Genomic DNA, 71,384 nt, shown 5'->3' on the forward strand with positions numbered 1-71,384 from the left:
CAGGGCCCGAGTAGTTTACCCTCCCCGCTACCCGGACGGGGCAGCTTGGGGGGGACGATTCATGGCAGCAAAGACAGGCCGCACCAGTATCCCTGGTGCGGCTTGTTGTGGTGAAGCTTGGGGAGCTGAGGGCAACAAGGCCCACTTGCTCGATGGTGTCTTGGTTGGATCTACCCCGCTCAACCCCCAAGTGCTCTCCATTGGCCCCTCCCCCACCTTCTCCAGGACCAGTTGCCGCTGGATTTCTGGCTTCCTCCCCATCCACACCTGCCATCCATCCGGTCTACTACTCCTGCATGTCATGCAGTGCACTGGAGAAGAGAGTGGAAGGGTTGGAGTTATTAGTAAGTCATCTGCAGGCCACGGTGTCCCTACAGCTTGATGGCAGCACTGGAACAGCACAGGCCACCTCTTCAGCCACCCCCAGCCCTGGAAACACACACAGCCATGACACGGAGACCCCGCCCACACCAAGGTCACTTGTGTGCGCAGTGACACTGAGCACACAGCCCGAACCCGCCGTACCCTTTTCAATGCAATTGTTCTTGCAAGAGGACCTCCACAGTTTGTTCTATGACCAACACATGTCACCCACATCCACTGACGCATTTAATGCATACTTAACTGATCCAATTGGCTAACTTGTGTTCCATTGTTGATATGTTCCATTGTTGTTATGTTCATATATTCTATTGTTGATATGTTTAAATGTTCCAATGTTACAGTATTAATAAATAAATGCTTTATTGTTGACCGTCTCATCGTCTTGTTTAGTGATGAAGTGACATTTTTAATTAGGAATAATTATGGCCAAATCAATCTCAACACATATTATATATAGAATATACATAAAACCCTGTAGATGTTGGTGTGTTTGTGACAATGTTTTGATTTTGACAAATTATAAATACTTGTAGTTTATTTATAATTCGTTTATAGTTTAGTTTATTTGTTTACTAAAGAATTAGTCTCAGTATTGAACATGTGTTGATTTGGAAGTTGGATTTTTTGTCAGTGTCACCATTGAACATTAACACCAGTTAATTTCGGATTACAAATGCATTGTTACTGAGATTTGTACAGAGAAAAATATTACCTTTTGTAATGCCTTACATTGCCGCAAAAAGTAATACATTACAGTAATCACATTACTTTTGTAAGGCGTTACTCCGAACACTGCTCATGAGTAGATCTTGATGGAACTTTACTTGACTGCTTTAAAGGTTGATGAATGTCCCTGCTGTCAGCGTCATGAGGTGATGAAGACTGTGGCACCTGTCCTTCATTCAATTGATGTTAGCAAGGCATCGAGTGTCCTTGGGGTTGACCTAATTGGTCCGCTTCCCAATACCGCAAAGGGCAAAAGGTAGCTCTTATGCATGGCTGATGTATGTATAACCACATTTAAAGATAGTCATTGCAAAAGATTTGGTCTAAAGGAAAACTAGGGATGGAATGTCTATTAACGATTATTACTACATTTATAGCATGCATTTTATGTTGCAGATTTATTCTGACAGCAACAGACCTTTTTACTAAGTGGGTTATGGCAAAACCCGTGCACCAAAACAGCCGTTGAGGTGTCCAGAAATATTGGAAACATTCTCCTCGACTTCGGTCTTGTTGACAGAATTATAACAGACCAAGGAAGGGAATTTGTGAACGTATATAATTGTAATTTATGTAATTTACTTATGTGTTCATAGCACTCTAGATAGTAGGTATTGTGGCAACCCAGGCCTTGCCAATCAACTTGATGCAGAGCACCTGAGGGCCAGTGAGAGAGCAGACCTTAGGCCCCGTTTACACAAAGGGAAAACGCAGATATTTCCACGCGGTTTGGCCTCTCATTTACACGAAAACGCCATTTTTATCACAGAAGACGATCATTTCTAAAAACTCCGGCCAAAGTGGGGATTTCTGAAAACGCTGGTTATGTGTTGTCGTGTCAACAGGGAGAAACAGGGTTTTAGGTTCTGAAGCGTCACATTATGCGCCAGGAAATGCTTAACGTCATATGAGCACCCTATGTTTAGTTTGTTTGTTACAGGAAGACGCTCGCATTATTCATTGTTGTTGATTCTGAGGATTCATATTGGCTTGCATGTCTTTATCCTTCTCCCTACACTGCCTCTGTCACGTTAAAATTGTACCGGGGGTGAAAATTGTACCGGCCTAAATCATAAATTGTCCGTTGCCAGGCAACGGACAACAGATTACGTAAGGGGTTGTCCGTTGCCAGGCAGGTTTCATTCGCGCTCATGTTGCCGAAGACGAAATAATATAATACAGATAACGGATCGCTAGATAACACTTGTTTTTACTTTATATTTGTATTGCATTTAATTGTTTAATCGAATTTAGCTAGTAAACTGAGTGTTTAATGTGCATCATAGTCTAGCTAGCTTGTGTTAATTTAATTTCCTTAATTAAATTTAGAGAATAGATCATAGGTGATAGATAGATAGATAGATAGATAGATAGATAGATAGATAGATAGATAGATAGATAGATAGATAGATAGATAGATAGATAGATAGATAGATAGATAGATAGATAAGCAGGCATTTACTAACTGGTAAATGTTTTTTATTATTATTATTCACGTTATCCCCATAACATTTAGCTATTACTGTGTAGGGAAATAGATAAATACAATGCAATACAATAGAAATATAAAGTTAGGAACGCTAATAAATGTAATTCGTAAAATAAGTGTTATCTGTCTTGTCGCGCTCAATGAACGAGTTCGCGAATGTTCAAGAACCTTCAACGTCATTCGACACGATCGTCTGTTGCCAGGCAGGTTTGGAATGGATTAGTATGGATGACGTAGGCCGGTACAATTTTCACCCCCGGTACAATTTTAACGTGACACCGCCCATAGGTTTGGCATAGTTATAATGGCGCTCGACGGCGTATTTATGCGTTTTGATGTAAACGACAACTTTTTTGAAAACAATGTGTTATTTTGGAAAACAAAGGGGGGGGGGGGAATATTCGTTTCTATAAATACCCTGCTACGTATAAACGTGGCCTGAAACAGCATGCTCGAAGGCGCATTCAGGGCCCTCTTGGCTTGGGTGTGAGGAGAGACCAGCCGTTGGAACCAGGCAGTGGATCCCGCCAATTATCTTTTTGTTATTTTAAGTAAAAGATCCTTGTTTTGTATTATTAAAAGGGTCTTGTGGCTTAAGAACTAAAGAGAATCGTGTGCTGTTCGAGGAAGCGGTCCAGTCCCCGAGCCGGGTTGCCACAGTATGTGTGAATGAATGAATCAGGGGGGTATACCACGAACCTCGCTGAACATACCCAGGCTTTCTTGGGAAAACCTGGCTCGACAGAGCCGCAACTCGCAATCAGAGTTAAATGGTACCACAACGCTCACTTTAGATTCAATTAGTTGAACCAGGTTTTCCGCTTTAGGTTCAATGCGCGTTCACCTAAAAGGGGCATTTCTCGCATCATTTGACTCACCCTTATGCAAAATAAATCGCGCGAGAGCGGTGTATTTCATCCAAGGCGAGCAGTGTATTATTATGAACTCCTACAAGGAATTCAAAGTTCAAATCACAGCCAAGGGGAACACGGTTGCCCATAATATGGCTATGTGAAATAAGTGGCTGCCTCTGCCGTGAATCGTCCCACCCAAGTTGCGTATGGCAAAAACCTGTTACTTTATGCAACTAATTGCTGACTCAAAAGGGGAAAGCAATGAGCCCCGGGCTTAAGCCCGGTTCACTCCGCGGTTACCTATTGATCTCTGGCCTCTCCAACTGAATCACGCGCTATTGCCCGTCAAGTGGGCGTGGCCTATGTGAAGTGGGCGTGGCCTATGTGACGTATTAGCCTCGGCTTCCTCACCTGTCTGAGGTGCTGCCTTCTGTGGATGGCTATTGCATCCTTCAGTAAGGTCCTGCTCCCCTTGTGGCTATGTACAGTATTTACGGCTTATATGTTCGGTCCTGCTTCCTAATGGCTATGTGGGGGCAGCTTATGTGCTTAAAATACAAACATATTAAAGATTTATATCAAAGCGAGATTGGTAAAGATATAATGGAGTTACGGCTAAGGCCAAGGATTATTTTGGATAGGATTCTTAAATTATTAAACACAGTTCTGTTGTTCAAGTGCCAGTGACTCATGTTGTCAACTGCTCCATCAGAAGTAATGAATTTCCTGTGCCCCGGAAAAAGGCAATTATAACTTCCATTCACAAGTCTGGTTCAGCGGACCTGGGGCCTGTACTACGAAGCTCGATTAGAGGGTTAGCGAGATATGTTGAGCTGAAAGCCTGGGTTAGCTGTACCACTTAAATATCTTTAAGCGTCGCTGTATCACCATGGTGACTTATGCTCGCAACCAAACCTGGTCGGGAGCAGCTTTTCAGCTTAGTCTACCTGGAGATCGGCTACTTAAATCGGGGTGTTCGCAGCTTCCTAGCCCCTCCTCCGACAATGGCGTCGCCATTTTTGGTTGTTCCCGTGGACCTCTGCGCACTATTCGTACAGGCGTCTCTCTGGAGAGACAGAACCGATCCCCTGGCATTGTCTGACGATATTCTTTAGAGATTCAGGTTCTCATCAGAGGGTATTCGTTATTTGATCGTCCTTGTTGGCCCGTATGTAGGTAATGCTACACAAAGAAGCCGTGCACTTACTGTTGCGCAGTGTGTCTGTGTTTCAAGTTCCATTATCCCTTACATAACCGCTATGTCAGTGACACAATTAGGCCTAGGCATTTTTTATTCTCCAAATTCATATTATAGCTGGGAGAATTGTTAAGAAAAATCTCCTCCATAGTCGACCTGGAGTCACAGGCCGACAGAGTCTCCTGCAAGAATCTAGGGAAACCTAGACATTCTTTCCAAAGATTAAACATTTAGAAGATACGTGACACTTTGCTTTGATACTTATATACCTCTGATTGGAGATTGATTGTCGGCGGCTCCTCCAAAATAATGTTTGTACCTTCAACTAAAAATGACACCATTAATTTACACTTAATCATTTCACATTTGATTAGCAAGACAATTATTTATGTCCATTGCCAATACATGAATACATTCTCATTTCAAATGCCTTGGATGTCGAGGCAGTGGGTTCAGAGGACATCCCCCCTTCCACTCCTACCATCATCGGCCGACCTTCGTTATTAATTGGCGAGAGCCAGCTCCTCCGAAGTGGTGAAGGGCGGTGGAGAAGTCCCCCTCCCAGTCGTATTAATTTGGGTTTTCTTTTTATTTGCTACAAGTAATCAACATGAGATTAAAGGTTGGAGCCTAGGCCATTGCAAATCATAGGCTAGATTCACCTGAAATTATTCAAATGGATGCTTACAACTTACCACATTGAATAATATTTTTATATTTATTTTTGACTTGGCCCCATGTTCGTAGGAGCGTGCTGGCACGACATCTATGGGGGTAAATGGCATGATGATAGCTACATGATATTCTTTAGACAATATGCAGAATCTTTTCACTTACGAATTAACACGGTCGGCTATTTTTTGCCAGCACCCTAGCCATATTATGGGCAACGGTGTTCCCCTTGGCTGTGATTTGAACTTTGAATTCCTCGTAGGAGTTCATAATAACACACTGCTCGCCTTGGGTGAAATACACCGCTCTCGCTCGATACATTTTTCAAAAGGGTGAGTCAAATGACGCGATAAACGCCCCTTTTGTGTGAACGCGCATTGAACCTAAAGTGGAAAACCTGGTTCAACTAATTTAATCTAAAGTTAGCATTGTGGTACCATTTAACTCTGATTGCGAGTTGCGTCTGTCGAGCCAGGCTTTCCCAAGGAAGCCTGGGTATGTTCAGCGAGGTTTGGGCTATACCCCCCAGGTCTCTAATTTTCTGCCAATTTCTATGTTACCTGCACCCTCAAAAGATTTTGAGAAAAATGTTGCTAAACAACTTGTTGATTACTTATAAAAATAAACATCTAGATGAGGGGAATGTAGTGGTGGCCATCCCTGTTTGGACACCCCTGCCTTAGCCCATGAGGCGAAACCTAGACGTCATAACCTACAATGCATGAAATAGAACGATTGTAGGCGTAGCTGTCTAGTTTCCCACCTGCTGTACCCTCCAAATGTTGAAAGAATAGCGTGGAGGATGGGCTGCGATATGCGCCGCCTTATATACACGGTGCCGTGGGAAATGTGGGCAGTGCCCACGTTGATTGGTACAGTTCAAATGTTCAGTGCGCGCAAGCACGCACACAGGACAAGCCCATATGGCGAAGCCTAGACGGGTACGCCTACAATCGTAGAACTAGAGTTATAATATCATAACTATCGTTCGATAGTTATGATATTATAACTCTAGTTCTACGATGTGGGGGTAATGCAGCTGGTGTGTTCGATCCTGCTTCCTAGTGGCTATGTGTGGACAGCTTTTGTGCTTAAAATACGTAACAGGCTAAACATAGCCTTTTTAAGCGTATTGTCCGGCACAATCATAGCTTTTTAAACATTCTTCTATCAATGGCTATGAAGCATCAGCTGATAGCATACAACCAACATGATCCCAGTGTTGTGAGACCTGTGTTGCAGGCCACACACCGCAGCTTAAGATGCTCCACCACCAGGATGCGGAACAGCTTCCTACCTCAAACTGTCAGGATGCTCAATGCACCAGCGTCCCAGATCTTCTCACTGGACTTTATTTATTATTTATTTATTTATTAATCATTGGGACGTTTGTTTGTTTGTTTGAAATGTATGTTTGATCTTGATCCGTGAGAAACGCCTTCTCGTTTTGTTGTTCAATCAACAAAATGACAATAAATTTGATTTGATTTGATTTTGATTTGATTTGATCTATAGTAGATGTTGCTGTGCTAAGAGAAGAGATCCAGAAAGCACTACAAGATAAATTCCCCACTGATATGCATATCCAAATAGCCAACAATGAGGTGTACATTGGCATAAAGTATGCAGTTGGAATGGTTCTGACTAATGGATCAACAGGTGGTCTCACCGATTTTGGAGTTAATCCAAATAGTTGTTGTGAAGGGCACACTTCTATTCATTGTGAAAAGCTTGATTGCTTGGTCGGTTGAACATCTCAGGAGCTTCATCCTTGAGAAAACAAGCACTGTGAAAGTGCTAGAGCCTTCAGAGCTGTCTGACATGTTCCCATTAACACCTTATGTGCTTGGTGGAAAAGGCATTGTATCCCTGAAACGATACATATGTGTTCCATAGATAGTATATCCTTTTAACTCACTCTATCTGTCAATGTATTTCGGTATGTAACTATGAAGCAAAATGGAGGGAATTGTATCTAACACGCGTGGAGAAAAATACCATCGAGCTACTTCAAGGGTCTGACTGATTCTGAGCTCAAATCAGACTCCCGCTCTGGTTAGTATCAAGTAGGCGTGGCCTATGCGAAGTGGGCGTGGCCTGCGGGCGTATTGGCTCCGCCCTCCTCACTTGTCTAAAGGTGCCGCAATCTGTGGCTGGAGTAGTTATTGCAGCTTGCGTGTTCGATTCGATCCTCCTTCCTGGTGGCTATGTCAATAGTATCCAGCTGCAGCCCCGGAGAACCTATTGTTAAAGGGGACCTATTATGCTTTTTCGACTTTTATGACCTATAAACGTTGTTATAATGATTGATAGTCATGTTTAACCATACTAAAGTGTCAAATGATGACGTACATGCATTTCGACGTATTCCCTGCTGACAGTCTGGGGTGGCTGTGCAGAGCGCTAAACACTCGGATCAACTTTTGCGATTCACTTGTTCACATTTCCGGGAAACATCTACGTAGACGTACTCCTGCCGCGCCCCCATATGCCTGGTCAAATGTGCCCGCGCGCGCTCCAAGTCCACACTTTTCACTTCACAGTGTAGCTTTGCACGTTTGTGGAACAATGCCTTCTCCTCCCATAAAATATTTTTTTGGTTGTGAGGGAAACTTATTTAATTTATTTCGTTTTCCGAAAGACCCAAGTACCAGGCAAAAGTGGGTAGATCTGCTGATTCCCGGCCAACAACTGAATAACCTGCTGGTTTGTCAACAGCACTTCCTACCGGACTCTTTCACAAACCTAGGCCAATGCACGGTTGGATTAGCAACTCAGCTGGTGCTCACTGATGGCTCTGTTCCAACAATCCTCAGCCGTGTTGAAGAGTCAGAAGCTCAAGTTGTAAGTAACATTTTATCAACTGTCCGACTTGTGTTTATTATGCGTCATTCGGATAAAAGTGTCCGTGGATAGAGTACATATAGACTACAAGTAGCTACATTTGTCTGCTGTGCACCGTGATTATGCACTCCTCAATGCAGTGATTTTTTTAACCGTGTTTGTACCAAATAAATAAGATAGACAGGAGTGTTGTGGTCCATCTCAGTATGTGACTTACCCCCAAATGTGTCACCAGCATGCATGCATGCATGCTAATTACAAGCTATTCAGTGTATGTAGTATGCTAATTGAACACAATGGAGCTGATAGAGGAGAGTAATTCCAGCCTCCAAAGACTTAACCTGCATGCATGTGTGCATGCAAAATACTAATTGTCATCAAACTTGCTTATTGAGCATAATTATTGACTAACCTGGTTAAATAAAGGCTAAATAAAAATAAAAAAATGTTGCAGAGTGTGTAAGGACCAAAGGGTTTTTAAAAGCAAACACACCATGTTTGAGAACTAAAGTACAATTTGTCTTTTTAATAGAGTACATCACAGCAGAGCCTGACCGGTGTAACACGCAGGGACACGGGATGTCAAACAGACCCTCCATATACACTGTCCAGTGCAACACAGACAGTGTGCAATGTGAGATCTGTTGGCACAGAAATGCTGTTTCCGTCCTCAAAATCTGTGACCACACAGTTGTCCCTTGTTACACTGAAGCAACACGTGCCGTGTTCTTTTGGAAAAAGTCTGCAGAGTCAGGATCGCTTTAACTCACTTTATTTAGCAAAGGTTTGGACTAGCATACTATGAAGTGTTACGTATTTTAAGTACATATCGTTGCTGTCCGATGAAAACCGCGGATGTCCATTTTTGCCGATTTTGAGATTTTACGATGATAGAATGTCCAGGTTCATTTCCGTATACAGTATGCGTCATGAACCTAATTGACCAATGAAAAGTTGTGAAACACGTCATCTGATTTTCAAGTATATCCATTTGGTGTCAAAGCTGTCAATCACGCCGCGTATCTCCCGCCCTGTGGAGTCATCTCATTAGCGTCTCTGGAAGCGCATCATCGGGTAGCCGAATAACACTTTGAAGTTAAGGTATTTCGTATTTTTGTCAACTGTTCTCAAGTTTATTCTAGTTGCAATATAATATGAAGTAATTTTCACAGAATATTTTTTATTGTGAACCTGACTGACGAACGTAAATTAAGTAGGCTAAATACGGCAGTAACGCGTATCGAAACCGAAATCACTACACTCAAAGCCACGAACCTGTCTCGTGGTGTGAGAAGGCAGAAGCGCGATATGCACTTTCTAACTCTCTGGTAAAATTGTCAGATTGAAATTTGCTAATTTGTCTAAATAATAATCTGCTGACACCGCCCCCTCTTATTGATGCCGTAAATTTGCGACGAGATGCCCTCTCTGTGATGACAGTTCTCCGTGGATACGGAGGATTTCATTTCTCCACAGCCGACAAAGTCCTCATATGCGACATGAACGACATTTATCCAGAGTGGGCCAAGCGCGAAAAAGATTGCCTGTGTGATCCCTGTCTCTATTGTTTTGTGTGATATGACCGGCAGTTGGTCTGCTTATAGGTCAGAATGAAGTCACTAGACACGCTAGTGAAGAAGCGAACGATTCAGGTAGAATAAAGTACCCATCCTTTCAACAATCAGTGGCCGCTTCATTCTGGCCTTCATAACGAGGCATAATGTTTCGAGTAGCGTATGTGTGTGCGCGAGAATGGCAGTGTGCGTATGTGTGTGTGTGATTGACGTCAGCGAGTGAGTGGACGAGCGAGGAGAGCGAGCGGTAGCGCGTGTGTCTGTGTTTTTTTAGTGAAATGGCAGCTTCATTTTTGCTTTTCTTTTCTGCAATACAGTGCCAAATAAATATTATTTTGATGATAGCCTGGTGAGACAGTAGCTTTCCTTTACAGTAGGCCTAACTTTATCGCTAGAAAAAGTTTTCCCCTTGTCGCCTGAGACGTAGGTCAAGGAGTGGACGTTACAACCTCGGTATAGCTTGTTAGTGTACTGATTCATTATTGCTTCATAGTTAGCAGGAGACATAATTATGAAGGGACAATGAATCAGTACACTGATATTCATACTGACAAGATTAATAATCTATGCTCAGTTTATTAAATAGGCTTAGGTTGGACGTAGGCTATTTAATAAACTTAGCGTAGCCTATTCATCTGTCAGTATGAAACGCGACTTGCCCATTCATGATCGGAAGAACGCGTATCGACCACCGTTACTGAAATATGAACGTATGTCCATTTAAACTTGATTTTGGTAAAATGTGAACTATACCATCACACTGTCAATATTACGACTACATTTAAAGATGACGTACCAAGTATGACAACGCTACCTTCAACTGCTTTGAAATTAGGGTGTTTTTTTCATTTCCTGAAAAGTAACCGTTTTGGACATACGCAGTTTTCATCGGACAGCGACGATAAGCTGCTCCCACATAGCCATTAGGAATCAGGATCGAACACACAAGCTGCATTACCCTCACATAGCCACTAGGAAGCAGGATCGAACACTAAAGGTACGGCCACACCAAAAGCGTTACCCGCGTATCACGCGTATAAAATCGGCAATTTTTCCATAGGGAACCATTGGTTTACGCGCGTATGAGACGCGTGCACGCGTTACACGCGTATAAGCAACATTTTACTCGCGTTAGGCGCGTATGAGGCGCGTACGCGCGTACGAGGAGTTCAAAAAATTGAACTTCTTACGCTCATACGCGCCGCAATAGCCAATCAGCGTTGAGCTTGACCCGACGTCACTGGCAGAGAGTAGTGAGCTTGGACAGAAGCATACGGCCGACATCTTTCTTTATTCTGTGTGGAAATAGTAACATAGTTACGCCATTAAATGCTTTTATGGAAACATTTTTAGCGAGAAATGTGCATTTTACTTTCATAATGTTCGCTCGGTGAATGTGAAGGATGTTTGGTTTGATAGTTATGATGAAGAGGGAACGCTCCGTTCACTTGCATGGACAGAGTCTCTGGTTACTAAGCAACCTCAACGTCTTGGCGGACTATATATCTGCTGATCAACACTACGAATGCTGGAAACACACCAGACACACCATGTGAAGTTATTTGAGCCGATTATTGTTATTTATATCCGAGATTATTTAATCTAACCCGATCTAAGCTCTATCACCCAAACACGGCGGCGTTTGGGTTTCCTACCTCGGACTCCAGCGCAGCCATGTCCATGGCAGCCACGGCCGGCAACTTTCTTTATTCTGGGTGGAAATAGTAACATAGTTACGCCATTAAATGCGTTTATGGAAACATTTCTAGCGAGAAATGTGCATTTTACTTTCATAAGGTTCGCTCGGTGAATGTGAAGGATGTTTGGTTTGATAGTTATGACGAAGAGTGAACGCTCCGTTCACTTGCATGGACAGAGTCTCTGATTGCTAAGCAACCTCAACGTCTTGGCGGACTATTTCTCTGCTGATCAACACTACGAATGCTGGAAACACACCAGACACACCATGTGAAGTTATTGAACCCGATTATTGTTATTTATATCCGAGATTATTTAATCTAACCCGATCCAAGCTCTATCATCCACCCAAACACGGCGGCGTTTGGGTTTCCTTCCTCGGACTCCTAAATCCAGCGCAGCCACAGGGTGGGGGGGGGGGGAGTTTTGGGCGGTCTCATCTACGCGCGTTACGCGCGTATCTGACCATTTTTGACACAAAATGGTCAAGCAACATTTTAGCTGCGTTACGCGCGTACACGGTACGCGAGGTACGCGCTTGGTGTGTTCGCGGCTTTAAGCTGCAATAACTACTTTAGCCACAGATGGCAGCACCTTTAGACAGGGGCGGAGCCATAACGTCATCCCGGCCACGCCCACTTGACGGTCTCTAGCGGGTGATTCGAAGTGAAGAGGACAGAGATCAATAGGTAGACGGCGAAGAGCCACCGGGGGCTTGAAGTAGATCACGGTATTTTCCTCTCCACGCGTTAGATACAATTCCCTCCCTTAAGCTTCATAGTTACCATACCGAAACATGCCTACTTTAACAAATAAAGTCAGTTAAAAGCAACCCGGGATTGGACTATTTTCTTTGAAGAATGCTGCAAAGACGTTTGGAAGAAAGTCCCGAGAATCCCGGCAGGCGCGACGCTTAAACAACTTCCACAGGCCACACACGTCTGAGGTAAATAGAACCCATTGTCTTAAAGATTAGATCTGCAATAGGATTACTTATAAGAACATTTAGGTGTAAGTTTGTTTTAGCCACCGTCCGGTCGTGCTGCTCCAGAGGCCTAGACCTCGACTTAAAAAGCATAACAAAACGTGTAGATGAACGGTTGCAGAACTCCCTCCCTCCCTCCCCCCTTCTTTCATGCCCCACACTTGAGTTGTTTTGAGTACTCGTCGTTAACGATCGTTCTTGGTACTGGTTGAGAGGTGAAGTCCTCCACTATCGGTCTCTGTATAGATCGGGCCAAAATAGTATATTAACAAGAGTTATCTTTCACTTTCCTGAGGCCGGCACGGTCTGTGTACATAAGCAGTAGCTCCATAGCGGACGATCGGAGTGGATACTATCTTATCTGCTGATCTGCTAATACCACCCTAGACTGTATGCTTACATTTTTCATTCAAGTCTGTTGGTATTTTCTTATTCTTCTTTTCGTTTCACTGAAGCGTTTATATGATAGTTTCCCATTTCATTACACAGTCCTTTGCATTGTTGTTGAAAACGGCAAGGTCTTTTGGGCTGCAGGGGTTGGGTAGTAGAGTGCAGACAAGGCAGTGCTCCATTGTGTGGTCTGCTTCTCCACATTCATAGGTGGTTGGGCCAGTCTTGTAGCCCCATCTGACCAGAGCATCTTTGGATCGTCCTGTTCTTGTTCTGAGGCGGTTTAGCGTTTTCCATTGGGTCCATGATGCATCTGCACCAGGGGGTAGTTTTTCAGTGGGGGGTATTCCCATGCCAGTTGGAGGTGGGTCATTCTCAAGTTTTTCCATCCAGAGTTGGATTCTGGTTTCTTCCCGAGACTTTGTTAGGGGCTGGACATGGCTGAGAAAGCTTCTTCTTGACTTTAGCCGTTGGGCCGGAGGATGGCATCCATGGAGGAGATGGCGTTCATCGATTGCAGATTTTGTTTTCTCGACTCGGCTGGTAACTTTCCGTCTAATATCAGAAGGGGCAATGCCAGCAAGGAGGTGGAGGTTGCTTGTGTTGGTGGGTTTCAAACAGCTAGTGGTCAGACGGCAGGTGTTGTTCAAATTTTGTTATTAAAGACGATGAATTATTAAGGCACGAGTACCCCTTGACCCCCTACGCTCGTAAAGTCCCAACCACCCCCCCTCCAGGCCCCCTACACCCGAGAACCCCCCCCCCACCCCACCTCTCCCCCCTCGTAATCTACCCCTCTAATGCCTCCCTCCCCTTGAACCCCTTTCATCTCCCTCTTCAGATCCCGTCCATCACCCCCCTCCCCTCCCTCCGCACCCCCTTCGTGAATCTACTTTCAAACACTCTCTTCCCCTCACTTCCTTATTCATATTGCTGAAAGAAGAAGGCCACTCGCCTTTCTATTGTTAGTTAAATTGAAGTTCTTTTCTTATTGTTCATTCTTCCCCTTGCTCCCTCCCACCCCAAACACCTGGTCACGTGTTGGGACCAGAATGTAAATTTAGTATATTTGAGGGTCTGTGTGTGTCTAGGTGCTGAAATACGGGAAGCCAGTCCCTTGTTAATATCGGGAGAACACGCAAGTATTTGTGTAGGTTGTAATCACTGTTTTTTGATTCACCAACATTAATAGTTTAAACGATCTGTAAATGTTTACATTTGTACTAAATTTCTTCTTTCTCTTCAGGCCTTGGCAACCCGAGCAGTGACGGACGCCCGACATTCATCATTTTAATTGTTTACATTACTACAAATATTCTCCTTTCTCTTCAGGAAGTGGAAACACAAGCACTGCAGGTTGCCCAACACTCATCATTTTACTTCTGTGCATTGATCTTAATATTCTCTCTCTCTCTCTTCAGGAAATGGCAGTATGTGCAGTAACGAATGCCTAACACTCACAGACATAATGTTTTTCAAGGTTGCTGGGCCCTTCTGTCTGTTTTCATGAGTTTTGTGTATCAAAACAGGAGTGCAATAGACATTGGTTGTGTCATGCACATTGATATTAGAGAACCAGGATGGTTCAAATAGACACGGGGTTCAACTGCTAAAATAATATGTTGAATTAATAAATGATGCACATGGTTTTAACCGGTGCACAAGGGGGGAGTTAGCTCAACTGCTGTAGTTCAATTACAATAACATTAGTTTCAACCGATAACTTCTGAATTTTTCTTTTAGGTTCAGTTTTTGTTTTGTTTATAGAATATCACCATATATTTAATACCCAGATGTGCATAATTGCAGTAAGTTTGGATGACTCTTTATTCTACCTAGTTTAGACGGTTTTGATTGACCTAGCTCAAAATGGGAATGGGAATGGGAATCCCCGAGCCACACGTCAACTGCACCAGGTGTCAGACATAGGATTGTGGCACTCCTTGGGAGCCTCCGAGCCGCGCGTCAACCGACTAATCGTTCCTGCGGGTTCTGGAGTGGTGACGGTGGAGCTCATAGGGAGGCTCCGGGAGAGTTGGCAATCACGGGCTCACACAGGGAGTGGTGACGGTGGAGCTCATGGGGAGGCTCCGGGAGAGTTGGCAATCACGGGCTCACACGGGGAGAAATCAAGTAAGTCAGGAATACAAGGTTGAATTAATGTATCGATTTGATGTTGACCAACAAAAACTAGATAATTATAATAATAAATACTGTTCAAGTAATGGTATAGTTAGGTCTGGGACCTGCATAGCTAAAAAAACTTTTGGAAATAGTAATGGACGTGTCCGGGACGTATAGCTATAAAATAAGTAAAGATAAAACTGGGTTTTACTTTACTTCACTTTGCTAAGACATATGCACGTTTGATGTGGTATGCAAAAGGTAGCGCAATAGGATGTTGTGCAGAGAATAAGGCTTATGCACGTTTGATGTGGTATGCGATGTACATAGGAGTGAATCAAAGTGTGGACAACATCAAATGCGAGCAATAGGTAGAATAAATGAAGATTAGGTCATCCAATATACATAGTTAGTGTAGGACAATCGGGTAGCATGATGAAGGTAACTGTTATCATGAGATACGGTTAACACAGAAGTGATATTGAACATGCAAATTTTAACATTGTTATTTCCCTTTTACATCTTTTTGGTTATAGATAAGAAATTGATTAGCGATACATCTGCTGGGAAGGGAACCTAAATGCTAGGGTTCTCAATTTAGATTCAGAAGTAGTGGGCTCACCTTTCAAATGCCACTGCTGCTGCTGTAACGCTTTGATACAACGTCAGTGTATCATAGTATGATATTTTTTTGTGACACATAGGTATACTGACTCATGTATCGTTTACGGTTTAGTGCATTTGAGAACAGTGTGGTCAAGACGGCTGCATAGACCCACCAATATCGACCTTTGGTTTTGTATACTGGTTTTCATTTCTCTTCACAATAGATTGGTTTATATACAGATGATTAAGGAAAGGAACTTCAACTTGGTTGCACTACGGCGTTGTTAGGTTTGGTTGTCATTCAATGCGCATGGCTGAAGCATGCGCAAGGAGGGATGTAGTGTGAAATTAAATCAAAGTAGATACTGTAAAACAATTAGAATGAAAGGAAATATGCTTTTGAACAACTAACTGCTGTACATGAGTTTGTATTTCTACAATAGAAACAAAAAGTTCCAGAACCAGATGCAGACACACCCGGAGCCTACAAACTACGTCTGCCGAGCAAGGAGTAACAGTCACATGAGGAAATCAAATAACGGCAGGATTTGAATCGGTTCTGTTTTGGTTGTCCACCATTAGAAAAAATATTGTTTGGATAAATTACATATGTCATGATCAGCAACAGTTCGTACAGTTTTCCACGAATAAGGTTAAAGGAATATATGTTGTATTGTATTGTAGCACTTAATAGTATTGTACTGTATTAAATCGTAGCACTTAACTGTGTAGCAACTGCAGCAGCTGCTATCATGTCTGTAATACGGGGAATTGATTAGCCTAGCGATTGTGGTACTTGCACTTGGTTCTATGAAAAGCGTCTGCTAAATGCCCTAAATGTAAATGTAAATATATAGATATGGATATGTTATTGACAGAGCAAGGAGGGGTGTATGCGATGATAGGCACAACATGTTGTACTTTTATCCCCAATAACACAGCTCCGGATGGGTTGGTGGCCAGGGCGCTGGCATGATTACAATCCCTCAGGTTTGAATTGGCAGAGAACTCCGGCATTAATGACCCTTTCACAGGATGGATGGAGAATATGTTTGGGAGGTGGAAAGGCATGATCCATTGTTTACAGGTTTCCTGTTGCTGACACGACGACGATTGAACACCTGAAGGAGGCTCCCATGATGTGAAAGTAACCTCTCTGTGAGCTGAGCCCTTGACAAGTAGGGACGAGCCTTGGGTTCATGAATTACAGGTCCCGATGGCGACAGAAGAAACAATGGCTGCGATTACAACAATGTCCAATACCACCCACATGCAACAGCACACCAATACACAAAGATCACCTGAACCACCCAAATCCATGCTAGCCTATCAATAATCTTGAATTTTTTTAATTCCTAATATGACTACTAATTTTGTACTTTACTTTTGCACATGCCGAAAATGTTATGACCTTGTTACATATAACCAAAAGTATTAGCTTGGATTTCTATGGATACTTTTGTTTATGTGCCCTTTAACCATATGATTGTATGATAACCAGGATATGTGTTCATTGTTGTATTATTAACAATGACTTGTATTACCTATGAGACCCACCAATGCAAATGCCGTTTCAGTATTATGGGGACGCGTTGTGGTTTATCTCCAATATGGAGTTTTTTCCACTTCGGTCGGTGGTGTTGATGATTTATTATACTTTGACTATGTTTTCGGTGTGGTAAATGGTGTTTATGACTTAAAATCTTGTATGGTCATCTGAGATGACCAAGGAGGGATTGTTACGTATTTTAAGTACATAAGTTGCTCCCACATAGCCATTAGGAAGCAGGATCGAACACACAAGCTGCATTACCCTCACATAGCCACTAGCAAGCAGAATCGAACACTTAAGCTGCAATAACTACTTTAGCCACAGATGGCAGCACCTTTAGACAGGGGCGGAGCAATTACGTCACCCCGGCCACGCCCACTACATAGGCCACGCCCACTTGACGGTCTCTAGCGGGTGATTTGAAGTGAATAGGACAGAGATCAATAGGTAGACGGCGGAGAGCCACCGGGGGCTTGAAGTAGATCACGGTATTTTCCTCTACACGCGTTAGATACAATTCCCTCCCTTAAGCTTCATAGTTACCATACCGAAACATGCCTACTTTAACAAATATAGTCAGTTAAAAGCAACCCGGGATTGGACTATTTTCTTCGAAGAATGCTGCAATAGAAGCAAAAGGAGGGGAATTGTACATGCACATGTGGAGATACACTTAGTAGGGCATTCCAAAGGATGCTTTACCTGGAGCGTTCTAGCCCTCTGAGTTATGGGTTGTAACTTTAATACTGGGCAGGCGTGGACTTAGTTATGTTTTGGCTAATTGGCGCTGAACTCCCGCCTCTCTGGATGTTGTATGTGTCTCTATGCTGCTCCCTTGTGGCTATGTGTTGGCATTGCAACTTGCTTTGTGGTAAGGTGCTGACCCCTTGTGGCTATGTGTTGGCATTGCAACTTGTTTCGTGGCCCTGAACTTCTGAGTTCGTCGAACACCTGGGCCGCTCGTATCTGTAGAATTGATACATGAATGAATGGCTTCTTGTACGGGCCGGACGCCTCCCTAGGAGCCGGATCCCTCCCTAGGATGGGAACGAGACCTCTCTAGTCGCCAAGGACATATGTGGCCTGTTGGTATGAATGTGTGAATTATGTTACACACGTGAGAAGCAAAGGTGTGTATGTGATATGGTCAACAAACTGGTATTAATTAATCCAGGAATCCGAAATAACCCATAGCCCTTAGAAACATAAATGTATTCACTAACATTGCAGTATCATTATTGACTAAAGATTTTACTAAAGTTATTTTACTGAAACCTATCTTTCATAGTAAATTATGTGTGTTTTTATTGTAATTACCAGGCCAGTGATTCCTGTTCATTAGGGGTTTAGTTCTACAATACTCTACGAGACACCTCAATACAACTAAACATAAAATCGGGTAGATTACCACATATAGGGTGTGGTCCGTTTAATGTGAACTTGGGAGCGTCCCAGTTAACTTTTGGGTTAATTAGAAGATCATGTCCTTAGCCATGGCATGGGGGCGCTATAGTTATATTTCATGGTTTTGAAGTATATTAATGCTAAAATACTTGTCTCAAATGTTAGGTATATGTATTAATGTCAATTTGTGAGAGAAATTCTGTTTCCAGAATGAATGTAAATACATTTACAAGAAAAACCAGCTGCTTAAGATTTTCGTTTTTATGTAATTCCCATTTTTATACATTTATGGCTCTGGACAAGAGAGAGACAGTTCCAGCTGCGTCTCACTGGAACAGAGTCGGCGCTAAGCCAAAGCAACATACCAAAGTGAATCAACAAGTTCACTCAACACCAAATGCTAAGCTAAAGTTACATGTATCAGCCGGATTAGCCCGTCACTCAAATCAACCCTGCCACTGAAGAACCGGTTCCTGCCACTTCAAGAGTCCACGAACGCGCCTGCCACCGATGCACCCCTGAGCCCCGAGATGCGTCCGGACGGAGAGTGCGGACAGAGACGGAACAACCAGTCGCCACGGAGGCGGGCTGCGCATGTGTCTGCCACCGTCCAACAAGGGCCCATCTCAGAGAAAGCAGATGAACCAGACACTCTGATTACAGGAGGCTCAACTATCAAGGATATAACCGGTAAGAAGATCAAAACATGCATCTTCCCATATGGAATGGTTAGTGATATCAATGAGGGGAAAAACGGTCTGTCTAGTTACTGGACCAGATGAAATGAGACGGAGAGGTAATAAAGTCTGTCGGCACGAGGACCTTGGATTTATTAAGTAAAGTGGCAACGGTTATACAGAGTCATAAAGCGTGAGAGATCGAATATGTCTAAGCCCCTAATCAGCGCTGATGGTTCGTCCAGAGCTTCGCCTCCGTGGAAGGTCTGCTTCAGAAGAAGATCCTGAGTCCCTGTGTGATACAGTCTTATGCTGTATCCTCCTCTCGATGAGGTGTGTGCTTTTGAGGTGTGCGTGGTTCTGTGTGTTTTTGCTTGACCTTGGCTCTCAGGCCCTAGTATATGCATGTGTATCTTCTTGTGTTCCTCCTAACGGGGGAGAGCTTCGAAGTGTCTCCTGTGTGATAAATTAAAACGGGGGAGCGCCCCCCCGAAGTGTCTCCTGTGTGATCATTTAATGTGGTTCTCAGGCCCTGGTATGGGCAGGTGTATCTCTTGGTTCCTCCTAACGGGGGAGAGCTCTCAAAATGTCTCCTGTGTGATAAATTAATTTGGCTCTCCCGTTCTTGAGGATGACTGGTGCATTGTCTGAGTGTCTACCATTTGCCTGGAGGAGAAATGGGGCCTTCGGCTCCGGCCTTGAACTGACTATATTATCATGTTTGTGTTATGTGTTCGTTGGGTTAGAGCAAGAGTTGACTATATTGTAATGTGTCTGCCATGTGATGTGCTCATCAGGCTAGGGTAGGAGTTAGCTATATTTGTAATGTACATGTGATGTACTCAGCAGGTTATTTTTCCCAACATCAACCATAAACTAGCCAAAATCATATTGGAAAACCCCAAAATCTCACAGATTATTGTGCATGCAGGATTTAATGATATTCAAAGAGAACAGTCAGAACTTCGAGAGGGATTACACTGATCTATTGGATACACTGGACAAAATACACATCAAGTCTTCCATCAGTGGACCCATACCAACAGTTGACAGGGGAATAAACAGATTCAGTCGTCTACTTGCACTGAATACATGGCTTTCCAGAGTCTGCAATGAAAGAGGAAGGGACTTTATTGACAATTTCAACTTATTCTGGGGGCGCAAATATCTTTTCAGAGCAGATGGCCTACACCCAAACAGGTTAGGCTCAAAACTGTTGAGGGACAATCTTCTCTTCTCGCTTTACGCACGGCCACAATCTTGCCTTGGTCTGACGCACAGGCCACAATCAGAGCACAGGTTGAGAAGAAGCGAGACTACAGCCTCCCCCACACAACTACTCTGCCACTATCTGACACACAGATAGCAGACAGCCCACAGACCTTGAAGAGAGACAACAGCTCGCCCGACGCCATCAACACTGTTCCCTCCCCCATCGCTGATGCTGGCTTGGCGAGGAACGGCCACCCCCCTCCTCTGCACTCCCCCATCGACGATGACCTCCAGCCTCATCTCTCCCATAGCCACAACAACAACTCCAGCTCCGATGTCTCCCTTTGCGATTTTCCAGCCGAATTTAAGAAACTGGAATATGCTGGCATCAAACTTGCATCTGTGTCAATGATAGCATCGCCACGTCATGGCCGCAGGCTGCTAACACCCAGGAGGATGGCGCCCCACCCCCGCCCCCGTACTGATAGTAGTCCTGAGTATTACTGAGACAAAAAAGGGTTCAGCCGTAGACACAGTATAGGCAAGGCAAGGCAACTTTATTTATATAGCACTTTTCATACACAAGGCAGACTCAAAGTGCTTCACATATAAACATTGTTATACAATAAAATAAAATAATCTATAAGTAAAAGAAAACATATGCAAAGAAATGAGTAAAATAGAAAGTTAAAAAGGCTTTTTAGTAAGTAAAATTGAAAGTGCAATGTATTTAAGAAAGTGTGAAAATTAAATTGAAAGTTATTTAAGATCAGATCAACAGACTCTCTGGAACCCAAGTCGGGACCACAACCCGACCTTAAGGACAATCTATTACAATATTCTAGGACTCTAGCCCAGAACCAAAGGCAAACAACAAACAAATATTCAGTGATTATTCTAGGACTCTAGCCCAGAACCAAAGGCAAACAACAAACAAATTCAAAAGAGTTTCATATGGCGTATATTCAGTGATTAAGCACTTAATCACTAATACAGGTTTTCACTTCGTCAAGCTCTTAATGACACAACTTCATTACTCAGCAAATGTCATGTATTTTTCTGGTAAAAATAGAAAATAAAGCGAAAGTTAAAAAGGCATTTTAGTAAAATAAAGGTAAAGTATTTAAGATTTAGCAGAGAGCTAAAGCAAACATAAAAGTCTTCAATCTTGTTTTGAAGGTGCTCAGAGTTGGGGCAAGTCTTAAATCCTCAGGGAGTTTATTCCAGCTATTTGTTGCATAGTAACTAAATCCTGCTTTCCCATGTTTCGTGTTTACTCTGGGGATAATTAACAGATTGGTCTCAGAAGATCTTAGTGTTCTAGAAGGCTTATGTAGTGGAAGCATATCAGTTAAATATTTTGGGCCTAAACCATGTAGGGATTTATAGGTTAGCAACATGATTTTAAAATCAATTCTCTGACCTACAGGAAGCCAATGTAACGATTTAAGAATTGGTGTAATATGTTCAAATTTTTTGGTCTTTGTTAAAACTCTAGCAGCAGCATTCTGAACAAGCTGAAGCTTCCTTAGAGTTTGTTTTGGGAGACCTGTAAGGAGACCATTGCAGTAATCAAGCTTACTAGTGATAAAGGCATGTACAAGTTTTTGTAAGTCTTCGGTGGACATGAGCCCTCCAAGTCTTGCTACATTTTTAAGGTGATAATATGCAGATTTTGTAACTGATTTGATGTGACTTTCGAAATGTAAATCAGAATCCATGATAACCCCTAGGTTTCTGGCTTTGATTGAGGTTTTCAGGGACAGAGAGTGAAGGTGTTGGGTTACTTTAAGCCTTTCCGTTTTAGCACCAAATACAATTATCTCTGTTTTATCCTCATTTAGCCGAAGGAAATTTCGGCACATCCAGTCTTTCACTTGCTCAATGCACTGGCACAGCAGATCTATGGGCCGATAGTCATTTGGTGATAGCGATACATAGATTTGCGTGTCATCAGCATAGCAATGATGGTCAATATTTTTATTATGCATGATTTGCCCTAGTGGGAGCATGTAGATGTTGAATAAAGAGGGTCCTAAGATCGAACCTTGTGGTACTCCACACATCACGTTGGTTGATTCTGATACAAATTCGCCGATGGAAACAAAGTAGTTCCTACTTTGTAGGTAGGATCTGAACCAATTTAAGACTGTGCCTGAAAGCCCCACCCAGTTTTCTAACCTGTCCAAAAGTATTGTATGGTCTACAGTGTTGAATGCAGCACTGAGGTCTAGTAGCATTAGTATTGAGGTTTTGCCAGAGTCTGTGTTAAGACGGATGTCGTTTACAACTTTAATGAGGGCGGTCTCAGTGCTGTGCAGGGGTCGAAATCCTGATTGGAAGGTGTCATAACAACCAGTTGATGCCAGGAAGTGATTAAGTTGCTGGAGGACAACTTTCTCAATGATTTTACTTATGAAGGGCAGATTTTATATTGGTCTGTAGTTGTTAATAATAGAGGTATCTAGGCTCCACTTTTTTAAAAGGGGTTTAATAACTGCAATTTTCAGGGCTTTTGGGAAGTTGCATGACTGGAGAGAGTTGTTAACTATCTGCAGTATGTCTATTGCTAGGCAGTCAAAAACATTCTTAAAGAGGTTGGTAGGTAAAGAATCAAGGCAACAGGTGGATGGCTTTAGTTGTGTAACAGTTTCCACAAGAGTTTTAGAGTCAATAACATTAAAGCATGCCATCCCTGCCACGTTACTTTTGCCTGAACAGGGTGGTAGTCCAACATTTTTATTTGAAGTGGAGATATTGATGGCGCGTCTGATGCCTTCAATTTTATCAGTATAAAAAGCTGCAAACTCATTGCATTTCTGCGTGGAATGGAGATCAGGTGGAATTTGTGTTGGGGGGTTGGTCAGTCTGTCAACAGTTGCAAATAGGGTTTTTGCATTATTATTATTGGATTTAATGATATTGGAGAAAAATGTTTCTCTAGCACTTTTTAAGTCTGAATTGTAGGCACGGAGGCTCTCTTTGTAGATATCATGGTGAATATGAAGTTTTGTTTTACGCCAGATGCGTTCAACCTTCCTGCATTATTTTTTCTGTGCTGTTACAGAAGCAGCTTTTCTCCAGGGTGCCTTTTGCTTTCCAGAAATCGTTTTAACCTTGTAAGGTGCAATGACATCCATGACTTTCAAAATTTTCAAATTAAAGTTTTTTAAGGTGGTATGGCCGTAAGTAATTATAGACTTGAACATATTAGCTTTTATACAGGAGGAGGACGTAAGGAGTGAGAGCGCTGCCGTGGCCAGAGACGGGACTTGTACAGAAACAATGATTAGATCCATAATGATTGAATGAATACGTTATTCCAGACTCAGAGTTACATATTTGAACGCAATGCATTACACTGCTTGGGCGTCATCGTTTGCGTGATCTTTTGAAGAAACGTAGCGTTGCAAAACCTGGGATGGACTAAAGTGGACCGCCGTCATTGCAGCTCTCTGCTGCTCCCTGCTAGCAGCGTCACTACACTGTACACATGTTTCACAAATAGAGTTTGAGGAGACTTCGTCAGAGTCTGTATGTTGCTTAAATTCTCCAAAACAGTGGGCGCTAAAGATCAGCGCACGGTAGGCCATTGCATCCAATGAGCTCGATTTGAAAAAGTATAATGCTTACAGCACCTGGTATTCCCAGGCGGTCACCCATCCAAGTACTAACCATGCCCTACCCTGCTTAGCTTCCGAGATCAGACGAGTTCGGGCGTCCCTAAGGTGGTATGGCCGTAAGCAATTATAGACTTGACCATATTAGCCTTTATACAGGAGGAGGACGTAAGGAGTGAGAGCGCTGCCGTGGCCAGAGACGGGACTTGTACAGAAACAATGATTAGATCCATAATGAATGAATGAATACGTTATTCCAGACTCAGAGTTACATATTTGAACGCAATGCATTACACTGCTTGGGCGTCATCGTCTGCGTGATCTTTTGAAGAAACGTAGCGTTGCAAAACCAGGGATGGACTAAGGTGGACCGCCGTCATTGCAGCTCTCTGTTACGTCACTACACTGTCCACATGTTTCACAAATAGAGTTTGAGGAGACGTCGTCAGAGTCTGTATGTTGCTTAAATTCTCCAAAGCAGTGAGCGCTAAAGATCAGCGCACGGTAGGCCATTGCATCCAATGAGCTCGAGTTGAAAAAGCATAATGCTTACAGCACCTGGTATTCCCAGGCGGTCACCCATCCAAGGACTAACCAGGCCCGACCCTGCTTAGCTTCCGAGATCAGACGAGATCGGGTGTGCCTTTTTTTTTTTTTTATCTTTTTATTGTTTTCAATTTTTTTACAATTTCCCGTCACTACTTACAGCAACCTGGCCTTCCGAGGAGGTCTCCCATCCAAGTACTAACCAGGCCCGACCCTGCTTAGCTTCCGAAATCTGACGAGATCGGGCGTGCCTAAGGTGGTATGGCCGTAAGCATTTATAGACTTGACCATATTAGCTTTTATACAGGAGGAAGACGTAAGGAGTGAGAGCACTGCCGTGGCCAGAGACGGGACTTGTACAGAAACAATGATTAGATCCATAATGAATGAATTAATACGTTATTCCAGACTCAGAGTTACATATTTGAACGCAATGCATTACACTGCTTGGGCGTCATCGTTTGCGTGATCTTTTGAAGAAACGTAGCGTTGCAAAACCTGGGATGGACTAAGGTGGACCGCCGTCATTGCAGCTCTCTGCTGCTCCCTGCTAGCAGCGTCACTACACTGTCCACATGTTTCACAAATAGAGTTTGAGGAGACGTCGTCAGAGTCTGTATGTTGCTTAAATTCTCCAAAACAGTGGGCGCTAAAGATCAGCGCACGGTAGGCCATTGCATCCAATGAGCTCGAGTTGAAATAGTATAATGCTTACAGCACCTGGTATTCCCAAGCAATTTCCCCTCCAAGTCCCTATCTATCCCGTCAGCCGACCAATGGTTGAGCGATGCTGAGCAGCCTTCAGCCAATGGTTGAGCAATGCTGAGCAGAGCTGAGCGCCCAACAGACCAATCATTGAGCGTGGATTGGAATACTAATTTCTTCTGTTCACGATCAAGGTTGCCATGCCACTAGTTCGGTGAAGCTGTCAACGGAGGATTCACTCAGGTAAATTGTATCCCCTGCATCGTTTGCTAGTTAATAATTAGACATTTTTTTACGGTTTGTATTAAGCTGTTTCGATTTTGTAGAAAGAGAAAAGATTTCGACCGTGTCATAACGCGGTCGTTGTGTATAAAGGGAAGACGTAGAGGGTACGTTTTTAGCTGCTGGGTAGACTTCAGTCAACCTATCGCCGTTTTGTCTGTGAGCAACCATATTACTCGTGGGTGGTCTCCTTTTAATCGTGGTAATCTAAGCTTTCCAACGGTGTATGGCATGACTATATGTACCCAGGGGTCGTTGAAATAATAAGCTGATTAATGTGTGTTTAGTAACGATAGCTAGGCGCGGCTAACGACACTGTTTACAATAGTAAGGGCATACGTCGCATACCTGCAAACTTTTCACATTGGTAAATGTGACGGTTTAGACAACAGCTGATGCGAGAGTAATTGTAACATAAAGCAATTTGGCGACCGTGTTAATCTCTTGTTGCATGGGATGCGCTGCATACCTGGTAAACAGTAGCTAATTTCTACCAACATAGATAACAATCTGGCGAGCGTGTTGTCCTAGGCTAATACACCAACAGCACATTTCTGTGTAATAAAGGGCTACATATTGTCAATCTAAATGATCTGCTTTTAGTTTTACTCATTTATTCATGTTTTACTGTACCAGATGGAACATGGAGAAGCCTACACATCAGTGCGACAAGACATTCAGTTTAAAGTCAGACCTGGCGAGGCGTCTGAAGATCCATGCCATCGCCAGGGAGACCTTTACCTGTGATGTCTGCGGGAAGAGCTTGGCCACTAAACCATCGCTGGTCAGCCATCAACAGCTACACCAGTACCCCAACATCATTTTGTACCGGCAAGGAGAGGCCAGGCTGTACTGTACAGAGGCAGCAAGGTCTGTGGCAGAGGCCCGCAATGGCTGGATCTCAAGACAGCAGAGACCTTTGGAAAGGTCAGCTGGTCATCACGTTCGGGTAGTACGCCGGTCAGACCTTCAGGTGGCTTGTGGAGAATGATGTCGGCTGGCTGGTGTGGCTGCTGTTCCAGTACTGCCAGCAGGGAGAGCAGAACGAGCTGCAGAAGGAGCGACTGCTCCTTCTGCCACAAGGTGACTCCTCACCTGAAAGTGCGGTCGGACGCACCGTTCCCGGAGGCTCCTGCGCTGCCAACATCCCTCCCTCCGCCAGACCGGCCTCAGGTCCAGTACCGGCACATCCATCACGAGGCTGGAAAGAGACGTGGTGAGAAGCGGAGGTAAGTTGTCATAAGCACTTTGTTTCACCTGTTGGCTGTGGAAAGCAAATAGCACACACGTCATATCAATGCTGATCACATGTGTATTTTATATTTCCAGATTATTTGTTGATGAGCCAGAGCATGCGACTCCCGCGAACCGGCCCGTTCAGCCCACTGGGTTTGTCGTCCTCCACCCGGCTGAAGCCTGCTGCGCTCACCCCCATTCTGCCGAGGCCTCCTGCGCCCACCCACCTCCAGCCGAGGCCACCCGCTGCGTTGACCTACGGCCCACCCCCTGTGTCGGCAGCACCCATACTGCTGGTCCTCCCCGCACAGCCACCATCCTGTTTCGTGGGACATCCTGCAGCCAGAGCTTTGTCCCTCCTGCACCAACAGTGAAGACATTCATGCCTAACAAGTCCTCAAGGCCATGTGGGGCTTGCCACGTGCCAAACTGTGGTGGACAGTGGAAGAGGTACACCCCTTCCAAGGACAAAGTGGCTGGAAGCATGCAGAAAAAGTTTTCCTACTGTCCATCCACTAGGATGTCCACTACCCCTGGCTTTTACAATGTGGTGTATGAAAACTTTGAACTCTTTAAGAATGTCGTGGATGCAGAGTTGGAAAGGAGGACTGTGTAAATACCTGGAAGTGTGTGTGTGTGTGTGTGTGTGTGTGTGAATAACTTACCTCTGTGATGCCACTGTTCCGGTGCCATCTGTAAGAGAGAGAAAGAGGCTTGTTTGTGTGTGTTTGTCTTTGTCTTTGTGTGTGTTTTTTAAAGTGCTTCAGCAAGCACTATCTATTTATTTATTTATTTATATCGTTAAAAAAAAATGCACTTTGCAGTTTTACTTGAAGTTCTTTTGTTTGTTTTTTATTTATTATTATTTATATTGCTGTTAAAATTAACTTTGTAGTATCCATTCTGGTCTATGTTCAATATATCGAGGCCAATCTTTTAAACCATAATCAGTTCCAATCTAACACAATCAGTTTACATACCCTTTAGTGGTTGTTCATGTTCAGATAATCTGTGTTTTTGTCATGCATGTTGTTTATCTTTGTCAGCTTCATGTCTTTGATGTTTGTATGTATTTGTCTGCTTCAGTTTTAACAAAAGTTTGCTAAAGAAAACACAAAAGGGAGGAACAGCTTGAGCCTTTATTTGTTGATTGGTCACCTGAGTCTTTGGATAACCATGTTCATTATTGCACTTTAGCCTGTACAAGCCAATTGTTGATTTGTATCTTAAGTACAAGTGTGTGTGTGTGTGTTCTTTAATTGTTGAGTGTTTTTGATTATTATTAATGTTATTTATATGTGCCTGTCCTTGTGATGCGTGTATGTCTGTCAGCTCCATGTTTAACTAAATGTTTGCAAATGGTAGTAAATGTTTGTCTCTCGTCTCATGCTCTCGTGTTCTCGCCTGTAGATCTGTACCTTGTTGTGGTGGGCGAGCTTTTAACTAAACAGATCTTGTTTACTTGTGTTTATATGGATTGCCTTTTCAATGAAACACATTCTGGTTGAAAAATAAAAGTTGTAAAAGTATTTTGGAGTCTCTGTGTGCTTGGGTTCCACAAGGGGTGGGGTATTGGAAAGAAAAAACACACCAAAGCAATTAGAAGTCCTTGTGTCTTCCCTCCCGCAACCAGAGATGTGAATACACTCCCACTGTGATGGCTGCACTCCCTGTGTGGTCAAAACACTGAGTTCTGTGAATGGCTCGGATGTCTTCCAGAAAAAGTGAGAGTGCACTGAATACATTCTTATTATTTTTCTTAATTCAGCCCAAAAATGTAAAAATGTAACACTTTTCCACTTGATTGTATGAATCTCATCAGCTACATCAACTCAAAGTATGAAAATAATAAACAAAACATCCAGCAGACTAGTGGATTTTGATAATCTAGGCCTTGCACATGACATTTCTGAAAATAAAACCACCCACCAGTGGCCACCAGATGGAGCCATCCATTTTGATCCTCAATCCTTTTGGATCGATCCCAGGGTTGAGGGATAAGGACTTTGGTGGGTCAAGAGCCATTCCCAGGCGGTCACCCATCCAAGTACTAACCAGGCCCGACCCTGCTTAGCTACCGAGATCAGACGAGTTCAGGCGTGCCTAAGGTTGTATGGCCGTAAGCAATTGTTGGGTGGACCATATTAGCTTTTATACAAGAGGAGGACGTAAGGAGTGAGAGCGCTGCCGTGGCCAGAGACGGGACTTGTACGGAAACAATGATTAGATCCATAATGAATGTATGAATACGTTATTCCAGACTCAGAGTTACATATTTGAACGCAATGCATTACACTGCTTGGGCGTCATCGTTTGCGTGATCTTTTAAAGAAACGTAGCGTTGTAGCATTGCAGCTCTCTGCTGCTCCCTGCTGGCAGCGTCACTGCACTGTCCACATTTTTCACAAATAGTTTGGAGAGACGTTGTCAATGACTTTATGTTGCTTACATTCTCCAAAACAGTGGCCGCTAAAGATCAGCGCACGGCAGGCCATTGCAGCCAATGAGCTCGAGTTGAAAAGGTATAATGCTTACAGCACCTGGTATTCCCAGGCGGTTTTTTATTAAAAGAAACTACATATCATTTCACACACCGTCCCATGTACACATAATTAACACAAATATATACATACAACATCAAAAAGAGACAACAAGAAAAGGGGTACTGTGGCTTAGCTGGTGAAGGCGCCTGTCTTGTAAACAGGAGACCCTGGGTTCAACTCCCTGCAGTACCTACACATTTTGCAACAGCATCACCTGGTGTAGATGTGATAAAAGTGTTTCTTGCAGTTAAAAAAAACGGAATTGTCCTAACTGGCAATCTTGCTTGTGGTTGTAAGCTTGCAATCCATCAATGCAATAGACTTTCCATCAATGAAAGCAAAATTCTCTAAAAAATGTATGATACCCTAGTGCTAACTAATGACCTATTTGTCCCTTCTATCGTTAAGCAAAGCTTCAGGAATCGGTTTTACAGATGTACAATTGAAGTAACACAGGGGACTTCTCTCAACGGCAAAGCGTATGCTTCTCATGTAGAAGGCCTGAGGTTCAATGCCTGCCGTCTCCAAGATGTGATCAAAGCTAGCTTCAGTCAATTTGAAGATTATTTCAAAATTAGATCAAGCAAGGCTTAACCTACCCTGTGTTCCAGACTCTTCCTGTTCCAAAATGCCAGAGACTTGGAACTCTAAAAGTGTGTTGTCGTGGCCGAGTGGTTAAGGCGATGGACTAGAAATCCATTGGGGTCTCCCCGCGCAGGTTCAAATCCTGCCGACAACGGTTCTATCTGATTACGAATTTTCATTCCCTTGGTCAGCCAACATATACACATATTACGGTGAGACTGCATGAAATCAGTGCAAATATGTTAATCTAAGCATGTAGAAGGTGCCATATTTAAAACCTGGCATTATCTGGACAGGCTCTTAGCATTCGATGTTTTTTGACAACATGTTCTCCAAACATAAAATGTAAATATTTCAAGGTCTGATAGATCTGAAGACTAGTGTTGTCAGGTCCAAGTGCTGAATGCCATGTACGAGAAAACCCTTGGTGTGTTCCGAAGCCGGTTTAAAATATACATTCTCTAGCAGTAAGGGGATGTAGCTCAGTGGTAGAGCGCATGCTTTGCATGTATGAGGCCCCGGGTTCAATCCCCGGCATCTCCATTTGATTGGCCTAGAAAAGTCAGGTGAGTGCTATTTTGATCAAATGAGGTCACGCAATGCTTAACCTACCAAAGATGTTGCCGAATGCTAATTGTAACCCCTCTTTGCCTTATGAGGTTACAGGTATTTTTGGGTTTCGGTTTCAATTCGAAGTTGGACCAGTTACCAGGATTCTAGGTTAACGCTCTTGGAGCCCAGGATGGAACATCAATACTGACCACACTCACACAAAACATAGTTTCAGAACTGTATTGTTAACAACAATTTTCAACATGGAAAATAATAAAATGCGCGCAAAATAAAATAGAAATATAAAGAAATGTCTTTATGGTCTTCTCTTCCTTGATATGAGCTCAGTTTATATCGTTGGGGCCCTTTGATCTTCGTGTTTCCTACCACACCGCAGGTTTGGGAGGTAGTTCAGTTGACTCTGTTCCTTAGTTCCGGCTCGCCATCTGGTTATCTCCAGCGGATGTCTGGAAGCTGCCTGGTGGCTATCCAGTGCTGGTCTCCTATCTATCGTTGACTACCGGTGTCGCTGATGTCCCCTCGACATCGAGCGTCACCAATTCAAATCCTTCACAAAAACCTGACCTGTAGAACAGGCCACATTCATACATCTCAGTAAATTACAACAGGCCATTGTTTCAGTTAAAGGCCCACTATACAACTTCGGGCATATCTTCGCTGTTTTCTTGGTTTAGGCACGCACATTTCTCTACACAGCGCCCCCTACAGCTTCGTAGTAGATATTTCACAACACTGTCGTAACAACTCGTTGACGTCCCTTCCCCATGCACTTCTACGCGGGCCATGTGCATTTGTTTTCAAAGAAGCCGGCGAATGCGTGGAGCCATGTCCGAAGTAGATGTTCATAAAGTGTAGGCAAGGTTATACATTTTTAAAAGGGTTTATTTGCATTGCAATAAACATAAATCCATCCTTTTTTAAAGTTCACGGGGAGAATTTATACCCTAGGTTATAATTGTTTTATCTTAGGTTGAACAGAACAATCAGTGTAAGAGGTTTGGCCAACATAATAATCGAAATAAACAAGAACCTGGATTCGGGGATTCAGTCTGTATCTGGGGGACAGACGAACAGCAAAACACCCATGGAAACAAAGGTGTTTATATGGTTGCAAGCAAGCTAGAAACATACAGGGCTCACAACAAAACGGTCGAGAAAACAATTTTTACAGGGCTCACAACTAAATGGTTGAGCAAACACATTTGTACAGAGACTATCAACATCAAGAATACGACGAAGACAAAGTTCACCCAAAGGTACTTTCAATTTCAAAAGCAACACGGCCGAGTCGGCGTCTCCGAGAAGACGGTGATTTGCAGTCTTCTTTTTCTTTCAGTTCACGCTATTCCTGAAAAGCTTGCCCAACGTTTACTCGTGTCTGGCCTCTCTGTCGGTCAGTCTCCCTTTTCTCTTCTTCTGTTCCTCCGACATTGGGTTTCTCTGTCTCTTTTTAGTCGACTGATCTATGATGAATATAACAATCCCTTAGTTACTTGTGTTTATATCGAGCCGGTTCCGTGTTTGGGGGTCTGTGCCGTAAAGCAATTCGTTACTGTAGTGACCCTTGCACAGAAGCATACGGCCGACATCTTTCTTTATTCTGGGTGGAAATAGTAACATAGTTACGCCATTAAATGCGTTTATGGAAACATTTTTAGCGAGAAATGTGCATTTTACTTTCATAATGTTCGCTCGGTGAATGTGAAGGATGTTTGGTTTGATAGTTATGACGAAGAGTGAACGCTCCGTTCACTTGCATGGACAGAGTCTCTGGTTGCTAAGCAACCTCAACGTCTTGGCGGACTATTTCTCTGCTGATCAACACTACGAATGCTGGAAACACACCACACACCATGTGAAGTTATTTAACCCGATTATCGTTATTTATGAGTCCTTAGCCCAAGTGAAGGAGTTCAAGTACCTCGGGGTCTTGTTCGCGAGTGAGGGTACTATGGAGCGTAAGATTGGCCGGAGAATCAGAGCAGCGGGGGCGGTATTGCGTTCGCTTTACCGCACCGTTGTTACGAGCTGAGCCGCAAGGCAAAGCTCTCGATCTACCGGTCGATCTTCGTTCCTATCCTCACCTATGGTCATGAGGGTTGGGTGATGACCGAAAGGACGAGATTGCGGGTAAAAGCGGCCGAGATGAGTTTTCTCAGAAGGGTGGCTGGCGTCTCGGGATAGGGTGAGAAGCTCAGTCATCCGTGAGGAACTCGGATTAGAGCCGCTGCTCCTTTACTTGGAAAGGAGTCAGCTGAGGTGGTTCGGGCATCTGGCAAGGATGCCCACTGGGCGCCTCCCTTTGGAGGTGTTTCAGGCACGTCCATTGGGGAGGAGACCTCGGGGAAGACCCAGGACTAGGTGGAGAGATTATATCTCAACACTGGCCTGGGAACGCCTCGGGATCCCCCCGTCAGAGCTGGTCAATGTGGCCCGGGAAAGGGAAGTCTGGAGCCCCCTGCTTGAGCTGCTCCCCCCGCGACCCGACCACGGATAAACGGATGACGATGAGATGAGATGAGATCGTTATTTATATCCGAGATTATTTAATCTAACCCGATCTAAACTCTATCATGCACCCAAACACGGCGGCGTTTGGGTTTCCTACCTCGGACTCTAGCGCAGCCACAGGCGCGTTGAACCATTTTTGTGACACACAATGATCAAGCGCCAGGTTAGGCGCGTTACTCGCGTTATCCAACGTGAGTAACGCGGTTGGTGTGGCCGTACCATTAGTCGATTGATCCATGATGAATGCAACAATTGCCTCGCAACTGGCTGTTTATATCTAGCCGGTGCCATGTTTGGGTGTGTGTCTGTGCCGTAAAGCATTTTCGAAACTACAATCTGACTACATTTTCGAGGATACTTCCGCTGCGTCACATCCGGATTGTGTCGGTCCGAACAGATCAAGTTGCATATGCGCTTTTACACTGGAGAGGCGACATGGGTAAATGACACACCCACCAATCGACCCAGAAATGGATGCAGAACCATCAGCATAACTCTCAACCTGCATACTTAATGTAATTTTGGCTAAAAAAGTTGCATAGTGGGCCTTTAAAATAAATAATAACATAAATATGACCTATATATTAATTTAAATCATTTAACAAAAATATATTATCCACATAGGTCTCACTTTACCAGTGAATGAAATAAAAACTCAAATAACTCAAAATAGCCTTTTAGCATCAATTGTCCGAATTAAATAATAATTGTCCGAATTAAATAATGAATCCCCCTTTTTCTCTCCTTCCATACAATGCACACAATAGCTTAACATTTAGAATTACCCCACGGTGTTAGCAGTTAACTCGTGCGTTAGCTCGAGTTCAATGCTAATTCGCCTTGGTCGCTACACTAGCGGCTAACGCACAAGGTTTCAATTTAGCAGTTAGCGACAAGTTCGCACTGACGCACACACACCTCCACTCGACGCTCCCCACATTCAAAAGACACATTAAACTCACCGCCGAGCGGGCAACATCAGCTGTGGACTGTTGAGTCAGCTCGCGGTGTTTTCCAACTACTTCTAGATACTTTTAACTACTTCTAGATATTTTTCAATCGTGCAACCGAACGGTGCGTTCTCTCCTCTCCCACTAATTATCACGCAGTTATGCGCACCTACAACGCCGCTTCACCGTGACGTCATGACGCACGTCTCCCTGCTCTGTCCGACGCAGTTAACCCCATAAATGCCAGCTATCGCTCTCTCACACATTCATACAAAGTAATAGCGGACTTTTACTCTTTCTTCTTTTAACTTTTTCACAGCTTATGAAGCCTGGGCTACATAATGTTCGAAACAAGTGAGAGAATTGAAACTATGTTGTCGTCAACGATACAGGTTAATCAGTGCGTGTGATTTCAAAAGCGCACGCTTTTGTGCGCTCAAAAGCTAGTGTGCGCTCAAAAGCTAGTGCCGGTCAACACATTGATATGAGTACGGTACGTTTATGCACTAAGTGTTGACAGCCACAGAAGAGAAAAACATTGTTGCGTCACGACGAAGATTCAGGCCTGCCGACAAGCGTTGGCCAGTTCTGCTATCTGTACGCAGACTACTTCTCTAAGAAATGTATGATACCGTACTGCCAGTCAATAACCGATTTCCCCTCTTGTATCTTTAAGCAAACTTTCATGTATCGGTTGCCACATGTACAATTGAAGTAATCTGTTTTCGGCTCATCTGTAAAGCTTCTCATGTAGGAGTGCTGAGGTCCGATCACTAAGATGTGATCAAAGCAAGCTGTGGTCAAGGGTGTAGGACTATTTCACAATTTGATCACACAGCCTCAAGCGTTGCAGTCTGTTACTGTTCGAACAACTGATAGACTTGAGGTCGACAAGCACTATTGTCCTGGCCAAGCGGTTAAGCTGATGCACTAGAAATCCATTGGATCCCCCGCTCCATGATTGAAATCTGCCACACCAGTTTACCACCTCTGCTTTTAGCAGGCAGGCCAAATATCTTCATCTCTTAGGATGGTCTAGTGCAAGTCAACCTATTGATTGGCTGTATCATTAAGCAAAGCTTCAGGTATTGATAGTAGAGATGTACTATTTAATATTTTAAGGGGATGTAGCTCAGTGGTAGAGCGCATGTATGAGGTCCCGGGTTCAATCCCCGGCATCTGAATCCCATTCATAAGGTTGAAGTCAAAAATGATCCGATCACGAAACATTGCTGAATGTAACTGTGTAATGAATGTTTAAACAAAATGAGGTCACGCATTGCTTTACATACCAAAAATGTTGCAGAATGCTAATGTTTGAACAAGATAGAGAATTGAAACGTCGAAACTGTGTGGTTAAGGTGATGGACTAGAAATCCATTGGTGTCTCCCCGCGCAGGTTCGAATCCTGCCGTCAACGGTACAGGTTAATCAGTGTATGTTTAAGGGGCTGTTTAAAGGATCAACAGAAATATGTCATGGCACTGCAGACCTCTTTCTTTGTCTTCCCAATCATTTGCTGAAGCATTACTCCTGAACTGAGAGGGGTGCTGTGGCTTGGACTGTCATAGTGACTGTCTAGTTCACAGAAGAGGCAGTGTTCTAATCACATCAGTAAGTTGTATAATGTAAGTAACCTACTCAATTGGAATTCCTTTAGCCGCCAGCTCTGATAGCTTAACACATGATCGGGTCACGCTACATGAGACCTTTTTCATTGGTGTCTCAAGTAAACATTACCGTAGGGGTACTGTGGCTTAGCTGGTGAAAGCGCCTGTCTTGTAAACAGGAGACCCTGGGTTCAACTCCCAGCAGTACCTACACTTTTTGCAACAGCATCATCTGGTGTAGATGTGATAAAAGTGTTTCTTGCAGTTAAAAAAAACGGAATTGTCCTAACTGGCAATCTTGCTTGTGGTTGTAAGCTTGCAATCCATCAATGCAATAGACTTTCCATCAATGAAAGCAAAATTCTCTAAAAAATGTATGATACCCTAGTGCCAACTAATGACCTATTTGTCCCTTCTATCGTTAAGCAAAGCTTCAGGAATCGGTTTTACAGATGTACAATTGAAGTAACACAGGGGACTTCTCTCAACGGCAAAGCGTATGCTTCTCATGTAGAAGGCCTGAGGTTCAATGCCTGCCGTCTCCAAGATGTGATCAAAGCTAGCTTCAGTCAATTTGAAGATTATTTCAAAATTAGATCAAGCAAGGCTTAACCTACCCTAAGTGTTCCAGACTCTTCCTGTTACAAAAAGCCAGAGACTTGGAAGCCTAAAAGTGTGATGTAGTGGCCGAGTGGTTAAGGCGATGGACTAGAAATCCATTGGGGTCTCTCCGCGTAGGTTCGAATCCTGCCTACAACGGTTCTATCTGATTACGAATTTTCATTCCCTTGGTCAGCCAACACATACACATATTACGGTGAGACTGCATGAAATCAGAAGGCGCCATATTTAAAACCTGGCATTATCTGGACAGGCTCTTAGCATTCGATGTTTTTTGACAACATGTTCTCCAAACATAAAATGTAAATATTTCAAGGTCTGATAGATCTGAAGACTAGTGTTGTCAGGTCCAAGTGCTGAATGCCATGTACGAGAAAACCCTTGGTGTGTTCCGAAGCCGGTTTAAAATGTACATGCTCTAGCAGTATGGGGTTGTAGCTCAGTGGTAGAGCGCATGCTTTGCATGTATGAGGCCCCGGGTTCAATCCCCGGCATCTCCATTTGATTGGCCTAGAAAAGTCAGGTGAGTGCTATTTTGATCAAATGAGGTCACGCAATGCTTAACCTACCAAAGATGTTGCCGAATGCTAATGTTCGAAACAAGTGAGAGAATTCAAACTGTGTTGTCGTCAACGATACAGGTTAATTAGTGCGTGCGATTTCAAAAGCGCACGCTTTTGTGCGCTTGTGCGCTCAAAAGCTAGTGTGCCCTCAAAAGCTAGTGACGGTCAACACATTGATATGAGTACGGTACGTTTATGCACTAAGTGTTGACAGCCACAGAAGAGAAAAACATTGTTGCGTCACAACAAAGATTCAGGCCTGCCGAGAAGCGTTGGCCAGTTCTGCTATCTGTACGCAGACTACTTCTCTAAGAAATGTATGATACCGTACTGCCAGTCAATAACTGATTTCCCCTCTTGTATCGTTAAGCAAACTTTCATGTATCGGTTGCCACATGTACAATTGAAGTAATCTGTTTTCGGCTCATCTGTAAAGCTTCTCATGTAGGAGTGCTGAGGTCCGATCACTAAGATGTGATCAAAGCAAGATGTGGTCAAGGGTGTAGGACTATTTCACAATTTGATCACACAGCCTCAAGCGTTGCAGTCTGTTACTGTTCGAACAACTGATAGACTTGAGGTCGATAAGCACCATTGTCCTGGCCAAGCGGTTAAGCTGATGCACTAGAAATCCATTGGATCCCCCGCTCCATGATTGAAATCTGCCACACCAGTTTACCACCTCTGCTTTTAGCAGGCAGGCCAAATATCTTCATCTCTTAGGATGGTCTAGTGCAAGTCAACCTATTGATTGGCTGTATCATTAAGCAAAGCTTCAGGTATTGATAGTAGAGATGTACTCTTTAATACATTAAGGGGATGTAGCTCAGTGGTAGAGCGCATGCTTTGCATGTATGAGGTCCCGGGTTCAATCCCCGGCATCTCCAAATTGTAGTGAAGGTGACGCGTGCATTATGAATGAATCCCTTTTATAAGGTAGAAGTCAAAAATGATCCGATCACGAAACATTGCTGAATGTTACTGTGTAATGAATGTTTAAACAAAATGAGGTCACGCAATGCTTTACATACAAAAAATGTTGCAGAATGCTAATGTTTGAACAAGATAGAGAATTGAAACGTTGAAACTGTGTGGTTAAGGTGATGGACTAGAAATCCATTGGGGTCTCCCCGCGCAGGTTCGAATCTTGCCGTCAACGGTACAGGTTAATCAGTGTATGCTTAAGGGGCTGTTTAAAGGATCAACAGAATTATGTCATGGTACTGCAGACCTCTTTCGTTGTCTTCCCAATCATTTGCTGAAGCATTACTCCTGAACTGAGAGGGGTGCAGTGGCTTGGACTGTCATAGTGACTGTCTAGTTCACAGAAGAGGCAGTGTTCTAATCACATCAGTAAGTTGTGTTAAGCTATCAGCCAGCTCTGATAGCTTAACACATGATCGGGTCACGCTACATGAGACCTTTTTCATTGGTGTCTCAAGTAAACATTACCATAGGGGTACTGTGGCTTAGCTGGTGAAAGCGCCTGTCTTGTAAACCGGAGACCCTGGGTTCAACTCACAGCAGTACCTACACATTTTGCAACAGCATCATCTGGTGTAGATGTGATAAAAGTGTTTCTTGCAGTTAAAAAAAACGGAATTGTCCTAACTGGCAATCTTGCTTGTGGTTGTAAGCTTGCAATCCATCAATGCAATAGACTTTCCATCAATGAAAGCAAAATTCTCTAAAAAATGTATGATACCCTAGTGCCAACTAATGACCTATTTGTCCCTTCTATCGTTAAGCAAAGCTTCAGAAATCGGTTTTACAGATGTACAATTGAAGTAACACAGGGGACTTCTCTCAACGGCAAAGCGTATGCTTCTCATGTAGAAGGCCTGAGGTTCAATGCCTGCCGTCTCCAAGATGTGATCAAAGCTAGCTTCAGTCAATTTGAAGATTATTTCAAAATTAGATCAAGCAAGGCTTAACCTACCCTAAGTGTTCCAGACTCTTCCTGTTACAAAAAGCCAGAGACTTGGAACCCTATCAGTGTGATGTCGTGGCCGAGTGGTTAAGGCGATGGACTAGAAATCCATTGGGGTCTCCCCGCGCAGGTTCGAATCCTGCCTACAATGGTTCTATCTGATTACGAATTTTCATTCCCTTGGTCAGCCAACACATACACATATTACGGTGAGACTGCATGAAATCAGTGCAAATATTTTAATCTAAGCATATAGAAGGCGCCATATTTAAAACCTGGCATTATCTGGACAGGCTCTTAGCATTCGATGTTTTTTGACAACATGTTCTCCAAACATAAAATGTAAATATTTCAAGGTCTGATAGATCTGAAGACTAGTGTTGTCAGGTCCAAGTGCTGAATGCCATGTACGAGAAAACCCTTGGTGTGTTCCGAAGCCGGTTTAAAATGTACATGCTCTAGCAGTATGGGGATGTAGCTCAGTGGTAGAGCGCATGCTTTGCATGTATGAGGCCCCGGGGTCAATCCCCGGCATCTCCATTTGATTGGCCTAGAAAAGTCAGGTGAGTGCTATTTTGATCAAATGAGGTCACGCAATGCTTAACCTACCAAAGATGTTGGCGAATGCTAATGTTCGAAACAAGTGAGAGAATTGAAACTGTGTTGTCGTCAACGATACAGGTTAATCAGTGCGTGCGATTTCAAAAGCGCACGCTTTTGTGCGCTTGTGCGCTCAAAAGCTAGTGTGCGCTCAAAAGCTAGTGCCGGTCAACACATTGATATGAGTACGGTACGTTTATGCACTAAGTGTTGACAGCCACAGAAGAGAAAAACATTGTTGCGTCACGACGAAGATTCAGGCCTGCCGACAAGCGTTGGCCAGTTCTGCTATCTGTACGCAGACTACTTCTCTAAGAAATGTATGATACCGTACTGCCAGTCAATAACTGATTTCCCCTCTTGTATCGTTAAGCAAAATTTCATGTATCGGTTGCCACATGTACAATTGAAGTAATCTGTTTTCGGCTCATCTGTAAAGCTTCTCATGTAGGAGTGCTGAGGTCCGATCACTAAGATGTGATCAAAGCAAGCTGTGGTCAAGGGTGTAGGACTATTTCACAATTTGATCACACAGCCTCAAGCGTTGCAGTCTGTTACTGTTCGAACAACTGATAGACTTGAGGTCGATAAGCACCATTGTCCTGGCCAAGCGGTTAAGCTGATGCACTAGAAATCCATTGGATCCCCCGCTCCATGATTGAAATCTGCCACACCAGTTTACCACCTCTGCTTTTAGCAGGCAGGCCAAATATCTTCATCTCTTAGGATGGTCTAGTGCAAGTCAACCTATTGATTGGCTGTATCATTAAGCAAAGCTTCAGGTATTGATAGTAGAGATGTACTGTTTAATACATTAAGGGGATGTAGCTCAGTGGTAGAGCGCATGCTTCGCATGTATGAGGTCCCGGGTTCAATCCCCGCCATCTCCAAATTGTAGTGAAGGTGACGCGTGGATTATGAATGACTCCCTTTTATAAGGTAGAAGTCAAAAATGATCCGATCACGAAACATTGCTGAATGTTACTGTGTAATGAATGTTTAAACAAAATGAGGTCACGCAATGCTTTACATACCAAAAATGTTGCAGAATGCTAATGTTTGAACAAGATAGAGAATTGAAACGTTGAAGCTGTGTGGTGAAGGTGATGGACTAGAAATCCATTGGGGTCTCCCCGCGCAGGTTTGAATCTTGCCGTCAACGGTACAGGTTAATCAGTGTATGTTTAAGGGGCTGTTTAAAGGATCAACAGAAATATGTCATGGTACTGCAGACCTCTTTCGTTGTCTTCCCAATCATTTGCTGAAGCATTACTCCTGAACTGAGAGGGGTGCTGTGGCTTGGACTGTCATAGTGACTGTCTAGTTCACAGAAGTGGCAGTGTTCTAATCACATCAGTAAATTGTGTTAAGCTATTAGCCAGCTCTGATAGCTTAACACATGATCGGGTCACGCTACATGCGACCTTTTTCATTGGTGTCTCAAGTAAACATTACCATAGGGGTACTGTGGCTTAGCTGGTGAAAGCGCCTGTCTTGTAAACAGGAGACCCTGGGTTCAACTCCCAGCAGTACCTACACAATTTGCAACAGCATCATCTGGTGTAGATGTGATAAAAGTGTTTCTTGCAGATAAAAAAAACGGAATTGTCCTAACTGGCAAACTTGCTTGTGGTTGTAAGCTTGCAATCCATCAATGCAATAGACTTTCCATCAATGAAAACGGCGGCAGGCAAGCAAAATTCTCTATAAAATGTATGATACCCTAGTGCCAACTAATGACCTATTTGTCCCTTCTATCGTTAAGCAAAGCTTCAGGAATCGGTTTTACAGATGTACAATTGAAGTAACACAGGGGACTTCTCTCAACGGCAAGGCGTATGCTTCTCATGTAGAAGGCCTGAGGTTCAATGCCTGCCGTCTCCAAGATGTGATCAAAGCTAGCTTCAGTCAATTTGAAGACTATTTCAAAATTAGATCAAGCAAGGCTTAACCTACCCTAAGTGTTCCAGACTCTTCCTGTTCCAAAAAGCCAGAGACTTGGTACTCTAACAGGGTGTTGTCGTGGCCGTACCTGCCGGTTTTTGGACTGCCTCCGAGGTCCTAACACATTACAAAAGGTCCGAACAAATCCGAACGAGGTCCTAACCTGCTCCTAACCAGGTCCGAACATATTCCTTCAGAGATCAAAGAGTTTCGAATGAGATCCGACAACAGTTCCTTATAGTATAGGTCACGTGACGCGGGAGGGGGCGGGAATATACGATGAACATCGCGTTAGAGTGGCAGCCATTTTTTCCACCGCTTACGGGAGATAAAACATCGGTAGAAAGGTTTGGAAACTTTATTAATACTCATAAATGCGACACCATAAAAAACAAAACAACAAAAGAAAGCTCTAATAGTATTAGTGTTATAATGTTCCCGTCCCGTCAGCACGATATTCAACTTGTGTTTCAACTTTCTTGTTACGTCGCTTTAATAACGAGCTTCTGACTGTAATAGCTACATACCAGCTGATACATGCTAGCACTGTGTGGCTATGGTGGGGATGATTTGACAGAATCAATAATAACTTATTTGTTTATTTGCCGTATGAACGCTGGCGATTTCTCGGGGAAAGCCATAATAAATGAATTGCGAAGTGAATAGCGTCGCTGTAGCCTACATAGCCTACTCGCTGTACATGCTAGCTGTGTGGCTATGGTGGGGATATTGCTGATATGACAGAATCAGACCAATAATAACGTATTTATTTGTCGTATAAACGAAATAGTTGTGCCAAGTTCCATCCCCTCCGGTAATGGAGTCTTGTTATGTGCTTGAACAGCGCAAACAGGTGTATGAAACAAGTTTAATTGTGCCAAGTTTAATTATTAACAATAATGATCCTTTAGTTTGCCTGCTTTTATTTTGTGAAGCACTTTGTGCTACAATGTCTTCGTATGAAAATATTGATTGATTGAATAATACAAATAATGATGATAACATTAATATTATTAGAACTTTATTTGTATAGTAATAAAACAGTAATGCAAAACATACCTACCCACCTACAAACATACATATATATATATATAAATACATACACATGTATCATTTCTACCAATCTGTCTGTCTGTACACACATATAGCCTAGCTCGACATTAACCTGTTTTACATTTGATGTTTGCAGATGAAGGAAGCAAAGCCTGATTCCTATTGGAGGGATGTATGCCTTAAGTATGCTCGGGGCCAATTCCATTTTACCACAGGCAAACGGCCAGGGGCCACAAAATGGAAAAAGGCCTTAGAAAAAATAGATGCTTGCCCGCTGCAGAAGCAAATGAACACCAAGGATCTGTTTGGGAGAAGCCTTAAGTGCTCCTGTGGGTTCCACAAGGTAGGTGAAATTATTTACTAATTGATTGTTTGCTGGTTTGTTTGTTTGTTTTTTCCTCTGGTGGGCTTCAGTGATTTTGCAGTAATGCCTCTGATGTTTTCAAAGCCTGTTTGCTTTTTATTGATTTTCTTTTAACATGTCAGAATAAACACTATTCAATACATCATTCTATTTTGTGGATCTATTTATTGAACAATATGTATCTGTACCATTCTGGAGAAAACGAGTATAGTAGTGTAGGATTCTTAGTTGCATGTAGCATAGCATGGCCCAGCCAGCAGATCTGTCATCAGGCGCTGCTGGGTCTAGTGAGGCAGGAGGAGTTAAGACGGACGAGGCAGGGAGCACGGAGGTAGGGAGAGGAGAGACAGAGGCAGGTAGAGGAGGCACAGAGGCAGCGAGAGAAGGCACAGAGGCAGCGAGAGGAGGAGACACAGAGGCAGCGAGAGGAGGAGAGACAGAGGCAGCGAGAGGAGGAGACACAGAGGCAGCGAGAGGAGGAGAGACAGAGGCAGCGAGAGGAGGAGAGACAGAGGCAGCGAGAGGAGGAGAGACAGAGGCAGCGAGAGGAGGAGACACAGAGGCAGCGAGAGGAGGAGACACAGAGGCAGGGGCAGTCAACGCAGAGGCAGGGAGAGGAGACGCAGAAGCAGGAGAGGGAGTGCAGTGCTGCCTGTGCAACCTGCATGTGGAGGGAGACCGGTTCACCCAGCACCTGTCGGACCACCACACGGAGGAGCAGTGTGATACCTGTGGGGCAAAGGTGCAGGGTACTGTTGGTCTTTTGAACCACATCCAAGTGGTTCACTATGCCTTCAGGGTACCATCAAAGCCGTCTCTGCCCCCTTCTTCATCCTGCTCTGCCGCGCCACACCACACGGCAGCTCCACCACCTGCAGCACACTTCAGGGTACCATCAAAGCCGTCTCTGCCCCCTTCTTCATCCTGCTCTGCCGCGCCACACCACACGGCAGCTCCACCACCTGCAGCACACTTCAGGGTACCATCAAAGCCGTCTCTGCCCCCTTCTTCATCCTGCTCTGCCGCGCCACACCACACGGCAGCTCCACCACCTGCAGCACAGAGGGTCAACTGGAAAGGTTTCCTGCCTGACCAGTTCAGAAGGGTGATCCAGGAAGCCGATCAGGTCTGGGTTTCCAAATGCTTGTATGAGCCTACAGGCCAACTAAAGCAAAAGATCCAGGCCTGCTGGTTTCACCCTCCACTGGAGCCCAAACCATCACCTCCTGAGCCTGGCTGGTACTTCCGGCAGAGGCTGTTTATCTGGGCACCGATGAGGATGTGGGGGATCCCCTCAAAGTGCCCCCAGTGTTCCTCAAAGATGAACAGCTCCGGGATTTACCGGAAGGTAAGGGAGGTGATCGACGTGGATAGCCGCTATTATCTTGTGGGAGCGGACTATCCACGTTGCTGCAGGTGCTCGCAGCCGGTCTGCCCATAGAGCCGCGAAATGCTCTCGCAGCTGGATGTGGCACACAGGAGCCTGTTTCCCGCTGTCCTCACAACACAGCTGGCTCTGGATAGGAAAGTGATGACCTTCCTGAAGCCGAGGACCAGCGGGAACAGTTCCTCCTACCTCCAGTCTGCCATAGAGGAAGGTCACAGCGAGGAGTGGGCACGGCAGACCATCCGCTACCTGGCTGACTGCGAGCTGCACAAAAAGATGGCTACATTTGTCCCCTCTGCAGCCATATACCCTCCTCCACCGCCCTTCAGGCCCCTTCCACTCGCCCAGTGGTTTGAGACAGTCCACTCCAACGACATCCTCAGCCACGTGGAGGAGATGAAGGGTGTGATCACTTCGACGTATGGGAGAATCCTGAAAATGGACTCCACAAAGAAGGTGAGGGTTTCAACAGTAGAAAAATATACAAAATTGTATAATTACAACCAAACAGGAAATTGGTTTACTTCATAGTGCTTGTGTTTGTTTTACAGGTCACCAAGAGGCTGGCTGGTGCAATCGGGGACAGTGCCGCCTGGATGTCGAACATCGGCAACGAGTTTGGCCAGGTGTTGAACTCTGTGCTGACGCAACCCAGTCGCCAAGAAAAAACGTTGACGGTGTACGTTTCCATGAACACTGGATACGTAGCATTTCAACGTAAAAAATAGCGTGTTATACCTACAGTATCCACGCGTGCCGCTGTGGAGGCGGGTTTCGGGGTTTGGGTTTCACGGCTTTCGCGGCAAATTGTGGACACGATTGTTTAGGGGGGGGGGGAAGGTAGACTGTTGTTGACCGGGGAGGGGGGGGGGGGGGGGGAGACACGTTTGTTGAGGGGGGGGGACGACGACACGTTTGTTGAGGGGGGGGGGGGAGACACCTTTGTAGGGGGGGGCAACGCTCGACAACGAGAGTTGGTTTTTATTGAACGCTCGACAACGAGAGTTGGTTTTTATTGAACGAGACTTCAACACGGAACAGCTGCACGAAACGATGGTCACGTCACTCTCGGTGACGGTGTCGACAATAATGAACACACGAACAATGTTAATAGAACAACACACAACCACATAACATCCCGAACCCATTAACCCCACTTAATCCTAACAACAAAACAAGTTAACAAAAGCCCCATTTGTCAACTGACAACCCCAATTCCCAGAATCCCCCGCGTCTCCGGAACACGGCGTAGCTTACTTTAATCTTTATTATCTGAATGGGAAATGCAATATTTTAGGACAGATACACCATTAAACGCGTTTCTAATGACATTTCTAGCGAGAAATGTACATTTTCCTTACATAATCTTCAGTCAGTGAATGTGTATGATCTTTATTAATCTTTATTATCTGAATGGGAAATGCAATATTTTAGGACCGATTCACCGTTAAACGTGTTTCTAATAACATTTCTAGCGAGAAATATACTTTTTACTTGCATAATCTTCAGTCAGTGATTGTGTCTGATCTTTAGCTTTATAGTTATTAGGATTTGATCGGCTCGCTCGCATGTTTCAACGACGTCAGGTTGTTAGGAATAGGGACGCTGCTTTCGCTAAACTAGCAGCTCACGTGCTTCCTGCGTTTGTGTTATTAAACTGTTACTTTATGTAACTTTTAATGATATCATCTTGTTAGAAACACGTATATCTGAGAGCCAACCCAGTCGCCAAAAGCATACGTTGACAGTGTACGTTTCGTGAACACTGGATTACGTCGCATTTCAACATAAAATAGCGTGTTATACACACACGCACGCACACACACACACAAGCACACACACGCACATGCACGCACATACACACACAGACAGACACACACACGCACACGCACACGGTGCATTTCGCTGCTAAAACAACAACAAAATTCCCTCAAATATTATTACTAAAGAACCGTTTTCCAAAGAACGAAATGTAAACCAATGCATTCTGAATGGGAGTGTTTCTCAGATTTTTCCATGCTACACAGAACGAAATGTAAACCCATGCAAATAAAGACTTCATGGTCATAATAATTTAAATATCATTAATCTCCTGAGTGTGTTGGGTGGTATTCTATTTTTTTCAACGGGGCTGCATCCAGTCACTTGACCGTCATGGTTGCTATGGTGGTTGCTATCGACCGCCCCCTCTAATCCTTACATGGCTATAAAAACCACGCGGCAAAGGAGCTGCCGTAAATGGTGTTGTTTTTGTCGTAAACTGGGGTCCGGCGGTTAAAAAATAGACAGATATTCCGAGGTATCCTTAAAAGGCAGCTTGGATGTTTTTATTTTCTGCAGTTTAGACTTCTTCTATAACCTATTTTTGAAAGCAAAACACCAAGTTCATTGATTTAACGAGGCAGGGTTATTTGAAACAATTTATGCAATAAATATTTGTGAGAGGTCATTCCTTCTCCTGAGTTTGCTTCCTATTTATGTCTAGTGTACACCCCTACTGTCCAAAAGCATCCCCCCCCCCCCAATATGGATTTGGAGAGTTGTTGCCACGTCCCAGTGGTGGAAGTATCATATAATATGAAAGAGGGCATTCAATTATACTACAATGATCAATTAGGAGGCCGAAACCCTAAAGGAAGTGATGCAATAGGTGACTGAGGCGAGAACATTTAAGTAAACTGTACCTAGGGGTCTCTTATATATCAAGGGGGGTTTCAAAGGACACATATACGCTTCAACCTGTGGCTCCAGCCCTACAGGAAATGACTCAGCAAGTGCTCCATCTCGTTGCACCTGCACCCAGCGGCTCGCTTGCAAGATTTTGGCCTGAAGTTCTTCCCAGACCTATACCCTAACAGTCCAACATGCATATCTGAGAATCAGGCCTCTCTTCAATAATGACAAAATGGTGTGAGAGAAATACAGATTCACTTTTTGTTATCTCATAAGCGGCGTGGTGCCGGCTCCTTTTGACCTTTTGACCCCAGACTTCAAAGACGTGGCCACAGGCCAGCTGTGTCTACACACATTAAGCCACAAATGTACACCTCCATCCCGCAAAAAATGGGGCCTAGAAACTAACCTCTGTCTTATGTACAGTGACTGTACTGTTGGAGGTCACGCCCCTTTTCCGGCCTTTTCGAGATAGCTAGGGATGCTAAAAAGTTTACACACATTTCCCGGGGCCCCGAGAACGACATATCCAAGATTTGTAGTTCTAGCCCATAGAGAAAAAAAGTTTTCCCAAATGGACTGTCATTTGGACAAAGCCCCTTCAGAAGTGTGGCCTGCGAGACCTAATGGTTCAGAATGTGGTGGAAAAACAGTTTTTGAGATAGGAAGGTCCTACCGCCCTGAAATTTGAATACCATATTCTAGGGCCTAACTGGGACCCCCGCACCGAAACTTGGCCCGGTCGGACCCCGAGTGCAGGAAGGGGGGGCCTGGACTTTCATAATCTTCGCTCGGTGAATGTAAAGGATGTTTGGTCGGACGTTATGACGAGGAATCATAATGTGAATGGGAATATTCTATTAATGTCTTGATATCATCTTTCGTCTCAACACTTCTGCTGCAGCCGCTTAAAGTCTCACTCCGAGAATCTTAAAATATGAATCAATCCATTAGAAGTATGAAAATATCTTCCCGGTCGTGCAACAGGGCAAACAAGGTGTCCTTTGACATCTACGTTTCGAGACGATTGTGCCACACATGATCATATTTGAATATGTTTCGGGGTAGTAATTAGCTGTCGATTTTGGAGGCCATTATCAATAATGACCAGCTATAGATTTGCTTCCCGATGGAGATTTTTGACAAATTACATGTTAATTAGCATCTACACGTTAAGCTGAGTCCAATGAGATCAAGCTCGCCCTCTTGCTACACCGAGATCATGTCCTAGACCTAGGTGTACCATGTAAAATACATGTTACCATTAGCTAGAGTGTCATGCTTGGTGTCATTGGACTCAGCTCAACGTGCAGATGCTAAATAACATTTGTCACACATTTTTATCGGGAAGCAAATCAATAGCTGCTCATTATTGATTAAGGCCTCCAATTTCGACAGCTAATTACTACCATTAAACATGTTCAAATATGCTCATGTGTGGCACCGTTGCAATCTCCCGGAAGCGTAGATGTTGAAGGACATCTTGTTCGTCCTCCTACGCCACCGGGAAGATATTTACATGCTTCTGATTGACTAATGAATTGATTCAGCTATTCCCCCAGAAGTCTGGGGTCAAAAGGAGACGGCACCAGCCCCGTTGAAAAAAATAGAATACCACCCAACACACTCAGGAGATTAATGATATTTAAATGATTATGACCATGAAGTCTTTATTTGCATGGGTTTACATTTCGTTCTGTGTAGCATGGAAAAATCTGAGAAACACTCCCATTCAGAATGCATTGGTTTACATTTCGTTCTTTGGAAAACGGTTCTTTAGTAATAATATTTGAGGGAATATTTTGTTGTTGTTGTTTTAGCAGCGAAATGCACCGTGTGCGTGTGTGTGTGTGTGTGTGTGTGCGTTTGTGTCTGTGTGTGTCTGTGCGTGCGTGTGCGTGTGTGTGCTTGTGTGTGTGTGCGTGCTTGTGTGTATAACACGCTATTTTATGTTGAAATGCGACGTAATCCAGTGTTCACGAAACGTACACTGTCAACGTATGCTTTTGGCGACTGGGTTGGCTCTCAGATATACGTGTTTCTAACAAGACGATATCATTAAAAGTTACATAAAGTAACAGTTTAATAACACAAACGCAGGAAGCACATGAGCTGCTAGTTTAGCGAAAGCAGCGTCCCTATTCCTAACAACCTGACGTCGTTGAAACATGCGATCGAGCCGATCAAATCCTAATAACTATAAAACTAAAGATCAGACACAATCACTGACTGAAGATTATGCAAGTAAAAAGTATATTTCTCGCTAGAAATGTTATTAGAAACACGTTTAACGGTGAATCCGTCCTAAAATATTGCATTTCCCATTCAGATAATAAAGATTAATAAAGATCATACACATTCACTGACTGAAGATTATGTAAGGAAAATGTACATTTCTCGCTAGAAATGTCATTAGAAACACGTTTAATGATGTATCTCTCCTAAAATATTGCATTTCCCATTCAGATAATAAAGATTAATATAGGCTACGCCGTGTTCCGGAGCCGCGGGGGATTCTGGGAATTGGGGTTGTCAGTTGACAAAAGGGGCTTTTGTTAACTTGTTTTGTTGTTAGGATTAAGTGGGGTTAATGGGTTCGGGATGTTATGTGGTTGTGTGTTGTTCTATTAACATTGTTTGTGTGTTCATTGTTGTCGACACCGTCACCGAGAGTGACGTGACCATCGTTTCGTGCAGCTGTTCCGTGTTGAAGTCTCGTTCAATAAAAACCAACTCTCGTTGTCGAGCGTTCAATAAAAACCAACTCTTGTTGTCGAGCGTGCCCCCCCCCCCCCCTACAAACGTGTCTCCCCCCCCCCCCCTCAACAAACGTGTCGTCGTCCCCCCCCCCCCCCCCCCCTACAATCGTGTCGCCGTCGTCCCCCTCAACAAACGTGTCTCCACCCCACCCCACCCCCCCCCCCCCCCCCCCCCCCCCCCCCTCGCCCCCCACCGGTCAACAACAAGTCTACCTCCCCCCCCCCCTAAACAATCGTGTCCACAATTTGCCGCGAAACCCAAACCCCGAAACCCGCCTCCCCAGCGGCACGCGTGGATACTGTAGGTATAACACGCTATTTTTTACGTTGAAATGCTACGTATCCAGTGTTCATGGAAACGTACACCGTCAACGTTTTTTCTTGGCGACTGGGTTTGCCAACATATCTAGACCGCTGGCTCACCTAGGCCAGTCAGACCATGTGTCCATCCTTCTGATTCCAGTGTACAGCCCCATCAGGAAAAGTACTCCCATCACCACTAGGAATGCCAAAACCTGGCCAGCAGACCCCACGCCACTGCAGATCAGTCTCCATGACACCGGATGGGAGGAATACGAGCATGAGGACCTGGAACGGTTCACATCAATAGTCCTCCAACACGTCAGGAGCTGTGCAGACTCGTTCAGCGTGGACAAGCGTGTCAGGGTTTACCCCGACACAAAGCCATGGATGAACAGACACACCCACAAGCAAACCCACACACAGACATGAACACACACACACAGACATGAACACACACACACACACACAGATTCATTTTGCGGGAAAGTCAGCTTAAAGCATTTAGAAACCACCACTCGACTCAGAGATGAGGTGACACGTGTCGGGTCCCACTGACCGCCCTTAGCGACTGACCCTAACCCTGACCCTGACCCTAACCCTAACCCTCTTCTGGTCCCCCTCACCACCGTTCTCAGGTCCCCCCCGTTTGGCCTGACCCAGCACCGCTCGTGCGTGTGTGTGTGTGTGTGCGTCTGCCTCTCGGTTGTTTCCATTAGTTTCTATTGATTTATCTATTCATTTATCCGTTTATTATTTTTCATTTATCCCCTTATTGTATTGTGTTTATTGTTTTTATTCATCTGCCCCGCTTAATGCATTCGTTTATGTCCTCTTGGTACGTTTGTTTGCATTATTTTATCTGTCCCGTTCACTCTGTTTGTAGTTCCCCATGTATTCCGACTGCCACCTGGTACCGGTTTGTTTGGCGTCCTCTGCTGTCCACTGGGTTTGATTGCAGCCGTTCTGGCTTGTCTTTCTGCTCTGGCGTTTGATTGACTCCCCCACTTCCGGGCCGCCATTTTAGAATCGTGACGCGTTACACATTCGTATTGTGACGCTTTCGCGTTATTCTATTATTTTTCTTTGTTTATTTGCCCCTTTGTCCCCTCATTTGAATGCGTTTTATTTTGTTTATTGTTATTTATTCACCTGCCCCGTCCAATGTATTCGTTTATGTCCTGTTGGTACGTTCGTTTACATTTGGTTCGCTTTTTGTGTGTTTCCCCGTGTGTCCCGACTGCCACTAGGTATCGGCTTTTTTGGCGTCCTCTGCTGGCTGGGATCACCCATTGTCATGGCTCAGTGTTGTTTACCCGTCCTGGCTTGTGATTGGTCCCCCCGTCTCCGGGCGACCGTCACTAGCTATGACGCGTGACACATTTTCAAATTCGAACGGTGTTTACCTGACCTGACACCTGATTGCCCCCCCCCCCTCATCTGGGAGACGGCCTCTCTATTTTGATACATTCGTGACCTTTGATACAATCTTCGCAAATTTGAAATTGTTTACTCAGCCTGGCACCTGATTGGCCCCTCCGCCTCTCGGGTTGCCTTCGGCGCTTCTGCGCATGTTACACGCAGAGTCCCGCCTCCCCTGCACGGACTCTAATTGGCTCAGGGTCGTGCGGAGGTCACGGCCACTCTCCCTCACCCGACACGTGTCTCAGTGGAACGTGGGTGTGTACGCGTCTACTACTGTCACTGTTACCGCGGCTCGTTTTTTGTAATTGTATGGACATTTTTTCACGGTTAGCTTTTGCTCTGTTGTACCTGATGAAGTCACTATTGTGACGAAACGTCGTACCTGCATAAACGGTAATTAAACCCAAATAAAAACAGACTTTTACCGGGACCACTCGTGTTTTAACCTTTCGCCATTCGCCTTTCACGCAACCTACCGTTGATGATGCCTGCTCCGAGCCAGCGCGACGACTGGACCCTGGTCCAGCACGGAAGACGCCACCATAGACCCCGGGACCCATCGGATATCCCCCCTCTGGTTAGTCTACCCTTTAGACCCCCACATACCATGAGACGCACTTACGCGTCATTCGCGGACCCTACGGGCGCGACTGGGTTCCCCGCGACCCCCCTCCACGTGACTGGGAAGCCCGCTCACGACCCGCCCGGGACCCGTCTCCCTTCGAGTCAGCCTCGTATCCCCCAGCTTTCCTGCCTCAGGCCTACCGGTCCGCGTTTTTCGCCACGACGAGATGAGCGCAGCTACCACGAAGCTAACGCGTGCCAGAAACTTCCGCCCCGACGCCCTGTGACCGAGGCCTACCTACCGGCCCTCCACGACCACGCCACCAGGTGCCCTCCAGACCGGGTCCTAGGCCCCGTGCCCGACCCCGCCCTCCACCACATCCCAGACCTCCGGAGACGTCTGCCGCGCGCTCCAGACCCCTAGCTCCGGACGCCCCGCGTTCCGATGACCCGGACTTCGCGCTGAAGAACCGCCTTATCTTCGCGGCCATCAAGGCGGCCACCACCTGGACAACGCCTCCGGCCCGGACCCTCTCCCCATCATCGCCAGGCTTACCGCCTCCTTGACGGCCTCCATCCGCCCTGCTGTCCCCAACGCCGCGACCCTTGCCTTTCTTGATGGCAACGCTCGCGACTGGGGACACACCACCACCATCCTCCTGCGGGACCACTACAGGGCTACGGTGGCCCAGAAGGTGAGCGACCTCTCCTGCCTTGCGGACCCTGCCTGGCCCCGCAACTTTGATGTGGCTGCCTCCTGGGCCGCTCGCCAGTACGGCCACCGCCTCCGCCAGGACACGCTGGACGCCCTCCGCTCCGAGCTCAGGCGTGAGCTTGATGCCCCGGACCCTGCGGACGCCCTGCGGGACGGCTCCCTGCCCTCTTCCGACCTGCCGCCTCCCTCCCCGGACCCCGGGGCCCCGGACAGCGATGACCGCAAGGACTGCTCTCCGTCCCAGAACAGCTGCTATTCCCTCTTCTCCTCTCTGTTCCTCCCCACTTTCCTCGCCCCTTCTCCCTCTTCTCCCCCCTCTCCCTGCAGTCTTGAGACCCCCTCCGGCCGCGCCCCTGCCGCAGAGAACGACACCTACCTCCGTCCTGCCTTGGCTCCGGACCCTCGCCACGCCCCCTCCGCCAGCTCCTGCGTCTCCCGGCACGACACCTCCCATGTGTTTGCCCAGACCAGCGCTTCCGCCCTTGCCACGGCGCCGGACCCTCGCCACGCCCCTTCAGCCAGCTCCTGCGTCTCCCGGCATGACACCCCCAGTGGGTCTGCCCAGACCAACGCTCGTCGGGACGCTGTCCCTGTCGGCAGCCCCGTTGGCTCCGACCGCGCCCGGCAGGACCTTCAACCCTCCGGCTGACAGCGCCATCCTGGACACGCCCATACCGCCAGAAGGTCCCGTGTGACCCTTGACCCGCCCGCGGACGGCGTCACGCCGATGGCACACGCACGCATGTTTTCTAGACGTGCCAGCACCGCCAGGAGGCTTGCCGGGAAGCCTCGTTCGGCTGCTCCACCACTGAGGGGCTCAGATACGGAGGCCTCTCCGTAGCATACCTCCAGGACATCATCTCATAGTGTGGGGTTGGGTTTGAGATAAAGGTTAGTTGTGTGATGATGGCCCGTGCACCCAGCGGCGCCGCATGTGGCGCGCCGACCTTTGCTTTTGAACCTAACCCTAACCCTTTTTTTTTTAGCAACTTTGGAGTTTCTAATTTGGATGTATTTTACTTCTTTTACTTTGTTTTTTTCAACTTACTTTTAAACAAAGTTTGTCTTAACTTAGTTGACCTGCATTTTGGAGCGAATAAACTTTATTCTTTTTTACCACCTGTGGAAATTACCTTATTCCCTTTGGTTTTAATCGAATCTCCTTCAAATGGCCCCCCCTTTTTTGGCTGGTGAGTACAGAGACATCTACGTGTTCATCTTTTTTTAACTTCGGACTGTAACAGTTTTGGGATATTCTACAACCCCATCGGGCGGATCAACGACACCCTGTCTCCTAACCCAAGCACAGCCTACCTCCCAGCTAAAAACCACTCGACTGAACCGATTGGGGGAATGGACGTTATCCTGCTTCCTTGCTAAGCTAACCATGCCTCCTAGCTAAAGACATTGCACCAGCTGACCGGATCAACAGTCTTCTATTTCGCCATTATTATTTTACATTCTTTGTTTATCGTATGGTTATAACTACATCTATTGTTTTAATCTCCATTTTTTGCAAGCTATGGTTTTAACCTTATTTTAGTTTAGTTGATTTTACATCTCTCTATTATCTTTTCCTTATTTTTTCTACGTTGGTTCTTTTTAAACTCCAACTCCCAAACCCCCTCCTGTTTTTGTAAATAGGCCTGGGCCTTTTTTATTTTCATTCCATTTTCTCCCAACGAAATGGCTAATGATTTTAGAAATAGGTTTAGCCTATTGGGTAGGCCTACTCACCCCACAGACCCACAGAAACATTCTCTTTTGAAATTGACTCCGGTCGGGACGAGTCTTTCAACCGATCTAGACCCGAAATTAATTAAACATTATTTCAAATACTACAATCAATCCATCACACAGAAATTTTTGAAGAATCCATTAGAACAGGTATCCCACCATTAGGGATGGCTAGGAAGGTAGCTCAACTTACAGCATTCATCAAACCAGCGGCACCTGACGATCTGGTCTTAAACCAAATCAAAGAGAACACAATGGAGTATATGATTAAAAATGTAAAGACTTTAATCCAACACTGTTTTCCTCCCACATCTGTACTGGTTGAGCGGCTAGGCCCCTCAACCACCGCGGCCTAGCCGCCCCCCCGCTGCCACAGCGCTTACCAGTGACCAGGCCGCGTCCGCCTCCAGTCGTCCCACCGGTGCGGACCACCTCGGCAGTCATTGACCCTCCTTGCGTCTTGGAGACGAGCCTTGGATCTCCCACGCCGGACCCCGAGCCCCCAGTCACCATTCTCGCTCCCTCAACCCCTAGACCCAGCCGTCTCTCCCCTACAGGTGACGCGACCCGGAGGCGGCTCTGCCCGTCGTCCTCCTCGCCGGCGCTGACCTCTCCACCACCTGGCCAGGCGGAGGAACCTTCCCTGACAATGAAAAAGATAAACATCATTAATAATGGTTCAATTAAGAATCTGACCCACTCACAGTTTGCGTTGAGATTCACCCTTGCCCTCTCACGCCTCCTCTGACCACTCCTGCTGATGTTGCCCTTGCCCCAGTGGGGGAAGATCCGAGTCGCCAAGCCCCGACTTCTCCTTCCCTTTTCTCTTCCTCTATGCTCAGTACTTCTATGTGGTCCCTCCCTATCAGAAAACCCATAATTATCACGGGCGATTCAAACTTGGCCCGGATTCCAAAAAGAAAAATGGACGACATCCAAATAGACAGCTTTCCAGGAGCTACATTAAGACACCTAACAGCCGTCTTACTGAGACACACATCTCCCAGACCGGACACTAAACTCATTTTGTTATCCATCGGCAAAATCAACTGTCTTAGAGAACAAACAGCCATCACAATAATCAAGGACACCCGACGTTTAATTAGGACAGCCAGAGAAAAATTCCCCCAGGCTCGCATTGCTATTACCCCTCTTAACGGTATCTATTAAACTATCCGCCACCCAACTCCGTTGTGTCAAGGCTTTTAACGACTTTATTAGAGATAATATCGAGGACGTTGACTCCCGTGCTGGATACCTTAACACACTGTCGACACTTAAGTTCCAGACCGCCCATGACAACATTCACTGGACTCCGGAGACAGCGATGTCTATGCTGGATGACTGGCTGACTCAGCTGGGTTTATAGCTAGACCACCAGGCGCAGCACCGTCCCCTCCGTCCTCAGTATCTAACGTCACTAACCTTTCTGCTCTTCCTCTGTCCCCGTCAGAACAGGAGATTCTCGAACGAGGCCTCACCTTCATCCCGACACCGTCACTCCCAGACCGTGACCTGTTGAGACTACACCGTCTATCTGGGAACCAGCCATGAAATCCATCTCGAAGCCTATACGCCAGCTCATCGATCAGGACCTCCGTTCCTTCCGTGACCTCCGACCTCGACGTCCTGTAGGGGAGGACAATATTACTGTCCATCAACAACAGGCCCTCAACAAATTAAAATCTCGCCATGAGATAATTATTAAACCGGCGGATAAGGGAGGGCAAATTGTAATTCAGGATCGAAAAGGAAGGGGGGGGGGGGGGGGGGGGGGGGGGTCACACTGTGATGGCTCCACTGTCTCCCAGAGGTCACCCGGTGGGGGGGTCACACTGTGACAGCGCTGTCATGCCAAATTTGTACCGGCTGCCAAATTTGTACCAGGCACGTCAACAGTTGTCCGTTGCCTGGCAACGGACAACTGATTACGTAAGGGTTGTCCGTTGCCGGGCAGGTTTCAAAAAACATTCGCGCTCATGTTGCCAAAGACGAAATATCATAACACAGATAACGGATCGCTAGATAACACTTGTTTTTACTTTATATTTGTATTGTATTTAATTGTTTAACCAAATTTAGCTAGTAAACTGAGTGTTTAAAGCGGGTTTCAAAAACATTCGCGCTCATGTTGCCAAAGACGAAATAACATAATACAGAAAACGGATCGCTAGATAACACTTGTTTTTACTTTATATTTGTATTGTATTTAATTGTTTAATCAAATTTAACAAGTAAACTGAGTGTTTAAAGCAGGTCAAGGACGAAATAGCACAATACAGATAACGGACAAGTGCAAATGAACGAGCTTGAAGGTTCGCGAATGTTCGTGAACCTTTCACGTCATGCATTATAGAAACATAACCATTATAAATGATGCCACTACATAGACTATACTGTTCACTGTCTGTTTTCTCCTCAAAACCATTTATAACCGTTATTGCTATAACATTAACAGCTGCAGTCAGGTAGAAATGTTTAAAGGATCTATGTTAATGATAATAATCCATAGACTATATTTTTTGTAGTTCCTGCCTTTGAATAATGAATGAGATGTAACAATGTTGGTTTCCAGCAGAACCAACACTTATGCTCCACCCTGGGTCTGATGTCTTCTCTTCCTGGTGTGGGTGAGTTGTTACCATTAATCTACTTTTAAAGAAATGGTCTCTGCCAGCCAGTGTTCACGTTAGCCGGCTATTAGCCGGAACATTGGCCGATTGCCACGCACGCATGGCCGGTATAAAAAAATGTAAACGGCCCCAGATGTCCGGAAAAAAAAAGAGGAAGAAGTTCGCAATTTATGTATGAATTAATCAGTAGCATATGAAAACCAGTAGCGATTTCCTGGCCGAGCTCACCAGGGAGGCAAACACGAACGGTGCATTCATGAACACAGCGCAGTGCATCTGCACATGCATATACATGTCACTCAGTTGCCACGCTATTGAACGCTGATTGGCTGCCGTCACGCGAAATTCAAGTCAAAGTTGAAATATTTCAACTCAAGCGAGTTTGTCGCTGCACAAATCCTCGTGAACGCGCTCGCCTGTGCACAGCGAAAGTGTGGCGTGGACAAATCAAAACTTGTCACTGGTTTTCTCTCGCGAAGAATTCGCCCGATACGCGTCTCTACGTTCACTTTGTATGGGCTCTTGTCACCCCGTCGCGTTTGGTGTGAACGCACAAATCTTTCCCGACTGGGCAAAGCTGGCCAAAATCGCCAGTACAATCCCTGTGTCCAGTGTTCCTGCGGAACGAGGCTTTTCTCTCCAAAACAGGATTAAAACATCTATCAGAAACCGCCTAGCTGAGGAAAAGGTGACGAGGGTATGATGCGCACTATCGAGCCTTGGGCCGGGGTTGAAAGACTTCAACTTTACGCGAGCAGCGGAGCACTTCCATGCCATGAAGTTGCGCCGAAAGTAGCCTGCAAGAATTGAAATTATCGAATTAATTATTTTTTACCTGTTTATCATTTTTGCCGAGAATGGCTGTTTTTTTGCCTAGGCTTATTTAATAAATGGCATTCATTGAAGCAACTTAGTTTGTTTCGTTTAAATGCTGACTTTTGGTGATTATTTAATTATTAGTAAATAACGTCCGGAAGATATCCAAATGTCCGATATTCTGGAATAGTGTCGGACATTTGCCCCGCCCAAGAAGAAGTCTAGCGTGAACCCTTCTGCCAGCTTTGTTTTAACCAGAGGGGAGCTTCTTTATCCTTTAATCCACTGGGATCAAGTGATTCCATTATCATCCACTCGGGATTGCATTTGTATGGAATACGACTTACTTTTTTTGAGAGATAGGAGTTTTCCTTAGTGCTGCTGTATTCCTTGGCTCAATGGTGTTATTGCTAGTTTGACAGGATACCTTTTATAGTTTGGTAACCCTCATCTTAACCCCTCACATCCTTTTCTAAAGGGGTAAAACTAAATCTTTATTCTTGTTGAGTGGTACATCGTCAGAAGGTGGAACTTGACCTGCCTGTGTGTGGATGATCTTTGTCTCTTTATAAAACCCGCTCTGCAGGGCGGGATCTGTCTGATGATCGAGGGAATAAATATTACACTGATCGGCCCAAAGGTGGCGCTATAGCAGCAGTCCAAAAATGCAAAGTTTGGACAATAACCGCTTTGACTTAGAGTCATGATAGTTTGTTAACACATGCATATCCTCATGGTGAACAAATATGCCTCAAGAACCTATGACCAAATTCCTTAAGGATCCTAGGTTATTTCACTCAGACAAAAATCCTTTAGTACCTATCATCTATGGACCAATGTCTTCAATCTGACATTAAAGGGACTCTTACCTTTGTTGCATTTTTACACTTTTTTTGGATAAGGTTAAATTGGTATTAATAAGGTAATAACACTCTAATATGGAAGACAGACCCACCAGGAGTAAAAACAAACAATTATTTTACTCTCATAATATTTAGTGAAAACTTCAACAAATAAAATTCTTCGGACCGAATGACCTTATTGGCCAACAGACCTGTCTGTTTGCTGCATGGATATATAAGGTTTTCCGTCTGCTTCTTGTGGCGCATTCGGGCCCGCGTCATCAAGGCGCGTCCTCAACTAGAGGGTTTGTTTTGATTCCACGGCAGACAGTAGCGAGTAGCGACCGTAGCGACTGACGATGGCAGACCAAAGTGGTCCATGGCGTACTGAAACTGCACCCATTCAGGTCCGATTAGGGACTCATCTCGGAACTCAGACTCACAGAGTTACCCTCCTCTGGAGCCTCAGGAAGACCTCCAGACTGTTGGCCACCAACTGCACCATTCAGTCCGACAAGGGGACCCGATTCGGCCTCAGAAGCCAAGTGGTCCCGCTCCCCTGGATGATTCTCAGGACCTCCAGACCGTTGGCAACCAACCGCACCACTTAGTCCGATTAGGGGACCCGTTTTCGGACTCAGACGCGACGTTGTCCCGCTACTCTGGAGCTCCGGGAAAGACCTCCAGACCGTTGGCACCCAACCGCACCACTCAGCCCGATTACGGGACCCATTTCGGACTCAGACGCGACGTTGTCCGCTACTCTGGAGCTACAGGAAGACCTCCAGACCGTTGGCACCCAACCGCACCACTCAGTCCGATTACGGGACCCATTTCGGACTCAGACGCGACGTTGTCCCGCTACTCTGGAGCTACAGGAAGACCTCCAGACCGTTGGCACCCAACCGCACCATTCAGTCCGATTAGGGGACCCATTTCGGCCTCAGACGCTACGTTGTCCCGCTACTCTGTTTGTAATGCTCATACACCTTTCTTATACTCAGTGGGACCACTGTCCTTCAACATGGGGCCTCAAAACGGTATCACACGAAGCCCATAAAATTACAGTGAGCCACCTGCTAAATTTCTTGTTTACTAGACCCCTGGTAGATATTATGACCCCTGGGAGTCTAAACATAACCGATAACCCATGGGAGTCTAGAACTTTTGTACTGTAGCGACCCTGGGACAGTTAAATAGTTTGTGTGTTATGTGTTACATTATATTTCGTTGTCCGCTATGCCAGTTGTTCTATGTGCATGTATTGTAATGTTCTTCTTGTCAATCAGCGTGGGGGGCGAATCATTAGGTCAGCTGGGGAGGGCCTTGGAAGAACAGGAGGGTGGGGGCCTGCACGCGAGTGAGACCGTGTTGGGGGTTGCCGGGGTAACCGGGGTTTGTTTTGTGTCGGTTTTCTGCCGTTGGTTACAATGTTACGGGTTTCAGTGACCTGGTTTTGGTTCATTAAAACTACCTTCAACTACTAATGACTCGACATCATTATGTCACCGGCGAGGTCGTTACAGTACTCTAAAAAATAACGCTTAGTTTTGTACTCTAAAAAATAACGCTTAGGGGGTGGGGCATTGGAGGAAGGCGGGATGATTTGAATGTGCTGTAATTTTCAAATGCAACAAAGGTAAGAGTCCCTTTCAGCAAAGTCTGTACAATAAAAAAACTAATGCGCCCAGGAGCCATTGACTTCTAAAAAGGGTGTAGTTTAAAACGTGTAAAGACTTAAAGGCTTATATCTACATCAAAATGGACTCCTACCATCTTGAGTCAAACACAAAAGTTGTTCAGAATCAAATTCTGAACCAGACAGAGTCAACATATTTTCAGTTAGGGCGTGGCATCGTGGTACGTGGCACCACATTTCATAGAAGGAATGTTTGTTTTGAGTGGAACCAACCTAGTGGCTGTTGGGGACCTAAGTTCCAACTGTTCGAGTAAATTATGGTTGATAGACAAAACAACATGGTCGCCAGAGGCTGAAAATCGTCCAGAATTACGTCAATGCCAAAAGGCAAGGTTAACTTAAACCAATGCTAATCCAACTTGGTGTACTCAAAGGCACATGGGTCAAGATGAACCCTTCGGAATTGTATCCATGTCGGGCTATTGGGAGCGGTAAAACAATTAACTGAAAATGCCAACTCTCCAAATTGTACCCAGAACGGGCGATAGGGCGAGCTATATCAATTAACTGAATATGCAGACTTCGGACTGACATATTATCTGACCTTTTTCTTCTACCGTCATGAAATGCTGTAGACATTTGTATCTCTTCGTGTTCAGCAAATGATCCAAGGAAACCTTGGATCAAAATGTCGGCTGGACGTCCAAATTAGCCCAATGAAAGATAGGTGACTAAAGGCGGGGTTACTTGAGTCAATCATCACCAAACTTGGTGTATTTAAAGAAGCACAGGTCAAGGTTAACCAGGCTAAAGTTCATCAAAATAGGACTATAGGGGCCGCTAAAGCGATCAATTGAAAACTTTAATGAAGCACAACTACTCAGCCTTGTGACGTACGGTCATGACATTTTGTTTGCCCATCAACAGATCCAAGCTGATGCTATACCAGCGTTATCAACCGTATCCAAACAAAACAGGTCTTACGAGTCTTTGGCAGGGTCTTAATGGTCTGCATCGGCTAATTGTTTGCATGTTTGTCGTGTATAGCCTACGTGTGTGTAAGCTTATGTTACAGTTCCGACCTGCCTAGGCACGTCAAAATAGCAACACCAACTCCCCTATCCGCTAGGGCACTTAAACCAGAATTTTTTTGGTCAGTTGCACAACTGCTTTATCGATCTGTAAGATAGCACCATGTATCATTTGCGTCAGAAAACGCCTCTGCTTTTCGCCGACAAGCCTTTGAGGGCGTTAGTTTAGTGGCGAGAGTCTGCTGTGGGGGGAAATCAGCTTTGCGCCGGGTGCAAACTAGCAACGATACATGCGTTGTGTAGAAAGTAAATTGCGCTGGGTGCAAGATAGGGCCCAATGTGAGACTCATGCATTTCAAACTTCAATGTGGAATTAAATTAGTCTTAAATTAATTTGATCCAGATATGTAGGGTTATAGTTGGGGTATTAGGTTTAATGGTTTGATCCAGATATTTAGGGTTATAGTGGGGGTATCTGGTTTAATGGTTTGATCCAGATATGCAGGGTTATTGTGGGGGTATCAGGTTAAATGGTTTGATCCAGATATGTAGGGTTATTGTGGTGTATCAGGTTAAAGAATGTTAAACATCATCATTACCAGCACCAAATCCGACCACATCACCCCCATCTCGTCCAACTACACTGGCTCCCTGTCCAACACTGGATTGACCTTAAAACCCTTCTGCTCACCGGCATAGCCCTCCACAACGTGGCCCCCACTCATCTCCCCGACCTCCTCCAGGAGGACAGGCCCTGCCGCTCCCTTCGTCATCCTCAGCTGGTCTTCACTGTCCCGATCCCAGCCTCAGCAACATGGGTGCTAGGGCTCTCAGCACCGTGGGTGCTAGGGCTCTGAGCACCATGGGTGCTAGGGCTCTCCGCACCGTGGGTGCTAGGGCTCTCCGCACCGTGGGTGCTAGGGCTCTGAGCTGAACTGAAAGAGACACCCTGACAACATCAAACTATTCTCTAAACACATGTGTTCCCACTGGCCTGCTCGCTGTAATGACCCCCTACCATGGGTTCCCCTCGTATCCCCGTTGTGCTGCTGTTCTTACCCCCTCCTACCTGGGTTTCCTCACTGCGGTTCTTACCCCCTCCTACCTGGGTCTCCTCACTGCTGTTCTTACCCCCTCCTACCTGGGTCTCCTCACTGTTCTTACCCCCTCCTACCTGGGTTTCCTCACTGCTGTTCTTACCCCCTCCTACCTGGGTCTCCTCACTGCTGTTCTTACCCCCTCCTACCTGGGTCTCCTCACTGCCGTTCTTTCCCCCCCTACTTGGGTCTTATGTCTCGTTTTGATCATGCTGTTGGTGATGCAGCTCTTGCGGTTTTTGACTCTAGATTTTTGGTGTTTTATGAATTGTAAGGTGACCTTGGGTGTCAAGAAAAGTGCCTTGAAATAAAATGTTATTCAATTAAATTATTATTATTATTAATGTTATTAATAATATTGAACATAAACCGCAGATCAACAGCAGAATAACTCAGTGGAAGAGATACAACACCATCTTGTTATATCAGCATGTCATTTTACACCGATTCACTATCATTATTACTACCATTAGACCAATCTTATTGCTGTGGAAAAAAGGAAATAGTCATGAACATTTTGAATCTGTGACATTCAGTCTTTGTCACGACCAGCTTCTCCAACCACAAGTTATGAAGCCACTAAATATCATAAAGTTGATAATTCAAAAGGGAATATTGACATGTTCCCAGCAGGGTTTAAAATTTACTTTTTTCCACCACCGTCCCGGAAACGTCCTGAAAAACATTTAGAACCGTCCCGAATCGTCCCGAATTTTTCCCATAAATATTTTTTACATTTTGAGTTGTTACGTACTGATAATATAATGAAAACACAATACATTATGTTGATGAAATAATATATTTATTTCCAGATGACATGCAACACCCTCAGTCACAGAACTGTGGTCTACGAGACCACAGTTTTCGTGATCGCAGAGCAGCAGGCTCTCGCACTGCTTGCCGCTCGAGCAGTGCGAGACTACCTAATATGCCATCTTATGCACGCCTTTTTCGCGGCACGGTCCGCACGTCTACACTGCCCGAGGTAAACTGCCTGCTTGAGCTAGAACCCCAATTTACCCTCCCGGGCCCTACACACATTGGCGGTTTATGGGGTTTCATTCTGATGTAAATGCGACGGCTCCGCGGTTCCAGGGGGGGCTTGGGTAGAGGTGTTGCGCTGTCTGCAAAGAGACAACGCAGCATATCATCATGAGCAGTTCTAATTGAAAAGGAAGGAATCCGCGAGCAGCTGATCATGTAAGATAAGGTGATGCAGTCGCATTAAACAAAGAAAGATAGGGCGATCTACGAGGAGACCAGAGGAATTGTCCTTACGAGGCTTTTGTCGGGATAAAAAGGAAGTGGTCAGCAAAATAAATAATATGTTGCGTTTTTGCACTTGTAAATAGTTAATCGCGCTTGTAGCCTACACTCAGACTTGAACTCATTCTTGCATGCGGGTGTCTTCATTCATAAAAACATTCGGTAGCAGTGTTTCCCATACATAGAACAATGCTTTTATTTTAAAAAATGTTTTAGCGATTTTGAAATATAAATATCGTTCCGTTCGTTCATCTCCGCGTAGCAATCTTTTTCCCTGTCATTCTCGTTCACACACACACACAGAGACAAGCGCACACACAGAGACAAGCGCGCATACATGCCAATGGTGCGCGGGTACACTACCACTTATTTGATAAACCTGCGTATCATACACAAGCACTGACAGCGGATTCCCGAAACCCGAAGCAGCAGGATATGTTAGGGATAATGTATAGAACGCCGGTAATTATCGGGAAAATAAGCCCAGACAGGGCGAACTTGCTTCGCCCTGAAGGGGCTTATTTTCGATCATGACCGGCGATGTTCTCTACATATCCCGCTTACTACACGGCTACTTGCCAAAACGAAAAAATAACTCCACATGGTGTGACTTTTTACAATTTATTTGATACTGGCATTCGTAGAGTTGATCGGCAGAGAAATAGTCCGCCAGAGACGTTGAAGTCGCTTAGCAACCGAAGACACTGGGGTTGACAAGTTACCGGTACTTGCGGAGTGATACCAAAGACTTCATTAGAGGCGAAAAAATCTGTTGTTTTCCTTGACAGCGGTCAATTGTACTCATGATTATACTTAGCCGTGTAATAATTGCGAATAATGTGAAATATATATATATATATATATATATATATATATATGAAATTTAGATAAATGACGGTGTTAGACCCCCAGGCCATCCTGCTGGCGGTTTAAATTCGCTCTGCAGCATAGGCTGGAGATCGGGAAGTCTCCCGGTGGGCCGGTCCACTTTTTTTTTCTAGACTCCGTGCGCAGCCCAGCCTTCTCCGGTGAACCAAGAAAGCCTGTGCCATGACGAACGGGGGATTTTACCCCCTCTGTCTCACTGAACAACACAAACGCGAGGCGCCAGCCAATTGAACGAAGCCCTTTCCGTTAAATAAGTATTTTCCACCGATCGCGAACACGTTCTGGTTCGCAGAAAGTGTTGAAAAAATGAAGTCAGTGCCCGCAAAATTCTCTTCGTCCCGAGGTCGACCCGAGAGAGAATAAAAATCCTCCCGATGACAATTAATTACGTCGCCGGGACGACGGGACGTCGTTAATTTCAATCCCTGGTTCCCAGTGATGCCAGCATCCACTAACTGATGTCTTCTGTTCATTTCTCATTTAGGATCTGCTGCTGACGAGTGCCAAAAAAAAATCAAGTCTCTTTTAAAGGAGAAGTTACGTCGTGTGTTTGAGGGAATCGCTAAAGCAGGACATTCAACCCCTCTGAATGACATCTACACAGAGCTCTTCATTACAAAGAGAGGCAGTGGAGAGGTCAACAAGGAACATGAGGTCAGACTGATTGAAACAGCTTCCAGGAAACCAGCCATGGTGGAAACACCAATCAAATGTGGAGACATCTTTAAACCCTTCCCTGGACAAGATATACCCAACAGGACAATTTTGACAACTGGAGTGGCTGGCATTGGTAAAACCATCTTAACAAATAAGTTCACTTTGGACTGGGCTGAAGGCAACGCCAACAAAGACATAAACTTCACGTTTCTCTTAACTTTCAGAGAGCTGAATTCACTAAAAAAGAAAGAGTTTAGCTTAGTGGAACTTCTTAATCTCTTCTTTTATGAGACCAAAAATGCTGGAATCTGCAGATACGACGGGTTCAAAGTTGTCTTCATCTTAGATGGCCTGGATGAGTGTCGATTTCATCTGGATTTCCAGTCCACCCCGATCTTGACTGATGTCACAGAGTCCACCTCGTTGGACGTGCTGCTGACAAACCTCATCAGGGGCGACCTGCTTCCCTCTGCTTGCATCTGGATAACCACACGCCCTGCGGCAGCCAATAGGATCCCTGATGAGTGTGTTCACATGGTGACAGAGGTGAGAGGGTTCACCAACCAACAGAAGGAGGATTTCTTCAGGAAGAGATTCAGAGACGAGAAGCTGGCCAGCACAATCATCTCCCACATAAAGAAATCACGAAGCCTCCACATCATGTGTCACATCCCAGTCTTCTGTTGGATCACTGCTACAGTTCTGGGGGACTTCTTCGAATCCCAGATAAGAAAAGAGACGCCCAAGACCTTGACTCAGATGTACAGCCACTTCCTGAGGGTTCAGTTCATACAGGAGGACAGGAAGTATCGTCGGAATGCTGATTCAGATCCAGACTGGAATTCAGAGAGCTGGGAGATCATTGTTTCTTTGGGAAAACTTGCTTTTAACCAGCTGGAGAAAGGCCACCTGATCTTCTACAAGGCAGACCTGGCAGAGTGTAAAATCGATATCAAAGAAGCCTCAGTGTACTCAGTAGTGATTACCCAGATCTTTAAAGAGGAGTCAGGGCTGTACCAGGACAAGGTGTTCTGCTTTGTCCATCTGAGCCTCCAGGAGTTTCTGGCTGCCCTTTATGTCTTTCTGACCTTCATAAACGATGGTGTCAATCTGCTCTCAGAAGAACCACCCACCTCTGGGGAAGATAAACTCCTCCTCCTCTACCAGAGTGCTGTGGACAAGGCCTTGCAGAGTGAGAACGGACAACTGGACTTGTTCCTCCGCTTCCTCCTGGGCCTCTCTCTGGAGACCAATCAGATTGTCCTACGAGGTCTGCTAGGACAGACAGGAACTAGCTCACTGACCAATGCAAAAACAGTGTCTTACATCAAGGAGAAGTTAGATGGAGATCTCTGTCCAGAGAGAAGCATCAATCTGTTCCACTGTCTGAATGAGCTGAACGACCCTTCTCTAGTGGAGGAGATCCAACAGTACATGATATCAGGAATTATCTCTGAAGAATATCTCTCTCCTGCTCAGTGGTCAGCTCTGGTCTTTATCTTACTGTCATCAGAAGAGGAGCTGGACGTGTTTGACCTGAAGAAATACTGTGCTTCAGAGGAGGGTCTACTGCGGCTGCTGCCAGTGGTCAAAGCCTCCAAAACTTCTCTGTAGGTTCACTGATAACATATATCATAATACACACAACACAATATACAATATATACATATATATATATATATATATATATATATATATTAGGGCTGTCAAGCGATTAAAATATTTAATCACGATTAATCGCATTAATGCAATAGTTAACTCACGATTAATCGCGATTAATCATATATTTCTTTTCTATGCTAAATATCCCTTGAATTCTTTGTCCCATTAATTTTTCTTATTTTAATTCTCTTATCAACATGGAGAAGTGCATCGGCTTGCCTTGTGCAAATGTTTTTTTATTGATAACAACATTGGCATATACTGATCAAAACAGGACGGTACAAAAAAAAAGCCTTTAATGCAATTAAACGATGAACATACAAAGATATGCCTTGAACATAGCAGTCAGGCTACTGCTTCTTTTTTTTGAGCCCAAAAAAAAGAAAGTAAAAATAATAATGTGCTTTAATCACACGTTAAAAAAAATAACGCTGTTAAAATTGGTTTGCGTTAACGCTGTTAATAAGGCGTTTAACTGACAACTCTAATATATATATAGATAATATACAATAGTAGAATGTATCTCAATATAGACAACGTTATATTGTGCAACCAGGTTGAGCCCAAAAAATAAATAAATATTAATGTGCGTTAATCGCGCGTTAAAAAAAATAACGCCGTTAAAATTGGTTTGCATTAACGCCGTTAATAACGCGTTTAACTGACAGCTCTAATATATATATATATAATATACAATAGTAGAATGTATCTCAATATAGACAACGTTATATTGTGCAACCAGGTTGAAAAATCAAACTCAAAAGCTCTATTTATAATGAAATAAGGAAAGCCAAGAATTAATATTGTTGTAATAATGTTTATTAATAGTTGATTACAGCTGTATTTAAGTATGTAGCTATATGTATGAATAAATAATTATTGATATGAAGGATACATTAATAAATATACCTTTATTATTAATAAAAGGTAACCCAATATTTAAACCTTACCTTGATCAGTAGTTTGGTCATATGGATGCTTTTGGTTTAACCAATAGGTTGGGTTGATACAGAGACTTCAGGGTCATCTGGGGGAAGGCTGAGAGTTCACGAGCGAGCGGGAAAAAGGATCGAGAGGAAAGAGTCAAAGGAGGAGAGTACTTTATTCTCTGTAGATCGCCCAGCTAAATGATAGTCAAACTTTTACTTATCAGTTGCAACCAATGCGTCACCAAAGAATTATGATTGCGGGAGCTACGGGGGGCTAGATTGTTTATAGCAGGGCCTGATACATTTTGACGTAACAAATATTACTACACACTACAATAGGATACGAATCAACCAATCAAATCACAAAACAAGCAGCAACGTCCATCATCATTTACACAAATAATAAATGTGATTTCATAGTTCAGTTTTGTTAGATATAAGTCAGTCCGATGTCTTCATATTTATAAATTAGTGCTGTCAAGCGATTAAAATATTTAATTCATTATGCGATTTAATCACATTAATGTCATAGTTAACTCACGATTAATCACTTTTTTTTTTCTGTGCTAAATATCCCTTGATTTCTTCGTCCCATTAATTTTTCTAATTTTAATGCTCTTATCAACATGGAGAAGTGCATCGGCTTGCCTTGTGAAAATGTTTTTTTATTGATAACAACATTGGCTTATACTGATCAAAACAGGACGATACAAAAAAAAAGCCTGTAGTGCAATTAAACGATGAACATAGCAGTCAGGCTACTACTTCTTTGTTTTGAGGCAAAGAAAAAAAAAAGAAAAAAATAATAATTGCGTTAATCTCGCGATAAAAAAATTAACGCCGTTAAAATTGGTTTGCTTTAACGCCGTTAAAAACGCGTTTAACTGACAGCACTAATATAAATATATATATTTATTATTATTATTTATATATATTATTGTGCCGATCACGACCGTGGTCGCCATGCAATGTGCCGCAATGAATCCTGGGAGGGTCGGCGGCACCGAGGCAGTCGTGGTTGTGGGCGATAGGATGTGTGTTTCAGGTGTGTGTGTGTGTTTACATAAAGTCTCTCTCAGGGTGGTGTGGATAATGGGACACAAGAGTGTCAGACTCTTATAACATGGGCTCCTGTCTGGTCGTTCCCGTGCTTCTCGCCACATTATTATTAAAAACATATTTTTAAATTAAATTAAATATTTTTCATAACAAAATGACTTGGGGTTTTGGGAGGGGGGGCTTGGAGGGGGCTTAGCCTTTTTCAGGGGGAGCTCAAGCCCCCGCTAGCCCGCTCCCCTTGTAACCGCCGCTGGTTCTAACCCTAATAAACAAGACATCTCTGTAGATGAACTAAAACATGTATTACAATACAATACAAAAAATACAAAAATACATAATTAAAATACTATACGAGTCTCAAACACTACAAAAAACTCCAATATTGAATAAACATAAGGATTTAATGTATGTATTAGTTAAATTAATAAAACATCTCTAATTAAAGATTTTCAACACAAGTCCTCATGTTAAATGTAAAAGATCTAAGTTACTTTAACGTGTTCTGTTTATTGTGTGTGCAGCCTGAATGGCTGTCATCTGTCAGAGAGATGCTGTGAAGCTCTGGCCTCAGTTCTCATTTCAGACTCCTCTAGTCTGAGAGAGCTGGACCTGAGTACCAATGATCTGGAGGATTCAGGAGTGAAGCTGCTCTCTGCTGGACTGGGGAGTCCACACTGTACACTGGAAACTCTCAGGTCAGTTTTATCCAATGGTCAAACAGTAACACCAAAAGGTTCAATATCAGAAGACATTTAACAGATTTACATCCAAAAAGGTTAGGTCATAAATACATTGTTTTCATAAGAATAAGTAAATAAATGTACATTTTTGTTGGCATGACAGTTTAGGTGCACATTATATTCTTAGTTTGTTAATGATGCTATAATGTGTATGTTGTGTAACATTCTATTCAGTCAGACAGTAAAGTGCGGTTTAGACTTGTTTCATGAAGTTTAATAACAAGCTATTAATAAAACTGTATTTTTAAGTGAAGTATAATGATAATTTTTGTTTGATCATTTAACATCTGTGTGAAATCTTTTTCTTAATATTTAAGATCCAGGTTATTTATATTATGTATTATTTCATGTATTTAAATAATTCATAATTCTCTTATAATTTAACTACAGTTCCTAACAGGTTGTGTTTATTGTGTGTGAAGGCTCAATGCCTGTCATCTGTCAGAGAGATGCTGTGAAGCTCTGGCCTCAGTTCTCAGCTCCAACTCCTGTAGTCTGAGAGAGCTGGACCTGGGTACCAATGATCTGCAGGATTCAGGAGTGAAGCTGCTCTCTGCTGGACTTGGGAGTCCACACTGTACACTGCAAACTCTCAGGTCAGTTATCAGCCTCTTCTTCAAACTGGTTATTCTAGCTTTCAGCAAGTGCTGCTCCTGCCTGATGCATTTCTGTTGCTCTTTTTCCTGCTGACAAAACACTCCCTGGTTCTCCACAATGTTAGAACCTGTGAAGAAACGGTCGTAGCGTACCAAACATAGCGAACTTCTCCTCACTAACTGAACAATATCTCATTAAGGTGTAGCTATTGAGAAAGGAGCATTTGTTTTAGATGCTGTTTCACATCCAAGTGAAGGAACTTCTGCTGTCTGTGATGATGTCATCTCCCCACTTCCTCTTCCTGTTCTCAGACTCTCAGGGTGACACAGCTTTGTCTCAATGAAGTATCAATAAAGCTTGTCCTCCAAATGGAATGAATACACTTTATAAATGTGGTTACTTTAGTACAAACTAGTCTCAAGCAGATACAATAAATTGTGTGTGTGTGTGTGTGTGTTTGTGTGTGTGTGTGTGTGTGTGTGTGTGTGTGTGTGTGTGTGTGTGTGTGTGTGTGTGTGTGTGTGTGTGTGTGTGTGTGTGTGTGTGTGTGTGTGTGTAGCTTGTCTGGCTGCCTGGTCACACAGGAAGGCTGTGCTTCTCTGGCCTCAGCTCTGAGCTCCAACCCCTCCCATCTGAGAGAGCTGGACCTGAGCTACAATCACCCAGGAGACTCTGGAGCTGCGCTGCTCTCTGCAGGACTGGAGGATCCACGCTGGAGACTGGACACTCTCAGGTATGGAGAGGACAGCTCACCGCTCAGGGACAAAGTCTCCTACAAGGATTCATGCTGCTGCTAGATGAAGTGGTTTGAAGAGGCAGCTGTAACTCATGTAGTGTAGAACGTAATGAGACGGCAGATGATGAAGGTGAATGTTTCAACATGCTGCTCTCACTTTGATTCCCCCCCAGTGTGGAGCACGGTGGAGTGTGGAGGCTGAAACCAGCTCTAAAGAAGTGTTAGTGTCTGTTTGATTCATTACATCACACACTCACTATTGAGATGGAAAGTCCATCCACACAGCAGGAAGTTAGATCAGATCCTACTGGGAATGAAGAAGATGACATCATGTATCTTACCTTTATTAATACTGTCCACCATCACAATTAAACCTGCTTGTATTAAACCCAGCAGGTATTACATTGATATATTATGTTTGTACCTTTGTACCTGCTTGTACCTGCTTGGGGCTGAGGAGGGGGAGGGGGGCTACGGGGGGCGGTGAGGGGGAGGGGGCTGAGGAGGGGGAGGGGGGCTACGGGGGGGCGGTGAGGGGGAGGGGGGCTGAGGAGGGGGAGGGGGAGTCTGAAGCAATAGTGTAACTATCATCACATGACCCCCCCTC

The 71,384-nt window shown here is 44.6% G+C and overlaps 2 protein-coding genes and 14 non-coding genes across 16 annotated transcripts; 14 read left to right on the plus strand and 2 right to left on the minus strand.

The window, feature by feature from the left end:
• Nucleotides 1-24,015: 24,015 nt before the first annotated feature.
• Nucleotides 24,016-24,134, minus strand: LOC115530071 (5S ribosomal RNA). Its single transcript, XR_003973711.1, has one exon. It is a non-coding gene; the product is annotated as a 5S ribosomal RNA (ribosomal RNA).
• Nucleotides 24,135-24,708: 574 nt separating this feature from the next.
• LOC115530082 (5S ribosomal RNA) lies at nucleotides 24,709-24,828 on the minus strand. The gene has a single exon (XR_003973720.1). It is a non-coding gene; the product is annotated as a 5S ribosomal RNA (ribosomal RNA).
• A 622-nt stretch (nucleotides 24,829-25,450) lies between these two features.
• Nucleotides 25,451-28,307, plus strand: LOC115529182 (uncharacterized). Its single transcript, XM_030337731.1, has 3 exons — nucleotides 25,451-25,503; nucleotides 26,179-26,771; nucleotides 26,872-28,307. Exons 2-3 carry the CDS (start codon nucleotides 26,530-26,532, stop codon nucleotides 27,392-27,394), a joined length of 765 nt encoding a protein of 254 aa, XP_030193591.1. The 5' UTR covers nucleotides 25,451-25,503; nucleotides 26,179-26,529; the 3' UTR covers nucleotides 27,395-28,307.
• A 1,132-nt stretch (nucleotides 28,308-29,439) lies between these two features.
• trnat-ugu (transfer RNA threonine (anticodon UGU)) lies at nucleotides 29,440-29,513 on the plus strand. Its single transcript has one exon. It is a non-coding gene; the product is annotated as a tRNA-Thr (tRNA).
• A 465-nt stretch (nucleotides 29,514-29,978) lies between these two features.
• On the plus strand, nucleotides 29,979-30,060 carry trnas-aga (transfer RNA serine (anticodon AGA)). The gene has a single exon. It is a non-coding gene; the product is annotated as a tRNA-Ser (tRNA).
• A 317-nt stretch (nucleotides 30,061-30,377) lies between these two features.
• trnaa-ugc (transfer RNA alanine (anticodon UGC)) lies at nucleotides 30,378-30,449 on the plus strand. The gene has a single exon. It is a non-coding gene; the product is annotated as a tRNA-Ala (tRNA).
• A 5,237-nt stretch (nucleotides 30,450-35,686) lies between these two features.
• trnat-ugu (transfer RNA threonine (anticodon UGU)) lies at nucleotides 35,687-35,760 on the plus strand. The gene has a single exon. It is a non-coding gene; the product is annotated as a tRNA-Thr (tRNA).
• Nucleotides 35,761-36,227: 467 nt separating this feature from the next.
• trnas-aga (transfer RNA serine (anticodon AGA)) lies at nucleotides 36,228-36,309 on the plus strand. The gene has a single exon. It is a non-coding gene; the product is annotated as a tRNA-Ser (tRNA).
• A 290-nt stretch (nucleotides 36,310-36,599) lies between these two features.
• trnaa-ugc (transfer RNA alanine (anticodon UGC)) lies at nucleotides 36,600-36,671 on the plus strand. Its single transcript has one exon. It is a non-coding gene; the product is annotated as a tRNA-Ala (tRNA).
• An 878-nt stretch (nucleotides 36,672-37,549) lies between these two features.
• Nucleotides 37,550-37,621, plus strand: trnaa-ugc (transfer RNA alanine (anticodon UGC)). The gene has a single exon. It is a non-coding gene; the product is annotated as a tRNA-Ala (tRNA).
• Nucleotides 37,622-38,192: 571 nt separating this feature from the next.
• On the plus strand, nucleotides 38,193-38,266 carry trnat-ugu (transfer RNA threonine (anticodon UGU)). The gene has a single exon. It is a non-coding gene; the product is annotated as a tRNA-Thr (tRNA).
• Nucleotides 38,267-38,733: 467 nt separating this feature from the next.
• Nucleotides 38,734-38,815, plus strand: trnas-aga (transfer RNA serine (anticodon AGA)). Its single transcript has one exon. It is a non-coding gene; the product is annotated as a tRNA-Ser (tRNA).
• A 317-nt stretch (nucleotides 38,816-39,132) lies between these two features.
• On the plus strand, nucleotides 39,133-39,204 carry trnaa-ugc (transfer RNA alanine (anticodon UGC)). The gene has a single exon. It is a non-coding gene; the product is annotated as a tRNA-Ala (tRNA).
• An 878-nt stretch (nucleotides 39,205-40,082) lies between these two features.
• On the plus strand, nucleotides 40,083-40,154 carry trnaa-cgc (transfer RNA alanine (anticodon CGC)). The gene has a single exon. It is a non-coding gene; the product is annotated as a tRNA-Ala (tRNA).
• Nucleotides 40,155-40,725: 571 nt separating this feature from the next.
• Nucleotides 40,726-40,799, plus strand: trnat-ugu (transfer RNA threonine (anticodon UGU)). Its single transcript has one exon. It is a non-coding gene; the product is annotated as a tRNA-Thr (tRNA).
• A 23,904-nt stretch (nucleotides 40,800-64,703) lies between these two features.
• LOC115529298 (protein NLRC3-like) lies at nucleotides 64,704-70,766 on the plus strand (the record flags this gene model as incomplete). The annotated part of the gene is made up of 5 exons (XM_030337906.1): nucleotides 64,704-64,740; nucleotides 64,882-66,664; nucleotides 69,226-69,399; nucleotides 69,867-70,040; nucleotides 70,601-70,766. Coding segments are annotated over exons 1-5 (2,334 nt in total), but the record flags the coding sequence as incomplete, so codon positions are not given.
• Nucleotides 70,767-71,384: the final 618 nt, after the last annotated feature.

This window comes from Gadus morhua, chromosome 17 (assembly GCF_902167405.1).
Source record: "Gadus morhua chromosome 17, gadMor3.0, whole genome shotgun sequence".
NCBI lineage: Eukaryota > Metazoa > Chordata > Actinopteri > Gadiformes > Gadidae > Gadus > Gadus morhua.

Bases quoted from the DNA above. Each gene is read 5' to 3' on its own strand.
- LOC115529182 (XM_030337731.1), top strand. From the start codon at position 26,530: ATGATGTCGGCTGGCTGGTGTGGCTGCTGTTCCAGTACTGCCAGCAGG. The intron at 26,772-26,871 runs GTAAGTTGTCAT...TTATATTTCCAG, and splicing joins AGACGTGGTGAGAAGCGGAG to ATTATTTGTTGATGAGCCAG.